The 72,089-nt window shown below is 36.9% G+C and overlaps 3 protein-coding genes across 13 annotated transcripts; all 3 read right to left on the bottom strand.

Annotated features, from left to right (window-relative positions):
• Positions 1 to 20,806: 20,806 nt before the first annotated feature.
• On the bottom strand, positions 20,807 to 21,988 carry LOC128127761 (receptor-like protein EIX2). Its single transcript, XM_052766445.1, has 2 exons — positions 21,736 to 21,988; positions 20,807 to 21,642 (listed from the first exon to the last, which is right to left on the bottom strand). Exons 1-2 carry the CDS (start codon positions 21,986 to 21,988, stop codon positions 20,807 to 20,809), a joined length of 1,089 nt encoding a protein of 362 aa, XP_052622405.1.
• A 1,392-nt stretch (positions 21,989 to 23,380) lies between these two features.
• On the bottom strand, positions 23,381 to 29,487 carry LOC128128140 (uncharacterized). 11 transcript variants are annotated; one of them, XR_008225819.1, is made up of 5 exons: positions 29,305 to 29,487; positions 27,944 to 28,062; positions 26,994 to 27,763; positions 26,638 to 26,758; positions 23,381 to 23,464 (listed from the first exon to the last, which is right to left on the bottom strand). XR_008225819.1 is itself a non-coding variant. In XM_052766976.1 (5 exons), exons 2-5 carry the CDS (start codon positions 28,039 to 28,041, stop codon positions 23,461 to 23,463), a joined length of 315 nt encoding a protein of 104 aa, XP_052622936.1. In that variant the 5' UTR covers positions 28,042 to 28,062; positions 29,305 to 29,487; the 3' UTR covers positions 23,381 to 23,460. The 11 variants fall into 11 exon arrangements, 4 of the variants coding, with proteins under 4 accessions (XP_052622936.1, XP_052622934.1, XP_052622935.1 ...); XR_008225818.1 differs by having other exon boundaries at positions 26,994 to 27,663; XR_008225821.1 differs by lacking the exon at positions 29,305 to 29,487 and adding an exon at positions 28,252 to 29,287 and having other exon boundaries at positions 26,994 to 27,663.
• A 22,547-nt stretch (positions 29,488 to 52,034) lies between these two features.
• Positions 52,035 to 54,370, bottom strand: LOC128127760 (receptor-like protein EIX1). Its single transcript, XM_052766444.1, has 2 exons — positions 53,806 to 54,370; positions 52,035 to 53,731 (listed from the first exon to the last, which is right to left on the bottom strand). The coding sequence occupies exons 1-2, from the start codon at positions 54,368 to 54,370 to the stop codon at positions 52,035 to 52,037; spliced, it is 2,262 nt and encodes a 753-aa protein (XP_052622404.1).
• Positions 54,371 to 72,089: the final 17,719 nt, after the last annotated feature.

The raw sequence follows: 72,089 nt of genomic DNA, 5'->3' as shown, positions 1-72,089 counted from the left end.
CCATCCTCTCCGTAGAAGAGCTCTCACTGATAACAAGGAAGTGAGCGCTCTTCGTCAACAGATCCACAATCACCCAAATTGCATTAACACCCCTCGCGGTCCTTGGCAATTTGGTGATGAAGTCCATATAAATTTGTTCCCACTTCCACTGGGGAACCTCTAGTGGCTGCAACTTTCCATGCGGACGTTGGTGCTCGGCCTTTAGGCGACAGGTCAAGCACCTCTCTACTACCCATGCAACATGCCTCTTCATACAGGGCCACCAATAATCTCTCTTCAGGTCCAAATACATCTTAGTGGCCCCGGGATGGATCGAGAATCTCAACCTGTGCGCCTCCTCCATCAGTATGTTGTGTGCCTCGCTCATAAATGGCACCCAAATCTGACCATGAAAGGTCATAAGCCTTCGACTCTCGGTAACAAGCTTGGACACCTGCCCAATCACCCGCTCTCTCTTGTGGTTTTCCGGTCTCACAGCCTCTGCCTGGGCCTCTCGAATGGTATCCAACATCGGAGTCATTACCGTCATCCTCATATATATATCTCGAATCGGGGCACTCTCCGCCCTACGACTCAGAGCATCGGCTACCACGTTATCCTTGCCCGAGTGGTACAGGATCTCGCAGTCGTAATCATTTACGACATCCAACCATCTCATCTGGCGTATATTCAGGTTAGGTTGATCCATCAGATACTTCAAGCTCTTGTGGTCCGTGTATATGGTACACTAAATCCCATACAAATAATGTCGCCATATCTTGACGGAGAAAACCACTGCCCCCAACTCCAGATTGTGGGTGGGATACCTTGTCTCATGAGGCTTCAGCTGCCTCGATGCATAGGCTATCACGTGCCCTCTCTGCATAAGCACCGCACACAACCCTGATATAGACGCGTCACAATACACCACGAAATCCTCCATTCCTCCGGAAGGGCTAACATCGATGCCTCACATAATTTCTGGAGAAGATTCTTAAACGAGGTCTGCTGCTTGGGACCCTAAGTAAAAGCACACCCTTCCGGGTCAATCTGGTGAAGGGAATGGGAATCTTGGAGAAATCTCTGATAAACCTCCGATAGTAGCCGGCTAACCCCAGAAAACTCCTGATTTCGGTGGGGGATCTCGGCACCTCCCAACTCATAATAGCCTCAATGTTAGCCGGATCGACCAATATCTCATTCTGATTATTGAAGTGCCCCAAGAACTGGACCTCTCGTAACCAGAAATCACACTTGGAGAATTTGGCATAAAGCCTCTCCGATCTCTATACTCCAAGGTTCTCTCTCAGATGCTCCTCATGTTGCTCTCTGGATCTCGAGTATACTAGAATGTCGTCGATGAACACAATCACCGATCGGTCCAACATCGGTCTGCACACTCGGTTCATGAGATCCATGTGATGGGTTTTGAGCATTCTAACACTTCCTAAGTGTACATGCAACCCTAATAACTTTGGATCTATGTTTGTCTAATTATCATGCAAAGTTGAATTCCATGGTTATATTCCTATCTAGCATACATGGGGAACAATTTTTTAACTTGAATGAAAGATAGAATGACTTACCTTGTTGTTGCTTATGTTCCTTGAAACCTTGTGAGCCTAGCACCCCAAGTGTGATGCCTCAAATGCTTCACCCAACACCAAATGCTCTTGGAAAGACTTTTGAGAGAATACACACTTCTTAAAATCGGCCTAGCCCTCTTGTTTCATATGTGTTTCACATGTGTTTCTCATGTGTAGCCGATTTTGGTGGAGAATGGGACTCTTATATAGTGTTGACACATCTAGGGTTACACCATGTAAACCCTAATGTGTCATGACTCTTCATTTCCATGACCCATGGGTTTGTAACTCCCATGGAGCATCCTATCGGTGGAACCCAACTTGATAATCCATGGAGCCTCTTAGCCTACTATACAAGATATGGATGATTTACATAATCAACCCATATATTTAATTAGTTATTTTTTGATCACTTAATTAATTCTAAATTAATTCTTGATCAAACTAATTAAATAATATTATTAATATATTAGAACTTATAATATATTAATAATCTCCAAGTGTTATTTCTCTCATTTAGTCTATCCAATTGCATGGTGCCATGCAACCCAAATGGACCATGTCGGGTCGGGTCAAGTACTGACCAGAAATAGTTATGGACTTAGACACCTTATCCAACAGTCTCCCACTTGGATAAGTCTAATAACTATAACTCCAGTACTTCAGGAACCGACCGGAAATCGTAGCTCTTTCAAGGTCTCTCGGAACTGAGAAGATGTTGATACGTCATTTAAGATAAGTGATCATATAATCCCCTGTTCTAGATATCAGCCGGACAAATACATGGAACAATGTCTTACTTATTGTCCAGCAGTTTGTTTCCTGATTTCCGATTTGTTTGACAAAGAAATTAATTGAACACATCAACTTAGTTCTGACCGGGCCCGGTGCATAGGTCAAAACAAAATCATCAAGGGGCCCAGATATCAGCTTCTAATCCAAGAAGGAACATATAAACTTCGACTCATATGTTTGTTCTACCACTCATTGAATTACACACAAAAGCACGTTTTATAACATCGATTTACCAATGCGTTTTCGTACAATCAATGCATAACCAACTCGTAAGTAACAAATCATATCTCTAGGTTTCAAGACTTATATGATATTACCGTCTCACGATCACTCGAGATAAAATTCCATGAAGTGATTCCAGTGAGCATGGATTGAGTCTAATGCTCAGAACTTATGAGCACTCATGATTGTTGTAGCCATGTCCAACACCTTAGACCTCTGCAACCAATCATGACACTCTTGATTCATACCTACTTCCGACATATGACCGACTGTGGAGGTTTGAATAATATGTGAAACCACAACATACTATTCTGGAAGTCAAAACATGCAAAAGAAATTATAGTAAACGATCGACAAGAGATAGCAACACTTTACTCATAAATAAAACACCTTTTATTCATCGTCTAATGTCAAATACACTTTACAAATTTCATAATTTATCTAACTACTAGAACTTATATCATCCTTCAGCCCTATGCTCCGAGCATGCTGGAGATGCTTAACCCTACTCAGTCCCTTTGTGAGGGGATCTGCTGGGTTCTCATCCGATGATACCCTCTTTGCCACGAGGATTCCTTCTTCTATGCGATGTCTGATAAAATGATATTTTTGTCGATGTGCCTGGATCTCCCGTGATCCCTTGGTTCCTTGGCTAAGGCAACAACACTTTCACTATCACAGTAAATTTCCATGGGCTCCTTTATAGCTGGTACAACTCCAAGGTCTCCAATGAAGTTCTTTAGCCATATTGCCTCCTTCGCTGCCTCGCTCGCTGCTATATACTCTGATTCACAAGTGGAATCAGCCACTGTCTCCTGCTTGGAACTCTTCCAAGAAATTGCTCCTCCGTTTAGGGTAAAGACCCAGCCTGACTGAGAGCGGAAATTATCCCTATCAGTCTAAAAGCTAGCATCACTATACCCTACAACTCTCAAGTCATCACTCCCACCGAGGGTAAGGACCCAGTCCTTAGTCCTCCGTAGGTACTTGAGGATATTCTTTACCGCAGTCCGGTGTGCCTTGCCAGGATTCCCATGATACCTGCTAACCATGCTCAGGGCAAAGGCTACATCAGGTCGAGTACACGTCATAGCATACATGATCGATCCTACAGCCGAAGCATAAGGTATTCGACTCATTTATGCTATCTCAGCCTCAGTGCTAGGGCTTTGTGTCTTACTCAATCTGGCGTTACTCTGGATGGGTAACTCTCCTTTCTTGGAGTCATGCATGCTGAATCTCTTCAGCACCTTATCCAAGTAGGTACTCTAACTAAGTCCAATTAGTCTTTTATTCCGGTCTCTCAAGATCCTTATCCCTAGAATATAGGCAGCTTCTCCTAGGTCCTTCATAGAGAAACACTTCCCAAGCCAGGACTTAACTTCCTGCAGTGTTGGGATGTCATTTCCTATGAGTAGTATGTCATCCACATACAATACCAAAAAGCTAACTATACTCCCACTATTCATCTTCACTCCTATAAAAGCCAAATTCCTTGACTTTCTCATCAAAGCAAAGATTCCACCTGCGAGGTGCTTGCTTTAATCCATAAATGGATTTCTCAAGCTTACACACTCTATTAGGGTACTTGTTGCTGACAAAACCTTCTCGCTGACTCATGTAAACATCTTCATCCAACTTTCCATTAAGGAAAGCGGTTTTGACATCCATTTGCCATATTTCATAGTCATGAAATGCAACAATGGCTAACAGAACCCTAATAGACTTAATCTTGGCCACTGGAGAAAAAGTCTCATCATAATCAACTCCTGGAGTTTGTGAGAAACCCTTTGCAACCAGTCGTGCCTTATAAGTGTGTACTTTACCATCGATGTCGGTCTTTTTCTTGAAGATCCATTTGCACCCTACTGTCTTACGAACTGGTACACTCTCAACCAAGTTCCAAACTTGATTATCATACATACACTGTATCTCGCTGTCCATTGCCTCTTTTCCACTTGGCTGACTCAGGGCCTACCATGGCTTCCGCGTAACTGTCAGGTTCATCCAGACCTATCAGTGTCTCATCACTGATAAGTGTATCACCTTCTGCAGTAATATGGAATCCATAGTAATGCTCAGGTGCATTCCTAACCCTTATGGAACGCCTCAGAGGTACAGATTTGTCAATTGGCTCAACAGGAATTTCCTCCTCAAGTTGAGTGCTAGGATTTGAAGTTCCTTCACCGCTTGACTCTTGAATTTCTTCAAGATCAACTTGCCTCCCACTGTTTCCTTGGCTTATGAACTCTCTCTCTCTCTAAAGAAAGCCCTCCTAGCTACAAAGACCACATTTTCACTAGCTCTGTAGAAGAGGTAACCAAAGGATTGCTATGGGTAGCCGATGAAAATACACCTCTCGCTTCGAGGTTCGAGCTTGTCATGAGTCTCGTGTCTCACGAAAGCCTCGCAACCCCAAATCTTAATGTGGTCTAGTTTGGGTACTTTACCAGTCCACATCTCATGAGGAGTTTTGGCAACTTTCTTTGTAGGGACTAGATTAAGGATATAGACGACAGTCTCTAAGTCATACCCCCAAAATGAGATTGGTAGCGAAGCTCAACTCATCATGGAACAAACCATATCCAACAAGGTTTGATTACGCCTCTCAGCCACACCATTCAACTGTGGTGTCCTGGGAGGTGTCAATTGTGAGACAATCCCACATTCCCTAAGATAGTCAAGGAACTCTGAACTAAGATACTCACCACCTCGATCGGATCGAAGCATCTTAATGTTCCTGCCCAATTGATTCTCGACTTCATGTTTAAATTCCTTAAACTTTTCAAAAGTCTCTGACTTATGCTTGATTAAGTAGACATATCCATATCTACTGTAATCATCTGTAAAAGTCAAATAATAACGATTAGCATCCCTTGTGGCATGTTTGAAGGGCCCACACACATCCGTGTGTACAAGATCCAACAAACCTTCACCCCTCTCACAAGAACCTGTGAAGGGTGACTTTGTCATTTTTCCAAGTAAGCATGATTCGCAACTATCATCTGACTTTAGGTCAAATGACTCTAAGACTCCATCCTTTTGGAGTTGGCCTATGTGTTTCTTGCTTATATGTCCAAGACGACAATGCCATAATGATGCTTTATCCAAGTTATTATTAACAGAATCAATACACAATACATTATTTCCTAAGTTATCAACCACAGATATTGTTTCATACACGCCATCACAAGGTAATGCTTTAAAATAAAGAACATTATTAAAGAAAGCATTAATAGAACCGACTTCATTATCAAATGAAAAGGTGAAACCTTGTTTATACAATGCATGAAAGGAAATAATATTTCTTGCCATTTCTGGCGAATAACAACACTTATTCAAATCTAAACTAAACCCACTATTAGCGATAAAGTATAAACTCCAATCTTGGTGACAGATAAAGCTTTCCTATTCCGCATGATTAAGTTTATTCTTCCTTGCTCCACATTCTCACTTCTTCTTAGTCCCTGCAAATCAGAACATATATGAATACCACAACCGGTATCAAGGACCCAAGAGTTAGAATGGAGTGAGTTATTAGATAAGATAGTGTAAATACCTGCATGGTTGGGTTTAAATTTCCCATCCTTCACATCTTGCTGGTATTTTGAGCAGTTTTGCTTCTAATGTGATTTTCCATGGCAATAGAAGCATTCAGCCTCTTTTGGGTCAGAAGAAGGAGTTACGAAACCTTTCTTGGTTCAACCTGAAGAAGAGCCATCAAGGGTCCTAGCCTTGGTACCCTTTGAAGAGCTCTTTCTCTTCTTCCCTCAACTTTTCCCGATTGCCAAAACCGGAGTGGAGTTTGGAGTAGGAGTGTTAACAACCGACTTCCCCTTAAGACCTGTTTCTGCGGTCTTGAGAAGACCCTGAAGTTTGCTGAGTGTGACCTCTTCCTTATTCATGTGATATGTCATGCGGAATTGATCATAGCACGATGGTAAGGAGTGCAAAATGATATCTATTGCAAGCTCCTCAAGAAAATTCACATTAAGCTTCAGCAACCGATCCACATACCTTTGCATTTTCTACATGTGGCTCGTGACGGATTCCCCGTCCTTCATCATGGTTGTTATCATGGAGCAGATGATTTCATACCTCACTTGTCGTGCACTTTGATGGTATCTTTCCATCAGATCTTGGTGCATTTCAAAAGGGTAGAAGTCCTCATAGGACTTTTGGAGTTCCGCTGTCATCGTGGCCATCATGATGCATGCCACTTTGGTAGCATCCCTTTCATGTGCCTGAAAGTCAGCGATCTCCTGGGGAGTTGCAGTGGTCTCATCAATCTCCTTAAGCTCCTTGTCGAGGACATATTCTTTGTCCTCGTAGCGGGTAATCATCCTGATGTTTCTGATCCACTCATTGAAGTTGGATCCATCAAAAGTGACTTTCCCACACAAGTTCATAAGGGTAAAGGAGCCATTAGGATTAGAGTCAGAAGCAACATTGTTTGAAGACATCTGAGGAAGAGGACAAGATTAGTTTAGATATTAAGAGAGTCCTTAATAAAACACCCAAATGTAATATTAAGGCTAGGATCCAATCACAATATATTATAACTTAGAAGAGGTATGCCATAATCCAAGCTATAACATATTTGAAAGGTAGGTGAATGACGATTCACCAATTTCCACCACGAAAACTGAAATATTAAATATTAGGTTTTTGATTGGTTTCTTAGAAATTCCTAGATTCTTTTGAGATTCAATGAACTTTTCAAAGGCATGTTTCAATCTCGAGTGTGCCCTCCAAGTTTTGTGACTGGGATACCGAGGATCACAAAACGAGGTGTGAAGTAACCATGTAAATCACTTGGTACCCTTAAAGTTTATCACTCAATCGATGTGCCGGTAAACCACACATGCTCCACCGATACTATGATAAATTTTAAGTCACCCTTTACCTACCTTGTTAAGTCCAAGTTAGTGTGCCAATTAACCACACACGCTCCACCAACGACTTAAACAGAGTGTAAAGTGTAATTTCATGGATTAGCACCTTATTCACATTTTTCCTAAAGTAACTAAGATTGGGAATTTAATAAAACATTTAGTTACTTTATAATATTCATCATACTTTTAATGAGAATTTATAAGTCCTTGTCCTACCCGTTCGGCTAACGACCCTCAACCAATCAAGCAAGCGGTGGGTGAGAGTGGACACCCATTAAGTTGCCATTTTATAGACAACAACCTTATACCCACCTTATAGACCGGCTTCGTGAATGAGGCGTACTAGCGGTAAGACGACTTTGATCTTATATATATATATATATATATATATATATATATATATATATATATATTTATATTATTACCTTATAATATTATAAGTATAAGGGTAGAATTTTAACTTTTAAAATTCTATGGGTTGGAGCTAAAGTTTAACATGACTTTACTTGTTCCAAAACTTGAGGGAAAGTTTTGTAAACTTTTAAAAGTTTTCATTTCTTGTAACTTATGAGTTTATTAGGGTATTAAAAATGAAGACTCTTCATTTTTATAACCCATGTGTTCTTTTAATGGTTTTAAAGAAAGTGAGACTCTTGGTTTTCCATAACTTGAGGACAAGTTATGGACTCCAATAAAACACATTATGATCAAGAATTAAACTACCACATAGGTTACAAATAATTCCTATGATCATCTAAACATCATAAGATCAAGAACATGAATATGAACACTTTCATGAATCAAAAATTACACTTAAAAACTTGTAATTTTGATAACTTGTTGTTGTAAATGGATTAACATGAACATTACACCAACTAAAACAAGTTTTAAAACACCAAAACAGTTTAGGGTAATATTCCTAGTCCATTTCCAGCAACAAGAACCGAAATTTAGAAAACTGCAGCCTCTACTCGTCGAGTGCATGAAATGACTCGACGAGTAGCTTGCATTTGGTCATGGACTCGTCGAGTCCCCCCATGGACTCGGCGAGTTCATACGGGCAGAAAACAGAATACTCGATTTTTCAAGCAGTTTGCACAAAAATCAGACAAGCAAGCCTAGTCTCTGATACCACTGATGGGTTTTGATCATTCTAACACTTCCTAAGTGTACATGCAACCCTAATAACCTTGGATCTATGTTTGTCTAATTATCATGCAAAGTTGAACTCCAAGGTTATATTCCTATCTAGTATACATGGTGAACAATTTTTTAACTTGAATGAAAGATAGAATAACTTACCTTGTTGTTGCTTATGTTCCTTGAAACCTTGTGAGCCTAGCACCCCAAGTGTGATGCCTCAAATGCTTCACACAACACCAAATGCTCTTGGAAAGACTTTTGAGAGAATACACACTTCTTAAAATCGGCCTAGCCCTCTTGTTTCATATGTGTTTCACATGTGTAGCCGATTTTGGTGGAGAATGGGACTCTTATATAGTGTTGACACATATAGGGTTACACCATGTAAACCCTAATGTGTCATGACTCTTCATTTCCATGACCCATGGGTTTGTAACTCCCATGGATCATCCATGGAGCATCCTATGGGTGGAACCCAACTTGATAATCCATGGAGCCTCTTAGCCCACTATACAAGATATGGATGATTTACATAATCAACCCATATAATTAGTTATCTTTTGATCACTTAATTAATTCTAAATTAATTCTTGATCAAACTAATCAAATAATATTATTAATATATTAGAACTTATAATATATTAATAATCTCCAAGTGTTATTTCTCTCATTTAGTCCATCCAATTGCATGGTGCCATGCAACCCAAATGGACCATGCCGGGTCGAGTCAAGTACTGACCAAAAATAGTTATGGACTTAGACACCTTATCGAACAACATAAACACTGCCGGTGCATTGGTGATCCCAAAATGCATCACCACGAACTCGTAATGCCCATAACGAGTCCTAAACGCCGTTTTTGGGATATCCTCATCACGTACCCTCATCTGATGATATACAAACCTCATGTATATCTTGGAGAACCAAGATGCACCTTGCAACTGATCGAACAAATCATCGATCATCGGTAGTGGATAATGGTTCTTGACCGTCAACTTGTTCAACTCCTGGTAATCAATGCGCATCCGGTGTGAACCATCCTTTTTCTTGACAAAAAGGATCGGCGCTCCCCACGGCGAGCTACTCGGTCGGATGAACCCCTTTCCCAGCAGCTCCTGAAGCTGTGAGGATAACTCCTGCATCTCTGGTGGCATTAGGCGATAAGGTGCCTTGGTAATAGGCGCTACTTCCAGAACCAAATCAATATGGAGCTCCACCTACCTCTTCGGAGGCACACCCGGAAACTCCTCAGGAAAAACATTTGAGAACTCACGCACTATCGGTACGTCATCAACAGAACTCGGCCTCTTTACGGCAACTCGTGTATCCATCACATAGGCTACAAACCCTCTACAGCCATGCTGTAGACTCTGCCTCACTCTGGCAGCCGAGAAAAATGCTGACCCAGATCGGGTACCTTCACCATATACCGTAAGTACTCCACCACTAGGGTATCGTATGGTCACCAAATGACGCTTGCAGTTGATAATAGCTCCGAATCGGCTCAACCAATCCAAGCCAACGATGATACAGACATCTCCCATCGCAATAGGTACCAAATCTATCGGTAACTCAACACCGAAAATCTTGAGTATACATCCTCGAATCACCTTAGTAGCATACACCGCTCACTCGTCGGCTATAGAAACTCGCATAGATCTACTCAACGTCTCTTGTCGGATACTGATGTGTTGGCTAAATGCTAATGACACGAAAGAGTGACTCGCACCCGAATCAAATAAAAATAAAGCAGGTACAGAACTCAAAAGAAAAGTACCTATGCATGCCACAATATAAGAACAATATCTCACACTTTGGCATTAATTTCACACTTTGGTCCGTAGGAGTACTCATAGGAGAACAATCGGTAACATTAAACCGCTTGAAAATTTTCTCAATATAATGACTTTGAGTCATCACCAAACCTTTGTTCATCCTTTTAACTCTTATTCCAAGAATTACATCAGCCTCTCCCAAATCTTTCATGGAAAACTTAGATGATAAAAATTTCTTTGTTTCATCTACTTTATTTTGGTCGGTACCAAAAATCAACATGTCATCTACATATAAGCAAATGATCACCCCAGCTTTAGTAACATTATCAAATCTACTATAAACACATTTTTCACATTGGTTTGTCTTGAAACCAAAGGAAAAAATAACTTCATGAAATTTCTGATGCCATTGTTTAGGCGCTTGTTTCAGCCATACAAAGATTTGACAAGTTTACAAACCATATGCTCTTTACCGGGCATAATAAAAACTTCAGGTTGTTTAATGTAAACTTCCTCTTCAAGATCACCATTTAAAAAGGTTGATTTCGCATCCATTTGGTGAATAACCAAATTGTGGATACTTGTTAAAGCAATCAACAATCTAATAGTAGCAATACGTGCAACCGGAGCATACGTTTCAAATAGTCAATACCGGGTTTTTGTACAAAAACTTGAATGACTAACCGGGCTTTGAACTTGTCAATACTCCCATTAATATTCATTTTCTTTTTGAAAATCCATTTGCAACCAAGTGGTTTAGAACCTGGAGGCAAATCAGACAACACCCATATGTTGTTCTCAAGAATTGATGACATTTCATCATCAATTGCTTCCTTCCAAAAGGCACTACCACGAGACTCCATGGCCTCTTGATAAGTCTTAGGATCATCTTCAATACTATAGCAATAAGAGTATTCAAGATTAATTTCATCCCTTGAACCTTGCACCAGATATAGTTGGAAGTCAGATCCGAAATTTTTCGCAATATGACCTATTTTGCTTCTACGAAACTCTTGTGGTTCTTGCACATTACCACCATCTTGACTTTCTGAATTTTGCTCTTTATGAGCACAAAAAGTCAAATCCTTAGGTCTTTGAATCGATGAAAACCGCATCTCATCAAAATTGCATCTCATGATTCGATAACAGTGTTAATCGAAACCGAATCATTAGGTTCTATTACATAAAACCTATATGCCTTGGAATGTTCAGCATATCTAATGAACATACAATCAATTCCACGTTCTCCCAAATTCTTCTTTTTGGGCTCGATGAGTTTTACAACTACCAGACATCCCAAAACCCGAAAATAACTTAGATTCGGCTTTTTCTTGAACCAAAGTTCATATGGGACTGTTTTGTTCCTTTTATTTGGAACCCTATTTAATAAATAGCAGGACGTTAACATGGCCTCTCCCCATAATCCTTCACTCAATCCCGAGTAAGACAACATCGAGTTTACCATTTCCTTTAAAACTGAATTTTTGCGTTCAACAATACCGTTCTGTTGGGCGAGTAAGGTTTCATGGTCTCAAGAATGATATCCATTGATTGGAAGTATATGGGATCCATATATTCACATCCCCAATCAGTCCTGAGACATTTAACCGGAATGCCCTATTGCAATTCCACCTCGGTTTTGTATATTTTGAATTTATCTAAGGCTTCATACTTGGAATGTAACAAATACACATAGCAAAACTGAGTGTAGTCGTCAATAAAATTGACTACATACTTTTTATTTCCCAAAGAAGGAGTGGAGTGAAAATCACACAGGTCACTGTGTACAAGTTCCAAAACAGCTGAATTTCTAGTGTGTAATAACGTAAATTTCCAAAACAATTTTTTTCATTTTTAAAACATATCACATCTCCTAAGTAATTCCAAAACTCAAATGTATCAATTGTTATCATTGGTAAAAACAACATCCCAGAATCTCAAATACATAATACATAACACTCCATCAGTGTGTACGGATCATGTCGATGCCTTGTCGCGATCCTCGGAACTACCTGAAACACATAACACATAACACAGTAAGCATAAAAGCTTAGTGAGTTCCCCAAAATACGACACACATCACATTAGCCACTCGAGGCTATAACTCAATAAGACCCTCTGGTCAATGTGTCTCAATGGGACCCTCTGGTCCCACAACTCATATGGACCCTCCGGTCCCTTAACTCAGCATCACAATATAATACTCATAAAGCATAACACAAGTAAATAACATGATATCTCATTACACAGTTTATGCACATAGGACCCCCTGTTCACACATAAGGTTTACCACTCAAGGTAAATATAGTGAGAAAACTCACCTCGGGTAATCTCGGAAAGTCTTAAACTCGAAATACTGATCTAGCCTCCACCTAATTACACAAAGTAAATTACCTCTAATTAACAACGATTCTCAAAGGCTAAACTAATCCCTTCCTATAATCTCTTAGAAGGGGAAAAGACCATTTTACCCCTCCACTGGTCCAAATGTCCAAATGTTGGCCAAACCCTGAAAGTCAACAAAAGTCAACGGTCCAACCTTGACGAGACCCGTCGAGTCCATGCGTGTTCTCTGAATCCTCCTAAGGCCTTACTCGACTTGTCGAGTTAACCTTTTACTCTTCGGGTTACCACTGATCACGAATCACGGAGCAACACGATCCGACTCGTCGAGTCCTCTCATGGACTCGACGAGTTTCCTCCATGACAATGCTCAAACGACCTTCTGAGGTTAGATCTGTTTCTCTAACTTATAGATCTGAACTTCTAACACCCAAAAGTAACGTAAACGTCCCATCTTTACGTTCATGCATCGCACATATGGCTCTATTTGATGAAATAACTCATAAAATGGTAATCTAGACTCAAAACTCTCATGGGACTGCATAAAGTTAGATGATTGGGACTCTCTGGACCTCTTAAGGTCCAGATCTAAAGTCTATTCCTCACTGGGACTCCATATGCTCAATATTCCAACTAAAGAAGGGGTAAAGAAACCCTAGATCCATGGGATCTACTATATACACGAAAATGGGCATGGATTCATACCTCAAACAACAACCTTTGATGAAGTGATAACAAATCTGAGCTCCTCAATCAGCCTAGCTTTGAATCCCCTCCTTCCTTCTTGTAAGAATGCACTAATAGTGAAGAATTAGCTCCTTCCCTCACTCTCTATGCTCTCTGGTTCGTTAGGTTTCTCACGTGGGAGTGTGGCCACAAATGAAGGCCATAAGTGCCTTTAAATAGGGCTCAGGCCCGAAGATTTAGGGTTTCTGTCAATAGCACGGACTCGTCAAGTCGACTCTCCAACTCGTCGAGTCCATTCATTAATCTGAGTCATCAATCACGATCCTACTCGACGAGTTTAAGCGCCAACTCATCGAGTCCCTTTTCTCATCTCAAAACAAATATTGAAATTACGATACCTGGAAATCCGGATGTTACATAGTGACACTAGTAAAGGGCTGTTTTGTCACTTTTGTAAGCATGCATGTTTTACATTTATCAGATGCCATATCAAAGGTTGGAATTAATCCATCTTTTGACATCTCATGCATGCTTCTAAAGTTGACATGACATAATCTTACATGCCAAAGCATAGATTTTTCAACATTAGAAACAGAAGATACAAATGCAAAATTTTGAACAAGTAATGATTTTTCAAAAGATTTAAATGAAACATTATATTATTTAAATACCCACAGCCAATAAACATTCCACCCTTAGACAAAACAAACTTATCCGACTCAATAACTTGTTTAAAACCAGCAGAATTCAAACAACTAGAACTAGCAAGATTCTTGCGAATCTTGGGAACAAACAAAATATCAAATAACTTAATTGTCTTTCCAAAAGTAAATTCAAGACACACGACACCTAAACCACAAATAGGAATAAAAGAATTGTCTCCCATTTTCAGCACCGACCCATCTTCAAGCGGAGTTAATGATTTAAACATCCGTTTATCCTTGCATACATGGTTCGTTGCTCCAGAGTCGATCCACCAAGCAACATCATCATCCTGCACATAGAATGATTTAGGGATAAATGAAACATAATAAACATAATTTTGATTAGAATTATCAAAGTTAGTCAAAAACTGACCTCCTTTAACTTGAGGCGAAGACCCGTTCACTTTCCCATTGGCTCCACTATTTCCAGCACCATTGTTGCCCAAAATCACACAACAATCACGCTTGCAATGCCCAACCTGATTGCACCTCCAACAAGCCAGATCCTTTCTCTTTTTGTTGGAGTTGCTTGGGACATATTCCTGCTTACGTATGCCATGTCCTTTGTGGTTCTGGTTCCTTGGTTTGTTTTCAACCATATGAACCGAGGGTTGTCCACGCTCAACTTTTCCTTTGGGTTTTTCAGATTCTTCACTTTCCTTCGCAAGAAGAGATTCTTCAATATGAATGTGACTAGCAAGTTGAACCAAAGACAGTTCCTCCTTTTAATGTTTCAAGTTGTGTTTGAAGTCTTTCCAGGATGGGGGCAGTTTGTCAATGATGGTTGACACAGCAATGGACTCATCCATATTAATATGGTGCATTTTAAACTGACCGTATATGCCAAGGAGTTCATTGAATTGTTCAGTAACAGACCTTGTGTCGTCCATCTTATAATTGTTAAAGTCACTGACCAGAAACTTCTTTCTAGAAGCATCCTCGGTGATATACTTCAACTCAAGGGTGTCCTACAGCTCCTTGGCACACAAGGCTTCACTATGGATATCAAATAAAGCATCAGACATACCGTTCAGAATGTGACCTTTGCAGATGTAGTCATCGTTGTCCCACTTCTGTCTCCTTCTTATGTCTTCAATAGTCTCAACAACACCTTCCTCTGGCTCCGATGGTCTTGGAGTAGTCAGCACGTATGATGCTTTCAGAGTAGTCAGCATGAAGTGCATCTTCTTCTTCCAGAACCTGAAGTCGACACCATCGAACTTCTCCAGATTTGCAAACTTAGTGGTCATCTCGCGGATTGAGTCACCCATCTCCAAGAATAGTAAATATCAGTTTGAATGTTGGGAAATTTAGGGTTTATGGTGGAGATCTGGATACCAACATGGATCGTAATATCACTTTCCTAACTGATATTTCTACCTTATGCCTGGGTTACAAGAAATTCATCATAGGATAATCCAAGTGGACACTTACGATTCTAGGCACATAAATCGTAAGCCAATATGCTAGAGGATTTTGTGAAGTATGATGAAAACGAGAGCTTAAGATCGTCCCATTTTTCTGAAAAGAAGAGTCTTTTATATAATAAATGATATTAGGGTTTCATTAGGATTGGGCCGTTATGGATTCCTTTGGAAGCAAGTCAGGGTAATCTAGATTTTAATGAGGATTTAGGATTACCAAAACTAACGAGTTTCATTAGTTTTACCATAATCACCCTCAAGAATTTAAATATCCCACTAGCGGGACCCCAGCCAGGGGCTCTGCCCCTTGGACCCCGCTAGGGGCGCGGCCCCTTTGGAAACCCCGGACCCAGGGGCGCTCCCCCCAGACCCCCGACTAGTCGTCGAACCAGCTACTAATTTGATCTTATACATGCGTGCACTCCGCACCAACCCGTACACATATTAGAAAACAAATTAAGAAGCCCCTCAGCTCACATGCTAATTCAAGTTACATAAAATGACATGGTGACACTAAAGTCACCGACATCTTACTCCTCTACATATTGTTCTTTACACGAGCACCACAATGATTCTTTGTATCCTCGCTGCCACTGCAAGTAGCAACGCTGACACCAAATATTCTGACGATGTCAGTACTTTATTTTGCTATTCTGATGACCAGATATGTCCTCTGCACTGCCAACAACCGTTCTCACACACTCTCAGACCAAAATACTCGTTGTAGATCATCAACTACTTGAAATTGCTTTGCTTGTGATCAATCTTCTCAAAAATCGATGTCTCCTTGTTATCATCTCCAACAACCCTCATCGATGTCGCCCTTTGATCTAACCATCGCCTCCTACGATTACAAAATCCTAGTATAGGGTGGAGTTACCAGATTCTTTCTAGGGATCGTTTATCACCGTTGTGTGTAACTCAACTCAATCGCCACTGTGTTTGGACAACATTGACCTCCTTCAAGTAACACACATGGGAGGAGCTCTGACGGTTCTAACATGATAATCAATTTTCCTGAAGTTGGCTGACCGCTTACCAGAAACCATTCCCAAGTTCATCCTGAAAACTAACGAGCAGAAAGAACGCATAATTTATGTCAAGCGATTCATTTTATATATTGAACTTCAAGTTAAATTTCCATGGGACTCTAAAACATGGAACGAAAAACATTTCTGTAAAATTTGATGATCAGAATCCCTAATAGAAAATCTCAATTTGTTTATACCTAAAATAGAAATAAAGTGATTATGTTCGATGAGAAACTAAACAAACAAAGCACACGATCGAAGGAAGGCATCGAGAAATTGAGGAAAATGTTAGAAATAACTGAAATTGAAAAGGAAAGAGATGTATATGAACACATGCGTCTCCTTTGTACGCGTTTCCTAAGTACTTCTCCATTGATCTTCTCTGTATGCACTAGAGTTTTGGTAATGGGGAGGCAGGGGTGAAACTGAGCAATGTGTATGTGTGTACACGCCTTTCTCTTGCCTTTATCTCCACATATGGGAAGACTTTATAATTGTTATCAGTTTATCACTAAACCAACCGCCATATGGTTGATATGTAGATGAAAGTTTGACAGATGGGAAGAAATTAGAATGACGAAGCTACATGTCAACACTTTCTAGCCAAATAAGAAAGCCAAATAACTAACCTAACCGGTTATAATGGGTAAAACACAAGTTGGTTCCCTTCATATGCAAATAATAATAATAATAATAATAATAATAAGATGACAAACTTTTTAAAATAAAAGTGATAAATTGGTTGGGCTAAAGTGACAAAGAAACAAACAGGTTGGGAGCAAGTTGAAACTTATCCAAAGTGTAATCTAATACTTACAATCTCTTGAAATGATACACGAAATTATAAATTTAAATACCGATATTATGATTTCGATATATCTAAGTCGGAAATGAGATACACGAACATGTGGATTTGTTAATAGGAAAAGGGAAAATGTCATGTTATCCTAACGAACTTGTCAAGTTTGTTTTAAAAGGTCACCCATTTAATCTTTTTTGTACATTAAGGGAACGACATATAAATTGACCGGTTGAAATGATCCCTTGACCTGTAATAAAAAGTTTCCATGACAAATCAGTAAAAAACGGTGAGGTGGCTGTCTAGTCACAGCTTATGTGGCAATTGACTCTGGTCCACAGTTAACCCAAGATTGGACACCCCCTTATATAAATAAAGCGATGTCCTAATGAGTTTATCACGCCCACTTTGTTACCCTTATCGGTCTCTTCGTTTGTTCTTCCTTTTGTTTCCCACTTTGTGAGTCCATCGAACCACCACTTCGAGATCAGCAAGCATTAAAGAACACAACCCATAAACGTTTATTAGAATAATTGCTACAATGCACGTGATGAAAGTTAATTGTAAAAAAACATATATGAATGGAACAAGAATGGTTTGGCTTTGACTGTAGATAGCAACTAAATTACAACATAACCTATATATGGTGTGTATCTAATACCGACTAACAAAGTATGCAAGTACAACCAGGGACACCCTTTATACCAGAAATGTAACTTCTAGCAACCTTAAAACAGATGTGAGATGAAATATAAGTCATAAGATGAAAGATACATAACCTAAAGCAATTTCATTAAAACAAAGGGAGTATATAATATTTCTCTTTAAGACTAAACACACTAAGTTGAATCAAATGAAGGCATCACCTGAGTTAGCATTCACACACAGATCGACAAGCTGCAAAACAAAGAATCAAGCCAATCAATGCATGATTTTGGGTCGATTCTTGATTATTTCATCAATAATTGCAAATTATTGAGCATATTATGGTTTACACATGATATATATTAACATCAACCTAAAAATCCATTACCCATAAACATCAGTATGTCGGTTTATGTATAATCTGAGTAAAAAATCGAAAGAACATAAAAACTCACAAGGACCTTGAAGTAGATGTAATCATCGGCGTTGAAGCACCTTCATAAAGATGAATGTAGTACCAATTATTGATTGAAAAATGGAAATTTTCAAACTTCATGGTTGGATTCACAAAACAACCACCATGCTTTTTTTTACAAGAATTAGTATACAATACTTACCTAGTTCTTCATGATGTTAATTGGGTCATAAGGGCCTTGTAATGACCGATTGCTTCTTGTAAAACAACACCCATTTGCTAATTTGTTAGTTATTCCAAAATCAAATGATTTTCGTGAAGAAAAATCACGAATTTACTTCAGAAAGGGAAGAACAGAATATTATCCATAATTGAATTTATTACCCACTCATGTTCAAGGTAAGCTTTTGGACGTTGTACATTGAAATCAAGATCCCATCTTTGCAAAGAGATCAAGGAATTCTACCAGTGAAGTTGTTTTTGTTGAACCTCAAAACTACCAAATATGTAAGGTTTTTTTGCCACTTGTCAAATTCTCAAGAGTTTTGCCACTTGTAATTTTATGGGAGTTTTAGAATTATTATTTTCCACTTGTTATTTTTTAGGAATTTTCATTTTTTTAAAATAAAATTTCATATAAGGAAAGAGAATCATTCTATTAATTTGATAATAAAGTCTAATAAATGCTTTAAAGAATATTTGATTTCTTTTATAAATATTACAAAAGATTATATTATGTTATGTAAAAGTATTATTTTATAAAATATTTAATGATTAAATATTGATATTAAATTTTTATTTTTAATAAACTCGTGTAATACATGGGTCTCACACCTAGTTTAAGCAATATAATAATGAATTACGAGCAATTGAACATGGAATGATACTAGAGAGCTGATTTGAGCGTAATCTCATGGTAGATTCCAAACACAATTGGTAATTTTCTCCTGATACAATAGACAAATTTAATAATTTATTGTTCCATTAAAAATATAACCAAAACTGCAAACAAATTTAATAAAAAGAATGTTCAAAGGCATTTTAATATATATGAACTTACAATATTTTTAGATAAACAGTAAGATGGTAACTTTACTTGGAACATGACCAAAATTGCTATAAAACATCAAAATAACCACCAAAATTGCAACAAATTTTTTTTATTCTTTTGGAACAAAAATGCTTTTTTGAGGATAACTAGTCCAATCTATTCATAAGAAGTCTAATTACTTTCACGGTAGACCTCACATATGAATTTGAAGTCGATAAAGTATCCCCCAAAGTTCACATATTTGTTCTATTATTATTTTTTCACTGTATTAAACCTTAAACATTGGGCTGCTTTAACTGAATGCAACATTCATTTTATTTATTTATTTGTGTTTATTATTTAATCAGGCTGTGGTATATATTAGACAATGTGTTTTCAAATTATATGGTTCATGCAAAATATTTTATCCACTTGAAGCAATTCAAAGTACATAACAAAACTCACCAGTAATTAACATGGTTTAATGGAGGAGAGGAGCAATCATGAAGAGCCATGCGATGATGCACTCAAAATGATCTAAATTAAGAAACAAAATGTATAAAGTAAACAACAAGGGTAAGCATGATACAATATATGAAAAACTTAAAACACATAAGTAGAAAGGGGATGGGTCAAGGAAAATCCAAAATGAAAAAAACTGATAAAATATCACAAACTTAGAAATAATATAGTATCAGAAGTGACTTTATGACCCTCTTTACATCTATTGTCAATGATGATATGCCTTGTGGAGGATTACATAACATAAATGATGATGAGATTAACCCTAATCTAATCTCATAACTTGCAATCTCATGAGAATATAATCAAACAATCAACCAAGATCACTGCCATTGCAGATTCATACTAGACCATAGTCTTATCTAAATACCAAATCCGACAAAAAACAAAACTCCACCTTTCATCCAAACATCCTCTTTCTAAACATGAAAAACTAGAAATTTTACAAATGAAGAAATAAATAATGAGTCAGTTACATGGTTCTTACTTAATTGGACCAATGTAGAGGAAAACTGAGGGAGGCAACCGCATGTTGGGAGTGAGAGCAGCAGCAGAAGGTCGAGAATTAAAAAGAAAAAAAAAATCTACAACTCAAATACATAGTAATCTAAATCTACAACTTGATCATGTATAAATACCAAATCCAAAAGAAATTTTGTAAATTAGCACCTGTAAACAACACTGATATCACGAAGGCCATACAAATACAAAATCCAAATAGTAATACATTAGAATAAGCATATCTCAAAAGCAAAACTATCACTGATAACATGCATTCAAGAACTACTTGCATTCCACATGATCTACGCAGCTATTCTCTTCCTCTCTTGAACTTGGCAACTCTTACCACAACTGCAATGTATATCTTATCCATGGTTTCCTCAGCAAACATGAAAAGTTTGTGTCTCCACTGCTTCTTGAACATCAGAACTCCAATAACACCCCAAAACCCTGTTCCAAAACCACTCATTATATCCACATAAAACAACCATACCTTCATCTTCTCATCAGCTGCTTTGTGTTTCTTCTTGCTTCTTGTTGTTGTTGTTGAATCTTGATGATTTGAGCAAGTGTTTGGCAATGGAGGTCCACATAGACCTTTGTTCCCAGCATATATTGATGGATCAGTAAGCGTCTGCAGTTGATTTCCTGTTGGAATTTGTCCTGAAAAGTTGTTGTGTGACAAATTCAAATGGCTCAAAAAAGTCAAAGCTGCCATGCTTGGAGGGATGCTCCCGCTCAACTCGTTTTTTGAGAAATCAAGAGTTTCCAAATTCATCATACTTCCAATGCTCTCTGGAATACCCCCTCTCAGATGATTATTAGACAGATTCAGACCCACCAACATGTTAAGTGCAGTTAGCTCGACCGGTATTTCTCCCACAAGTTTATTGCTTGAAAGGTCCATGTTATAAACCATATCCCAAGTTGTTGTATATTCAAGATCAACACCTTTCATGACCTGAATCACATTCATATCATCATCGATATTTAAGTTTCCTACACACGGAGGGATGGTTCCGGTTAAGTTGTTGTATGCAAGATCCAAAATTTGAAGATTTGAACTTTTGCAAAGAGATGGAGGAATTCTACCAGTGAAGTTGTTTTTGTGTAAACTCAAAACTACCAAAGATGTAAGTTTTTTCCCTATCCAATTGGGTATATTTCCATATAATTTATTGTCACCCAAATCTAAGACTCACAAAACTTGTAGATTCCCTAATTCTGGAGGAACTTCACCAGTAAAGTTATTTTTGTTCAAATTTAACCAAAATAATGATGAAATAAGAGCAATTGAGCTAGGAATGGCACCAGAGAGCTGATTTGAGCTTATACTCATGATAGTCAAACCCTGCAGATTCCCCACACAGTTGGGAATTTTCCCACTTAACATGTTTCTTGAAAGATCAAGCCCTTCCAAATCTGTTCTTCTGCATAATGACCTTGGAATTGAACCATTGAAAAGGTTATATAAAACCTGATAAAACACCATGTTATATAAATTACAATGTTCAGGCAGAGTCTTGCCATGTGATTCTTATTTTCCTTGTCAGGTGATGTCTTTATGGAGGTTTTACATTTTTTTTTTTATTTTCTTGATAGTATGCTGGAGAAGGGTACAAGACTTGACATTGCATTTTGTGGAGTGTTTATGAAAATAAAATTTTAATTTATAACAGAAAATTTACAAGTTACAAATATGATGACTAAGTTGCCCATGCATGTGATGTGATGTGATGTGATGAAACAAGTTATTGTGATGGGAGACTTGGAAGTCAATTGAAAATTTGTTTCCACAAGACAAGACTGCATGCTTATAGTCTATTTATATTTACTTTTCCATTGACCAAAATAAGACATGGACGTCAATGTTTGATTTGTATCCACATAATTGTATTGATTTGGTCATGGGCTATTTTTCTTTTTAATTCTCTCAATCAAAGAAAGTGATTTTTGGCTAAATCAATTCCCCATGTCACACGTAAATGCATTTGCCCACAAAAACAATATATATGATGGTTTTAAGACTTATCATAATTAAAGATTATAAACTTGATTTTGAAATTTAATGATTTACAGAAATACCTAAAATGTATATATATATTTTTATTTTAAAACTTATTCAAAGTGTAATCTAATACTTACAATCTCCTGAATCACATTATTTTAAAACTATATTGTTATTTTTATGTATTAAAGTCAGGAATGATACAGGAACTTGTGAATTTAAAAAACTACATTAAATGATACATGAACTTGTGAATATGTTACCTCACATATGATTCTTAAAGTCCACAAAGTAGCCCCCAAAGTTTATGTTATATCTTTGACACTTGGGTTCCCTAAATTACAGGAAACATTCGGTTTGTTTAATTGATTATTTTATTAAAGTGTGGTGTATACAAGACATGGTGTTTTTCAACTATTACAAGGTTCACATAGATAACTCACCCACTCGAGTTAGAAAAAACTGACCTGTAACATGGTTATGAGTATAATATATGATGCATCTTCAATGACCTAAAGAAACAAATCAAATAAAGTAAAGGGCAAGGTTAGTCCTTATCTATATATACAATAAAACCCTCAAAACACATAATAAAATTAAAAAGGGGTTACCCTGCAAGAAAAAAGTAAAATTAAAGAAACAAGGAAAGCATCATAACACAAGAGGTAATGAATACATAAAATCTTTTTCATGCTCTGTGGGTTCAACCAACATTAATATAATGATAAAAAAAACCTACAAAATGAGAATGTTTTGGATAGCTAAAATGCATGTATAACCTACATTAAAGTAAGTAATTAACAACATGTAGAACTTTTGAAAGCCCACTAGTCAGCAGATTTAAAAAAGAGTAATAATATCTTGCAAGAAATTACCTTTCCAATTAAAATGGATTTCGCATTCTTGAAGCTATGACCAAATCTTTGACATTCGCCAGATGCCTATTTGCAATGTTTTCACCTGATAAATTAACTGACAAATTTAATTTGTTGCTCTGTTTTATAATATAAGCTACTTAATTAATAAAACAAAAAGAATACTCAAAGACATTCCAATAAAGACTTATGATTGTAGACTAATCCATCTGAAAGTGTATCTCAATTCAAGCCCGATCCCTTTCCTAAACCAAATTGAAACTTAATGTATGTACTACAGAGGCATTGTCTAGGTATTGAATTCAATCTCATCTCGAGCAGCAACATTATAATTATATACGGCATTTCTACTAATTGATGCTATTCTTTTTATTCTCTTGTCTTACATTCTAGATATGTTTACATTTTGGTAACTAATAGTGTTATAGGAATACAACATTGAATGAAGAGCTACCTTGAAAGTTTTCATTCAACGACTTTGAAGTCAAGACAAAACTATATAAGCAAGTTCAATTTCAAACATATATACCCCTCACTACATAGTACATACACTCTTGCCATAACTATAAAGTATAAAGTATAAACAATCCCCAGTTGTCCTTCTTAATTAAGCTAGAAGTAGTATACCATATATCCTAAATTTGCATAATATTCCACAATTCAATACTAAGTTGGTTGTTTTTAACAATACTCTACTATATAGTATATACATATACCAGAAGAAAAGTAAACAAATTAGTCAAACAAAAGTCAAAGCTGGAGTCCAAAGTCAACAGAAGTAAGTTGTTAGAATGTAGCTCATGGGTTAGTTACACAGCCATACAGTTACTAGTCTGACTACATATAGAGAGATTGGAGAAGAGATTAGATCATTCTTGAATTATATTTATAGTCATCAAAATAAACATTTTGTCTAGTAATCAGTATGTATATATAAGTAATATGTAACATCAATATTAATTAATTAATTATATATCAGTTTATAAAATACCCAACAAGTATGCCTCAACCCACTTTCCTATCAGCAGTCATCAATATCTGATAATAATATATTACAAGGTCGTATAGCCCCTCCAATATGTTCCCTATGTAATCAAAACCTTGTTCCAGCTATCATTTGGTTGATTTTTTACTTGATTTAACATCATTCCATAGTTTTAGCATATGTATATACTAGTGAAGTTAGGAGGGCCGTGCTGAGCACAGCCCACGAAGGGTAATTTGGGAATTTCGAAAGTTATGTTTTAATAATTTTGGGATAGATGTGTGTAAAATAGAGATATATGGTATTTTGTTTATGGATTGTTTTTCTTGTTTATGCATTGTAGTTTGAAAATGTAATCTATGCTTTCAAGACTTATTATATGGAGGACTATGGTGATTATATGGCATGAGACTTGATTTGATATAGGGTTTTAGTGTGGTTGAGGGACAATTTTGGTAATTTGGAGTGTGTTTATGGATCTGTATTTGAACACCAAATCTTGAAATAGCATGAGGTAAAATGCTTTCATTGTATTATTATAAAAAGGCCATATAGGTAGGTTACAAGGGCATAATGGTAATGTGGGTATATAGATACTTTTAAATTTGATGTTAATGACAATTTTGCGAAGGTGCATTGGCTGAGGGTGAGATATTAGACGAAACTCGAATTTGCTGTCAGTTACCATCGGATTTATTTGATCTAAAGAATGATCAAATACAGAAAATAAACTGTAAATACAAATAACAAATATCTAAATTTCTATATACCAACTTGGTAACTGCTATGAAAAACCACTGTCAAGGGGTGGATATTGGGCCAAAGTCAAAAGAAAAACATTAAAACCAGCAGAACGAGCCTGATAGTTCTAAGTATCCATGCGGTTTAAAATTACAACAAATTCATCAAGAACAAGTCAGTTTCCACAGTTGCCTTTAATGGCTGAAAGTTTCTCCCATGTGCATCTTCTTCCTCGATTTGCAGTTTTTTTGAAGCTCTAAATGAGATGGGTTTGTATGTTCTTTGAGCAGTAAAGTTTAAGGTAAAAAAAAAAAAAGAATCAAAATGTAAACTTTTTATAGGTATCAAAATTACACCCGACACACTTCTGTCAAATGAAGACAACCAACAGTTGGCTAAATAAACACAAATAATATTCATAAATACTTCGATAATTTGTGGAAAAAACTCACTCTCCTAAACATTTCCTTTTTTGCAAAGTACATGTATAAGTTTATTAAAATTGAGATCATAAGGAAAGAGAATTGTCATGAGCATTGTATCGAACAGTTGGTATGCGTTGGATATAATATATGCATTTATGATTCATGTAGTACTACTTATTATATATACATTATGCTCAGGGTTTGATATCCTCATAAAGGATTTATTTTTCCAGCTATATAAAACTCTTGCATCAACTAATGGTGTCATGTGTTTCTGCTGAGACTTTGTTCCTGGTTGCCAGTTAGAAAATATTCAGAAAAAAATTCAATTTTTAATGTGTCAATGATGATTCAAATATCCTTTTGAAATCAGGGAAGCATGAGGTTGCTATTAAATTGCCGTACCATCTATTGAGGAAGGGGATTTTAGCATGTTTTTGTTGCTGCATACCTAAAAGAACTCCAACATATAAGATAAGATATTGATTTATAAAGTAAATTATATAATAATTATATTTATTGGTGTATAAAGCTCAACCTTTGGGCGACTGTCAAAAAGTGCAATCAGTAGCTTTTGCACCATTATTTTATTTCCCCAACAACTTGAATCCAAAAACCTTTGGAAATACCATGCTCATTCCCCTATCACGATTACCTGCTAACATTAGTTTTTAAGGTTATAAGATCTCAACAACCTTGGTTGAGCACCTAGAGCATTAATGAAGAAATGAAGAAACATGGGCCATTGTTTGAGATGCAAGTTGAAGGAAAAGCTCTAAATGTATAATGTCAATTACAATCATTTCAAATCTTTAATAACATTAAATAGGTTGTTATTTCAGGTTACAATTAGACATAAATTCAAACTTTAAATTTGAAAATAGCATCTTATTAATCTTGGTTGCCATTTTTTTAAACTTTAAAGTAGGATTCAACTTTAACTTTCATATCTTTTTATGCTAGTACCAAGATCCATTCTTTTTAAATTCAAGAAATTTAATGTTATGTACTCTTATTTATATTCCTTGATTCCGTCCCATATCAGATAATAGTAAGTCCAATTCCAAAACCCACAAAGTTGAATCAAATTGTTTTTTGGAAACTAACCTCCATAGAAGTATTTTGTTTCGGAATGGAGTGGTGAAAGTGTTTGATGAGTCCACAGGGTCTGAGGTTGACTTGCAATCTAGGTTTCTCAATTCCGCAAAAGGATTTAATGAAATAATCCCTTTCATTTTTTGTATGAAAATAACAAATAAACTGTTAGTTTTAACCTAAGAAAAATATTAAAAGATCATGAAACTCTCGAGCTTGTAGCTAGTCCACCAACATCTGGGGAAAATGCTACTAAATTCTCAACACAAATAAGTCCTCATCCTAACCTTATTATATCTCATATGAATTAATTACAATCTATGTAACCAACAAAAACCATACTAATCTGACAGATAATGTATCCTTACCTGCAAGTACATTTTCATCCTCGACAAATTTATCGAGTGGTATCCAAAGGTTCAGAAACATGTCTCCTGCCAAATCTCCATATTCTAGCACACTAAACTTGAGATAACAAAGTAATCACAATGGAAACTTTCAAACCACACAATTAAAAAGGTTTCAAGAGCCTCCAAGAATTGTTAGTCATTATAAATTTTCAATTTCTAGCACATCATTGACGTTTATATTCGGATGATAGACATGCAATCAATACTCAATAGTCATTAAACATTAAGATGGAATGATATTCTACTATTGCTGTATATTTTTGGATGACACTGTTGTTAAAGGGTAATTGAGATATCTTATTTTTTGATCAAGAACAACTCCGGTTTTAAAGGACATACCGAAATTGAAACCATTACCTTGATTCACAAATGCGTCTTACACGTATACTCTAAATCCTAATTAAGTAGAACCATGACAAGACTACAAATACCCTGGGTATGACGATTATAAAAAAACATCAAGAAAGATGATCTGGAAGGGCATGTAGATATATTAGAAATCTGATTAATAAATTTAGTGTTAGATAAGAACATACTTTGTTCAATCAGTACAAACTGACAGCAAAGTTTCCCACAAAAATTGACAATCAAATTCCCAAATTTGAACCCCAAACCATCTCTTCTTTCCCTGTTTCAACATCATTAGCATTGAGAATAGATCCAGCAAACCCAGGCACTAAAAGAACTATATTCTGAAGGTGGTCATGATGGTTTTTTCCGTACGATTACTAAAATCAAAAGAGAATCAAGAAAGTCATTGTATATGTTACACTATTAAAAAAAAAGGAAAATTAGTTTTATCTAACAGTCAACAAAAGATGAGAGTAAGAATACAAGCTGGTCATGGTGGTGGATACTGTGCACGTCAATAAGTAATCGAGAAAGAGAAAATGAGAAAAATAGATTACCTTAATTTAAGGTTCCATGTCATCGATTTGTCATTAGTAACGGTCTTTAGGCTAAATCGTCTCTTCATCAGGCCCTTCCCTTTCGTCCTCTTCAACATCAATCGTGAAGCAACAAAACCCTAGAGAGAGAAAGAGGAATTGAGATGTATTGAGGAGGGAGAAACATTACGACAAGAAGAAGATGCGAGTACGAAGCAAAATCTTTAAGACAGAAACAACAGCAAACCGATTATGGAAATGGGGAAAGAAGAATCAAATATTAAATCGCAAAAAAACAACCAACAACAAACATGTGAAATTATGCGAACCTTAAATACAGAATAAACATGGAGCGGCATGAAGAGGAAGTCAAAAGGGTGACTCAGCAGCAATCAATGGGAGGTGGCGGTAAAAAGGGATCCAAAAGGTATGCAGCTTTGGGGGGAACGTGGCCGCCAAGAAGGAAAACCCACCGCTAAGTCTTCTACCTCATCGTGACGTCTAGGTGACCTTCATCAATAGCCAAACGACGCCGTTTATTGAACCCAGTGGTCGGTGCGCAAAACCAAGTAGGAGGTGGCGGGAAAACGGAAAAACATGAGAAAATAGACAGTGACTCGGCTTGACACAACTAATTGAGGCGGTGTGGAGAAGGAAAGCAAACCGACTCCACATAAGTTAAAGAATGACCGCCAGACTTCTTATTGGATGAGGAAAGCAGCAGGCAAGCAGGTGACGTGCATAGTCTTACTGTCTAAAGAAGGATCTCGTATATAGGTAATTGATATAATATTTTCATTTTTATTAGGGGTGTTTGGATAGGAAAAAAAAAAAAAACTGCTTATTGCTTATTCCCACAATAAGCTAATTTAAGCGTTTGGATAAAATCCAGCTTATTAGGCTAAATAAGCTAATTTTAATAAGCATTCCTCCCCATGCTTATTGCTTATTGCTTATTCCCACCACAAATAAGCTATAAGCAAGAAGCTAAAAATCTAATCCAAACACCAACATTATCTAATTCAATTTAATCACCATTCCCCAATTTAACCCAGAATTGACAAAATTAGGTCCCTAAACACTATCTCAAGTCTCAACTCAGCTTTCTTCTAACTTAGTTCTATGTCTTGTTTTAGCTAAAACCCCAACAAATGATCATCTTACAACCATTACTTTAACACAACGTAAAAAAAATCCAAATTAAAGCTTGACCACAGAAAAGTCAAATCTGTCAATTTAAATATTAAGTCAATGCCGTATATAATATTCTTCCAATAATTCAAGTTTCTAGTGACGTTTTAAGATACAAATCTATACCAAGCTGTGAATGCATCACAATAACTCCAACAATTTCACAATCTTTACTAGGGTTTAGATGTTACCTTCACAATTTGGTTTCAAAACTGAAATTGGAGAGTTATGCGGTCGTTTCTGATCATCCCGGCCACCAATGACCTCTGCCGGCCGCCGCCGCAACCACTGCCATCTGCAGCCACCCACGGCGGCGCTGCTGGCTCCATCGATCCCAACAGCAGCTATTTGCTGCTGCCTTGCGTTTTTTTTCCTGCTTGTCTATCTCTTTTCTCGAAATAACCCTTTTATTTTTTTATTAAGACAAAACTTCAAAAATGGTCCCTGTGGTTTTTAAAAATATCAAGTTTAGTCCCTAAGTTCAAAAAACCTTACAGATGGTCCTTGTGGTTTCAAAACTTTTAATATTTGGTCCTTTTCGCTAACTCCATTAGTTTTTGGCCGTTAAGTGAAGGGCAATTCTATCATTTCACTTCCATAGGGACCATTTATGAAGTTTTAACTTATTATTTTTTTTTAAAGAAAAAAATATAATTATTTAATATTAAAGGGTCCAACCTCTCTCTCTCTCTCTCTCTCTCTCCAAAATAAATAAGGGGAAAGGACTTTTTTCACTAACTCAGATCGAAGAAGACGAACAAGCAGAAAAAAAATGGTCCGGTGATGATTGATCGAATCGCTAAGGAGGGGCGGAGAGATCAATCTCCGACGACCCTCGGGTTTAATTTACCTCCGGAGAGATCGATCAAAAACATACCCCACCCCCGCTTCTTCTTCCCCAACCAGGTTTCAGTATGAGCGAGAATACATCTTTCCCAAGCATCACATTAGTGGAAGCATTCACTTTACGTTTGATCTCCGCCATTGTTTCCTTCGTTGAATCATATATCGTGCAGTTCCTCTGAGAGAAGCGTCCTTCGATATGATACTCCTCTGAACGATCGCCGAACATTCCCACCGTCATGTTTGACTTTCTGATGATCGAAGATCTCTTCAAGCTAATATCGGCTTATCACCTTCCATCCTCTCACCTAAAAAACCCTCCCACCATTCATGTAGACTTGGTCTCTGTTAATCAATAGGTTATTGAAATCCTTGACATGTGGAAAGTAAATCTAATCGGAGAAAAAAGACACAATTAACAATTTAACATCTAACATACCTTCCGGCGAAGAAGAGCGGGTACTCTGTCATACTTTTGATCCAATATAAATTCAAATAACAATTTGTCAAAAGCAAATTTGTGAGGAACATACCCTTTGTTTAAAAATAGTTGAAGAAGATGATACCCTTCTGTGACGTTTCTGTCCAAACAAAAGGCTTGGATCAAGCAACTGGCAGTATCAAGATCTGCAACAATGCCAGATTGCATCATTTCACCATATAATTCCCATACAAGATTCGTATACCCTTCTTGAATGGAAGAAAGTAAAAGACAGTTCCATGTTTCTAATGAAGGGTAAACTCCAGCTTTCTTCATTTCATCGAACACTTGGAGCGCATCCTCAATCATTTTACTTTCACACAAACACCTTATATATGATTCAAGATCAGCAGACTCCGGGACAAATTGAGTAAAATCGAGAAAACTCTTTTTGTTGATTTGGACCATGTAAAATAAGGAAAATGGGGCTACAGTGGAATAGAAGATGCAACAGAGAGAGAGAGAGAGAGAGAGAGAGAGATGGGACCCTTTAATATTAAATAATTATATTTTTTTCTTTTTAAAAAAAATAAGTTAAAACTTCATAAATGGTCCCTGTGGAAGTGAAATGACAGAATTGCCCTTCACTTAACGGCCAAAAGCTAACGGAGTTAGCGAAAAGGACCAAACGTTAAAAGTTTTGAAATCACAGGGACCATCTGTGAGGTTTTTTGAACTTAAGGACTAAACTTGATATTTTCGAAAACCACAGGGACCATTTTTAAAGTTTTGTCTTTTATTAAAGACAAAATTGCTAAAATGGGCTATGTTAAAATTAATCGGTGGTTTTGAATTATAGATATAACAAATTTTCTAATCCCTTTGCAGAAAATAGCTAAAAATAACCTATAATTATAAAAACTAGACAGAATTCTTGTGCGTTGCGCATCGAAAATTAAAAATATATTGTTAAAATATTAAAAGATATATGTTTAAAATGGTTATGTTATTGACATTAACTTTGAGATAATATTTTTACATATATATATATATATATATATATATATATATATATATATATATATATATATATCACACCCCCAAACCAGAATGGCGGAAACATTCGGGGGTCGATGACTTCACGTAGTATCACAACAATTGAATATTATAAAGAAAGTAACACAACCATCATATATATAATAAAAACGTATATTGTTGCGTTATACATATTTCCAAAAGAATATTACAATATGATGATATAAATGTTTTAATAATAAATGTCCTCAGCGTGCCTTCTTCAAAAGTTAGTGGTTACATGTATCACTGATTCCCTGAGAAATACAAGTGGTTTCGAAAAAGTGTTAACAATTAAGTTGGTGAGTTCATAAGTGTTTTTGTATTGAAAAATGTCCCGTTGGTAGTACTTTAATGAATGTGGTTTTCAAAAAATCCAATATTTTCTATAAAGAGTTTGAAATTTCCCCAAAGTTGGAGTGCCTTAGTATTTCTCGTACTTAACTGGTAAAGATAACTTTGTACTCAAAAATAGTGTAGAAAATAGAATGCATATATGAATCTCGTAAATCAAACTTGTTTTTATACTTTTATGTGAGCCTTATAACCATACTATTGACACTGACTGCCTGTAACAACATTCTTCAGGTGTTGTAGTGTTATGACATTTGTCACCCCAGACCTGCCGGTTTAACTGTAGCTAACAGTTTAGGTGCGGGGTTGTCAATCTCGTATAGATCTATACACAAGTATCACGCTCTCCCTCCAAGAGATTTTGGTATATAATACAGGACTTGAAATGCATACATAAGAGTACGTTGAAGTTTGAATATCTCAGATTACTTAGTATAAATAGATTTACGATAAGAAAGACTCTACTTCATTGTGTTTGAAAGTATATCGTTTTTCAAGATGTATACGTAAGACTGTATGAATAACTTGCTAACTACATGCATTATAGTTTTTCAGAAAGTATATTCCATTTGAGTGAAAATAGCTTGATGATATACTAGCCCTATAAAGTAAGTTGTTTGGTATCGAATATCACATTAGATAGATGTTACACTTGTTTATAAAACGATACTTTTATTTGTATTGTACTTGTATTTCCCCCCCCCCCCCCCTAAAACATGAAAAGACTTGAAAGATAGGGGTATGAAACTCACCTGCTTGGGTTGATGAAAATGAGATTAGAGTCAAGCAGAACTTCAACTGCGTAAAGTTGCGTTTTCAAGCTTCTCGTGACTCTCGGTAGCGTAGCAACTTCGTCGGAGGTTCGGGTGCGGAAATCGAGAGTGTCGGGATGGCTTCTGGTGCTTGAAAGTGTGTGGGAGTAAGTGGGAGTTTGAGAAGGTGTGCCTAAAACCCGTAGTTCATGCCATCTATTTATAAGGTGAAAACTTGGAGTACGCGGGGCGTAATCTTGGAGTACGTTGGGCGTACTCGCGTACGCTGAGCGTACCTTGGTTACGCTGGGCGTAACAATGCGTCATGACTTACGACTCCAGCCTAGCTAGCGTAGAGCACTCGAGCCGATGGGACTCGACACTGGGCCTATTACGCTGGGCGTAATATTGGATTACGCGGGGCGTAATCCAGTCTGTCATCTTCGAAATTCCGTAACTTTCGCGTACGAGCTCGTTCTTCGCATTCTTTATATCTCCGCGTAGGTGAGACTATGCTCTACAACTTTCATTTAGACTCCGTCGGCTAGTTTTGACTTTATTTTTAATGATATGTTTTTAATAGGCCGAGACTGCTAAAGTCCGTTAAAAATTCATAGTTTCTTTATTCGACGTCGGTTTTTGTTTGACTTTTTACCATTTTACTCCTATTGTGGAGACCTTCAACTTTCGTTTAGGTTGCAATAGCTAAATAACGCTCGATCTTCAATTCGAGTTTTTAGCCCTCTACTACTGTTACGAAACTTAGAAAATTCGTAACTTCTTCATACGAGGTCCAATTTGGGCGATCCTTTTATTCATGTTTATGGTTTAACGAACTCTACAACTTTTGTTTAGATACTTAAGGCTAAAATGCATTTCATTACAATTTCACTTTTTTTTTTACGTTAAATGACGTTTTAAACGGTGTGTCGTAAATATTCAAGTGGTTATAATTTCTTCAATATAACTTGGTTTTGAATGTTCTTTATGTTTTCAGGATTCTTGTCATGATATCTAATATTTGATGCATCCCATATTTAGATTTTTGAATACTTTATGTTTGGGGTTAATTCTGCTGATTCCAAATGGTTTCGTTGTATTTGACTTTTAAGCATTACTGTAAGTCTCTAATCTGCCCGTGTATCAGTCAGATCCGTTTGATGGTGCGGAATCCCAATCAAACGGATGATGTCATATAAAATAAGAAGAGAAGGAGAAGAAGAATAATATGAATCTTCGTATGAATTTATATGAATTAAGATCCGGATACAAAAGATTCACATACAATGCTTTCTAATTCTCTCTGGCCGTAAGCTCTCTAGTTCATCAATCCTCTACTCCTCACCCTAACACCTCTATTTATACTAGGGAACATGGGCCGGAAACAATTGGGCCGTAAACGAGTTTACGGCCGTAAACTAGACCATAAATTAATAAAATATTACATAAAAATAATTGCCTAGAAAAGTAAAGTATAAACCATATTTTTGACCCAACAATCTCCCCCTTGGTTTATAGTTTTCTTTTCTTAATTGACCCAACAAGCTCCCCCTAAAAAGTAGCTGGCTTTGCTTGTTAATCTTCATCGGGAACTTGGCTTCAGCTTTAACCTTCGATTTCTTCACAGCATCAGGATGAACATATGAATCTTCAATGAATGACTTCATCTTGAGCACTTGAGGTTTTCTTCTGAATTTGGCATTGATCGCACATTGAGTAAGGAGGCTTGACGTACTGATTCTTGAAAGATGGCGCATTTAGCTTAAGAATCTTCAGAGAGAACAAAATCTTCTGGATCACTTCAGCAGGTACAAAGATAGCAGCAGACTGATTGAGGAGGCTTCAATGCAATCCGTCACATAATATTCAATTTCAGCAGCTTCACCTTGCTTCTGGGGTTGAAAGATTGAATTTGAAAGAATAACCTTCATTTCTTGCTCCTTTGAATGAGAATTCTTCGATGCTCACGGACGAAGCTTTTGCTCAGAAATCTTCAACACAAACTCCATGAGTCTTATCTATACCTGAAATCACTTTTCAAGACAAAACAAAACTAAAAGAAAACTTAACACACAAATTAAAACGGAAACAAAAATATTTTTGGATTTTTTTTATTTTCTGAACAAGAAATAAAACAAAAATAACACTATGTTTGGATTTTTTTAATTTTTCTGATTTTTTTTTTTATTTTTTAATTTTTAATTCTCCCCTAATATTTAAATTAGAAGAAACTATAATAAATTTAACAAAAATAAAAATGATATATAACTTTAAGGGTGATTTGGTATCAAAGTTTTTAGACAGCCTTTATCCACTTGTCGGTACCTTCCATATTCACATCTTTGTCTGGTCGATCGTCGGTATTGTTGTCCACTTAAACACGAAAAATTGTGACAAATTTAGGACATACTATTTGTTACAAGACAAAGTGAACTTAAGTTCCTAAAAATTATATCTGATCCTAATTTCTTAGATACTATATCTTAAGGTCCATTCATCTGACGACGGCCAGGGATATTGTTGTCCACCTAAATTGAGCAGCGAGATCTATAGACAATGTTTGAGTGTTCAATTTTAAGTGTACTGGAACGTGTTTCCCGCTTCCTGATATGCCCCAGCCATCAAGAACTTGCAGAGTACTCCTTACACCGGGTGAGCAGACAACCATTCAGAGAGAGAATAGATTCAGAATTCTATTGCTAACTACTTCAGAGGGGTTGAGAAGAAGAAGGTTACATATGTTGTGTACCAGGTCGGATTAGAAGTCACGCAAAGGAGACAGCATATGGATAACAGATGAGAAGTATTTCACACATATATTTCACACACATATATATCCTACAGAGAAATAGAGTTGCATATGTTGTGTACCAGGTCGGATTATAAGTCACGCAAAGGAGACAACATATGACTAACAGATAGAAAGAAAGAAAACGATTTTCTACAGACCTAATTTATCGGAATTTACCAGTCGCCCCATCCAACCGGAATTAAGGACAGAATCCGCACATCAAGGAAAAGTTAAGCCACGGTTCCAAGTACGGGTTCATTTAATGTGACGAGTAGATTCCCATATATATCTCCCTGCTCAACCTATCCGAGCGTCGTATTGTCAGGCTAAACGTATCTAACTAGGTCAAGATTTGTCAAGTCTATAAATTTCCTAAGTTCAATTCTGCCTAGTCAAGTCTATTTAAAAGTTTTTGTGCCTACCGACGCATCAAGTCAGAGCATAGACCCTTCAACTTCGGGTACGTTACGCAGACGTAGATTGTCTGTTATCACTTGATAATATCACTTCCCAAAACATCTCCCTCAAACACATTTCATAACCAATATATTTTTTTTTATTTTCTGATTTTCTGATGTTTTTGGATTTTTTGAAAATTTTCTAATTTTTGTTTTGTTTTTATTTCTCCCCCTAAATTTGTGCATAGGAGAGAAAAAAAAATTAATGCGCAAATTTAAACTATCCTAAAACAAAAATTAGTCTTTAAAGCGAATCAGGTTAAGAAAAACTTAGGGGCAAGGCCCCAGTTAGTCTGAAAGTCGGTTCGATGGCAAGGCCCAGTATGTGCTTTATATGTATAGTATGGTATGTGGTAGTTTGGGGAGCTCACTAAGCTTTGTGCTTACATTTTCAGTTTTGGTTTTAGGTACTTCCGCAAGCAAGGGGAAGAGCTCAGGTTGATGGCATCGCACACACCATAGTTTCAGTTTTTGTCCTGGGAGTTGATTCAGTTTCTTCGATATGTTTGATACAGTTGTGATACAGTTTTTCTCACAGTGTTTTATTACGGTTTGAGATACACTACATATGATTTTTATGAGATACTCAGTTTTATGATCTTTGTTATATTTAAAAAAAAAATGAAATTTTCGGGTCGTATTTTTGGGATGTTTCAAGTTGGTATCAGAGCCTTGGTTTGAGGTATTCGGATACACCTCCGGGTGTATCTGAACTCAAACTAAGGGAAAGATAAAAAGATTTTCAAAAAGGAAAAATGTTTTCGAAGGAAATTTTGAAAAGCACTTAGAAAGAAAAGAATTTTTAAACAAGATAAGGATGTGGTGCATGCGATCAGCCGAGCTCAAGTAAGTACTCCCAAGTTACCCATACAAATTTTATTATGATTAATTGTTCCAGTTTCAGTAGAATAGCATGCTAGTATAGGACTAAGGATCTAGGAGGATGCCTTATGTGCCTGCTATATATGTTTCAGCTTTATGAGAATTGCATGCTAGTATTGAGTAGACAGTAGTAGGATAGCCTGTTTAGGTTATGCCTGGTAGCGCGAGCTTAGCATTGTATGCTAGTACAGTTTCTCGTTATGAGAATAGATTTGCTTGAGTAGTTTCTGGTGTCCGAATGTTGCTTGCTTCGTGCTTTGTAGAGCTCTTGGTGATGGGAGTTACCGTTAGGTGAATACGTCACATCACATGTGAACAGGGTTGAATAATCTTAGAGTGTTGGATTTGGTCCTATTGCGCAGCTCTTGTTTGAGTCTAACCATTGTAGGGACGAGACTTTTACTCGAAGGATTATCCGAGCCTCATCACATGTGATGGTATTCAGGTGATGGCTAATTAGCATTACAAGGAGGCCTTCAGCAGCTGAGGACTGGTTTGAGTAGAGTCGGAGATTTCCCTAGGGCAAGCCTAGGATGAGAGTAGCAGAGATCAGTAGTAGTAGAAGTGACTTGGTGGAGTCAAGACAGTTCTTGAGGAAAGTACGTATAGATGTGGAAGGCAGTATGGGCCCGTACTACTGAAAGCATAGGATCCGTACTCGAATCAAGGAAGGTTGAGACAAGACCAGGAAGCTAGTAGTAGTATCAATGATCCCTTGAGATATTTCAGTTTTCAGATGTTGCTATGATATGTTTCAGAATGGTGGTTTTGCGTTCGAGGCCAGCAGCTGGCAGTGGAGGTGCCAGGGAGGGATCAGGATCAAGCTCGGGGGATGAGCGTATGGATGAGCAGACCAGAGAGTTTCTTTCCTCAGAGATCACTCGTATCATACTGGAGCAGACTCCTGTGATCTTCGGTTCGATCAAGGAGGGTATCCTAGAGCTGATGGTTGAGAGGTTGGGCACCTTCTGTGCCGAGGTGGCGGCCATGATGGGGTCGCGCACGCTTACGTTCAGGGAGTTCAGGGCATGTGGAGCTCCAGATTATCACGGGGCGCTGGACCCCATAGCGAGTACTAGGTGGTTGGCGGATGTGGCTAATGCTTTCCGCACGAGCAGGTGCCCCGAGGGGGACAAGGTTAGATTGGCGTCCTGTCTTCTGAAGGACAGGACACGGGATTGGTAGGAAGAGGTCGGAAAAACCATTGGAGATGATGCAGCGCTAGATGCCATGACCTGGGCTGATTTCTCTACTAGGTTCAGGGCGGAGTTTGCACCGGTTATTGAGGTGCAGCAGTTAGCCAAAGAGTTTTAGGACCTCACCCAGACTACAGAGACCGTGGCGGAGATCACCGCCAAGTTCAGGGAGAGGGCTCTTCTCGTTCCTCAATATGCAGCCGATGAGGAGATGAAGACATGAGATGTTGCGGAGCGATATCCGCCAGTTTGTGAGCCGGTCCAGCTATAAAACGCTGGATGACATGATTGCTAGGGCTCGGGAGAGGGACATTGATCTTGAGATGGAGAAGAAGAGGAAACCGGAGGTGGTTTCGGGTACAGGTGGTTCGGGAAAAAAGCCCAAGGTTTCAGATCACAGATCCAGGATTCAGCAGAGCCACAGTTGATGTGGCAAGTGTGGGAGAATGCACGATGGGGTGTGCAAGGCAGGGAGTTCCGGCTGCTTCAAGTGCGGTCGGACTGGGCATTTGAGCAGGGATTGTACGACCCCTGCTACTACCATTGCAACATCATATCTGATTTGCTTTCAGTGTAATCAGAGGAGACATAAAAAGTCCCAGTGGCCGAGCGTAGCTGCAGTAGGGAAGGTGGCTGCACCTGCCCCTGCTACTTTGAGGATTACAGATGGCCGGCAGGGCGGAGCTGAGGCGCCAGTGGCGAAGAGTAGGGCTTTTCAGATGACAGCAGAGGAGGCACGAGCGACTCCTGATGTGGTGATGGGTATGTATCTTCCCTTCATCTCTATATTATTATTGATTGATTATTTCTTATGATTATATGTTTTATATAGGGTCGTTCTCTGTGAACGGCATTTCTGCTACTGTATTATTTGATTCGGGGGCTACCCGATCATTTGTATCGCTAGCGCTTAGCAAGAGATTTAGTAGAGCTCCAGGGGAGCTGGATTGTCCACTAGAGGTTGAGATAGCAGATGACAGGACTGTGAGGGTCGCCAGAGTGCATAGAGGGTGTTCTCTTCAGTTGTTTGACGAGCAGTTTTCAGTGGACCTAGTTCCTATTCCCCTGCGAGGGAATAAGGTTGTAGTAGGCATGGATTGGTTGAGTCCCAATGGGGCGGTGATTGATTGTGAGCTGCAACTAGTGAGGGTTCGCACTCCCAGTGGGGGAGAGTTAGTGATTCAGGGCGAGAGGCCACAGCGCGGACCAACCTTTTGTTCCGCCGCGAGAGCGCGACGCTATTTTCATCAGGGTTGCGCTGGTTATGTAGCTTATGTCTTGGATGCCCGGGAGAAGGGCAAGACGACAGTTGATGATGTTCCGGTAGTGTGAGACTTCCCGGATGTATTTCCCGAGGATTTACCTGGAATACCTCCTGAGAGGCAGGTCGAGTTTAGGATCGACCTAATTCCTGGTGCGGCTCCGATAGCCAAGGCACCGTACCGCCTAGCTCCCCCTGAGATGCAGGAGTTATCTACGCGGCTGCAGGAGCTGCTAGAGTCTAGCAGCTCCTGCAGCCGCGTAGATAACTCCTGCATCTCAGGGGGTTTCATTCGGCAGAGCAGTTCGCCTTGGGGAGCGCCGATCCTGTTTGTGAGGAAGAAGGATGGGTCGCACCGTATGTGTATAGATTACCGGGAGTTGAATAAGGTAACGGTGAAGAACCGTTACCCACTCCCGAGGATAGATGATTTGTTTGACGAGCTTCAGGGAGCGTCTTGGTTTTCCAAGATCGATCTACGTTCCGGGTATCATTAGATGCGAGTCAGAGATGAGGATGTGCAGAAGACTGCTTTCAGGACCAGGTATGGTCATTATGAGTTTGTGGTGATGCCATTTGGGCTCACCAATGCTCCAGCCGCGTTCATGGATCTCATGAATCGCGTGTGCAGGTCGATGCTGGATCGATCAGTGATACTATTCATAGATGATATTTTGGTGTATTCCAAGACGTGGGAGCAGCACGAGGAGCTCCTGAGGGAGGTGCTAGAAGTTTTGAGGAGGGGGAGACTTTTCGCGAAGTTCTCCAAGTGCGAGTTCTGGTTGCGCGAGGTGCAGTTCCTTGGTCACCTCGTCAACCAGAAGGGTATTTTGGTAGATCCGGCCAAGATAGAGGCCGTGATGCAGTGGGAGGTCCCGAAGTCTCCATCCGAGATTCGGAGCTTCCTAGGGTTGGCAGGGTATTACCGGAGGTTCATTCATGATTTCTCCATGATAACAGTGCCGCTCACCCGACTGACCAAGAAGTCGGTGGTGTTCCGTTGGGGGCCTGAACAGCAGGCAGCGTTTGAGACCCTCAGACAGAGGTTGTGCGAGGCTCCGATCCTTACCTTGCCAGAGGGAGTAGAGGACTTTGTAGTCTACTGTGATGCCTCAATCACAAGTATGGGAGCAGTATTGATGCAGCGAGGCCATGTGATAGCTTACGCCTCAGGACAGTTGAAGCCTCACGAGGCTAACTATCCTACCCATGATTTAGAGTTGGGGGTGGTTGTGTTTGCCCTCAAGATTTGGAGACATTATCTTTATGGGGTCCGTTGTACTATCTACACGGATCACAAGAGTTTGAGGTACCTTATGGATCAGCTGAGTCTAAACATGAGGCAGAGGAGGTGGTTGGACGTGCTGAAGGATTATGATTGTGAGATCCTTTACCATCCAGGGAAGGCCAACGTGGTGGCCGACGCCCTAAGCCGCAAGGTGTCAGCAGCCCCTATCAGAGATTTGTGTTTGAGGATGACAGTGATTACTCCGTTGTTGGAACGGATCAGGGAGGCTCAGGTTGAGGGCCTCAAGGAGGAGAGGCAGAAGTGTGAGAGGATAGTGGGTCGAGTAGCTTCGTTTGATTATGACATTCGGGGATTGCTGACCCTTCATGGGAGAGTGTGGGTACCGTACTGGGGTGGGGTACGACAGGTGTTGATGGACGAGGCTCATAAGTTTTGATTTTCTATCCACCCAGGGGCGACGAAGATGTATAGAGATCTTCGACCCGATTATTGGTGGCCCTGCATGAAGCGGGATGTCGCTTGGTATGTTGAGAGATGCCTGACCTGCAGGAAGGTCAAGGCGGAGCACTAGAGGCCTCACGACAAGATGCAGCCGTTAGACATTCACGTGTGGAAATGGGAGGACATCACCATGGATTTTATCACCAAGCTTCCCAGGACCGCACTTGGGGTAGATTCGATATGGGTAGTAGTGGATCGGTTGACAAAGAGTGCTCATTTTATATCGATCCAGGAGAGCATATCGGCGGAAAAGTTAGTCGATATCTATGTGCGTGAGGTGGTGGCACGTCATGGAGTGCCGGTATCGGTGGTGTCAGACTGAGACGTCCGTTTTACATCCAGATTCTGGAAGCGGTTTCACGACGAGATGGGTACTCGTCTCCATTTCAGCACCGCTTTCCACCCTCAGACAGACGGGCAGAGTGAGAGGACAATTCAGACTCTCGAGGACATGCTCAGGGCATGTGTTCTAGAATTCGGTGGCAGTTGGGATACGTATCTTCCGTTAGCGGAATTTTCGTATAGCAACAGTTATCATTGGAGCATTGATCGACCTCCCTTTGAGATGCTTTATGGGAGGAAGTGTAGGACCCCGATTTGTTGGGGCGAGGTCGGTCAGCGGGTCGTTGGGAGCACAGAGGTGGTACTCAAGACGACCGAGTTGATTCAGCAGGTCCGTAGTAGACTGCAGACTGCGCAGAGTCGGCAAAAGAGCTACGCCGACAGGAGGCGTTCAGATTTGGAGTTCTGGGTGGGCGATATGGTCCTTTTGAAGGTCTCACCTTGGAAGGGTGTCATTAGGTTTCGGAAGAGGAGCAAGCTGGGTCCCAGGTTCATTGGTCCTTTCAGGGTTTTGGCCCGAGTGGGTCGGGTTGCTTATTGGTTGGATCTTCTAGTAGAGCTTAGCCAGATCCACAACACTTTCCATGTGTCTCAGTTGAGGAAGTGTTTGGTGGATGAGTTAGCAATTGTTCCCTTAGAAGATATTCAGGTTGATAGCAGCCTGAATTATATCGAGAGGCCGGTCGCGATTCTGGACCGGAAGACAAAGACCTTGAGGAACAAGGTAATTCAGTTAGTGAAGGTGCAGTGGCAGCATCGGAAGGGGTCTGAGTGGACGTGGGAGGCTGAGGAGGAAATAAGAGAGCACTACCCGGAGTTATTTGCAGATTCAGCCGTAGCAGACTTCGAGGACGAAGTCTGAGACAAGTGGGGGGAGAATTATAACGACCCGTCTCTGGTATGTTGCTTCCATGGCATTTATTTAGAAGTTTTCAAGAGGGACTCGGCGAGTCTATAGCCCGACTCGTCGAGTAGGGAACGGATTTCGAGCACATGTTAGTCGGAGACTCGGCGAGTCCATATTCGGGACTCGGCGAGTCTGCCTGCCAGGAAGAAACCCTAAATCCTCGGGTTGCTCCCTATTTAAGCAGTGTTATGTGCCCCAAACTCGCCTCCTTCACCCTCAGAGAGCTGTGAGAAACCCTAAACCCATCCCTTGATTGATTTAAGTGTTTTGTGTGGATTCTTGAAGGCTTGAAGAAGAAGAAGAAGAAGGAAGGACCAAAGAGAAGAGGTGTAGAACAAAGATCCAAGGTCAAAATCGGAGTTCATTGAGGTATTTCCCGAAATCCTTATGTGTTATGCTTAAAACCTCCATTAAAACATTTCTAGGGCTAGTTTGATGTATTTTTCCAACCTTATAGTCGTATGGAGGCCTTAATAGGTCGAGATATCCCTAGATCTGTTCATTTAGGAGTTGTAGAGCCCGGATCTATTGCCTTTTTGAAGTTGCTTTGCATGAGAGCCCTAGATCTAGCCTTTATTAGGCTTTTTGAGCCTTATAATCTTCATGGATGCTTATGGACACGTAAAGATAGAATCTTTACGTGTTAATCGAACTAAGGAAGCCCAGATCTATAAGTTTTAGACGCTGGATTCAAGCAGAATCGAGTTTAGAGTAGCTGCATGGATGCGACTCGGCGAGTCGGAAGAACGACTCGGCAAGTCAAGTCGCGAGTCCCGATTTTTCCCCCTTTTGAGTGATGTCGAGTGGGAACCTGTGAGTAGTAGAGTGGACTCAGTGAGTTGGAGGGCAGACTCAGTGATGGAGGGACTCGACGAGTTGTTCATACAACTCGGCGAGTCCAAGACAATCTTCTTAGCTCAAGACCAACTCGTCGAGTTGTTCATATGACTCGGCAAGTCGGATGCAGATTGCCTGAGTTCTTGAATCGAGAGGGTACTCTTCGAGTCAATGTCATACTCGACGAGTAGCCACGAGTAGGGTTGAGAAGTGAGAATAGAGACTCGGCGAGTTGGCGGCCCAACTCGGCGAGTCAGGTCAACTGTAGGTTGACTTTGACCGGGAGGGTTGACTTTAGCTAGGGGTAAAAGAGTCGTTTTACCCCAATGCAGTTATTAGTATTTGATTGAGTGTATTTGTGGAATTGTAGCCGGGGAGATACCGGAGCAGCAGCAGATAGTTTCCAAAGCCATACACTCAGCAGCCAGATCACGAGGTGAGTTTCCTTCCAGTAGGAACGGGTCTAAGGCCACAATGCCGGCCCGTTCAGTTAGCAGTAGTTTTCGGACTTCGGTCCGATGCAGTAGTTAGTATGTTTGATGCCTTCGTGGCTCGAACAGGATTTATGTGTTATGCGTTATGTGTTCCAGGCAGCGGCCCGATGCAGTATGCAGTATATGTGTTTATGCTAGTTGATATGTTATGCTATGTTTAGTCAGTTTCCGGACATCGGTCCGATGCAGGGGACGGGGTCCCAGTCAGTTTCCGGACTTCGGTCCGATGCAGGGGATGGGGTCCCAGTCAGTTAGTCCGGACTTCGGTCCGATGTAGGGGACGGGGTCCCAGTCAGTCTCTGGACTTCGGTCCGATGCAGGGGGCAAGGCCCCAGTTAGTCTGAACCTCGGTTCGATGCAGTGGGCAAGGCCCAGTATGTGCTTTATATGTATAGTATGGTATGTGGTAGTTTGGGGGAGCTCACTAAGCTTCGTGCTTACAGTTTCAGTTTTGGTTTTAGGTACTTCCGCAAGCAAGGGGAAGAGCTCAGGTTGATGGCATCGCACACACCATAGCTTCAGTTTTTGTCCTGGGAGTTGATTCAGTTTCTTCGATATGTTTGATACAGTTGTGATACAGTTTTTCTCACAGTGTTTTATTACGGTTTAAGATACACTACGTATGATTTTTATGCGATACTCAGTTTTATGATCTTTGTTATATTTAAAAAAAATGAAATTTTCGGGTCGTATTTTTGGGATGTTTCATGAGTGTATGTTCATGAATATGAATATGTGTTCTTGAGTTTGTATTTGCAGAGAGAGAGAGAGAGAGAGAGAGAGAGAGAGAGAGAGAGAGAGAGAGAGAGAGAGAGAGAGAGACCTTTTTTATTTTTTTAATTGTTAAAATAAATAAATAAATATTAAATTTTAAGAATAATGAAAGAAAAATAAAAAATAAATACCCCAAGGGTATTATAGTCATTTCAATTTTCGGAGGGACCATTTTCACATATAAACCACTCCAAAAGGACTACGAAACCAAAAAAGTCACTGTTTGGACTAAAACCCCAAAAATTTGCATACCACATGGACCATTTTTGCAATTTTGTCATTTTGAATTAAGTCACCTATTATTAACACCATTTAGTTTATAACTAAGTCACCTATTATTAACACCATTTAGTTTATAAATGTTAAAAGTATGTGAATTTACTTATATAACCTTACTATTCTTAACTTATTTTTGTATTATTTATAATTTTTTTAGAATTGATAAAAGAAGACCGGCCTAACCTCTGCCTTCCCTCTTCCTCACATCTTCATATCCACCCTATGAAAGCAAATCGATCCCAAGCATTGGACCTGCAAATCAATTCCATATGAAAAGCCCAATCCCTTATAAAATATGCAAATTGATACCAATTGCCAAGCATCAGACCTACATATTAGCCTTTCAAAAACCTGCACATTCATGACAACCTTCAAATCGATTCTATAAACCAAATATTAACCCCATTACTCCTTTACCCAACCCAGTGGCAGATTTAGGGGGGTTCCGGGGTGGCACCGGCAACCCCTAAATTTTCCGGCCGCAGTGGAAAAAATTTTGAAATTTTTAAAATTTTTTATTTTTTCTACTACCGTGCAACCCCTAATCTTCCCGTGCAACCCCTACTATGAAATCCTGCGTCCGCCTCTGACCCAACCCACCCGGGAAACCACCCACAAGACCACAACTTCATCTTCTCCAGGAAATCCATCAATATTCATCTTACACTTACTCTTCGTCTTCGTGTTCCACCATTCTTGAACCTAGACTTCGTCTTCCCATTCCACCATTTTTGAACCCTTCAAATCCATCAATATTCATCTTACATGCAGTCCATAAATCTTCAAAAGGTTCCGGCGTCACTCTTTTTGTGTTACTTTCTAATACAAACCATTAACAGAAGACCCATATGCATTTCATGAACAAAAATTCCAAATAAATGAATACCCTTGTTTTTTGTTATGGGTGTGAGAAACTGACGACAAGAGATCTAAAAGGGCTGGTGGGCAATGTTAATGATTGAGACTTGATTCAAAATAATACATCAAGGGTGAAATAGTAATTTAAAAGTATTTAACGGAAGAAAATAAACAATGTTAATGATTGGGACTTGATTCAAAATAAATTAAAACCCTAGGGATCAAATCAGCAATAAAAATCTTTCAAGGACCCAATCGAAAATTATTTTATAACCACATGTACTATTTCTGTAATTTACCCTAAAATAAAAAATAAAAAGAATAATTTAGAAAAAAATTTAATAATATGTTACGGGCAATTTAATCATATAATATTTGTTAGGGAGCATAGCCTAACCAAAACCAAATCAAATCATAACGGCGGTGGGTTACAATTGAAAACACTGTAGTTGATTAAAAAATAGTAGTGACCATTTCTGTAATTTACGTTCAAGATATTTAACCAAGATGTTCAACGTAGACCTCACATTTGAGACATCCGTCTCTCCAAATCACATGCAACATTCACTTTGTTTATTTGTCTCATTTGGTTATTTTATTTGTCTTATTTTATAATATGAAAACAATTAATAATTTTAATTTATCACACTAAAGTTACAAGTTACAAACTAATGAGTACATCAATCAAACATTATGATGGGAGACTTGAAAGTCAATGGGAATTTTATATCCATATGCATTTGGCCTTTATCTATATTTATTTTTCCAATGACAAACGTAATATACATGGAAGTTGATGTTTGATTTGTATCCACAAAATTATTATTTTTTTTGGCCATAGGCTATTTTTCTTTTCATGTGGATGAAAAAACTATATCGTAATCTAATACTTGCATAAACTATAGTATTATTTTTATATATTGAAATGCATAAACTTGTATGAATTTAAAAAAGATATATTATTATTTTAATAGATTTAAGTCGGAAATGACACACAGAACTCGTGAATTTGTTCACAGGAAAATGATACATAAGAGATCCAAGTAGTTTCTTTGTATGCCCCACATGACTTTAAAGTCAACATGGAAGTCAATGGACAATTTGTATCAACGATCGTGTATAACAATTTACATGGCCTCTCCCCATAATCCTTCACTCAATCTCGAGTAAGACAACATCAAGTTTATCATTTCCTTTAAAACTCGATTTTTACGTTCAACAATACCATTTTGTTGGGCCGTGTAAGGTGTCGTGGTCTCATGAATGATACCCACTGATTGGAAGTATATGGGATCCATATATTCACCTCCCCTATCAGTCCTGAGACTAGGGGAGCAAACGAGCCGAGCCGAGCCCGAGCCGAGCCCGAGCCTGGCCAGGCTTGGCTCGGGCTCGTTTAAGTTATATGAGGCTCGAGCTCGAGCTCGGCTCGATTCGAGTTTTCTTGTACTGAGCTCGGCTTGAGCTCGTAAAGAATTATACAAGCTCGGCTCGGGCTCGGGCTCGGCTCGTTTTTTATCAGACGTGCCTAAATAAGCTTAAGCTTGACTCGAGCTCGTTAAGAAGGTCGTTTACTAATACCCTAAATCCAAAATTCTGATAATATGTTTTTATTTTATTATATATAAATAATAATAAATTATATTATATAAAGGCTCGTTTAGGCTCGCGAGCTAGCCTAATTGAGCTTAATGACATAGGCTCGAGCTCGAGCTCGTTTAATAAATGAGCTTAATATTAAGCTCGAGCTTGGCTCGGACTCGTTTAAAATCGATTTCGAGTCGAGATTTTAACGATCCGATCCCGAGTAGCTCGCGAGTAGCTTGGCTCATTTGCACCCCTACCTGAGACATTTAACCGAAATGTCCAACTGCAATTCCACCTCGGTTTTGTATATTTTGAATTTATCTAAGTCTTCATACTTGGAATGTAACAAATACACATAGCAAAAATGAGTGTAGTCATCAATAAAAGTGACTACATACTTTTTATTTCCCAAAGAAGGAGTGGAATGAAAATCACACAGGTCACTGTGTATAAGTTCCAAAATAGCTGGATTTCTAGTGACACTAGGAAAGGGATGTTTTGTCACATTTGTAAGCATGCATGTTTTACATTTATTAGATGCCATATCAAAGGCTAGAATTAATCCATCTTTTGACATCTCATGCATCCTTCTAAAGTTGACATAACCTAATCTTACATGCCAAAACATAGATTTATCAACATTAGAAATAAAAGATACAAAAACGCAAAATTTTGAACAGGTAATGATTTGTCAACAAGATTTAAACGAAACATTATATTATTTAAATATCCAAAGCCACTAAACATTCCACCCTTAGACAAAACAAACTTATCCGACTCAATAACTTGTTTAAAATCAGCAGAATTCAAACAACTAGAACTAACAAGATTCATGTGAATCTTGGGAACAAACAAAACATCAAATAACTTAATTGTATTTCCAGACGTAAATTCAAGACACACGACACCTAAACCACAAATAAGAATAAAAGAATCGTCTCCCATTTTCAGCACCAACCCATCTTCAAGCGGAGTTAATGATTCAAACATCCGTTTATCCTTACATACATGGTTCTTTGCTCCGGAGTCGATCCACCAAGCAACATCATCATCCTGCACATAGAATGATTCAGGGATAAATGAAAACATAATAAACATAATTTTGATTAGAATTATCAAAGTTGGTCAAAAACTGACCTCCTTTAACTTGGGCCGAAGACCCGTTCACTTTCCCATTGACTCCACTGTTTCCAGCACTATTGTTGCCCAAATTCACACGACAGTCATGCTTGCAATGCCCAGCCTGATTGCACCTCCAACAAACCAGATCCTTTCTCTTTTTGTTGGAGTTGCTTGGGACATGTTCCTGCTTACGTATGTCATGTCCTTTGTGGTTCTGGTTCCTTGGTTTGTTTTCAACCATATGAACCGAGGGTTGTCCAGGCTCAATTTTTCCTTTGGGTTTTTCAGATTTTTCACTTTCCTTCGCACGAAGAGATTCTTCAATACGAATGTGACTAGCAAGTTGAACCAAAGACAATTCCTCCTTTTGATGTTTCAACTTGTGTTTGAAGTCTTTCCAGGATGGATGCAGTTTGTCAATGATGGTTGACACAACAATGGACTCATACATATTCATATGGTGCAGTTTAAACCGACCGTATATGCCAAGGAGTTCATTGAATTGTTCAGTAACAGACCTTGAGTCATTCATCTTATAATTGTTAAAGTCACTGACCAGAAACTTCTTGCTAGAAGCATCCTTGGTGATATACTTCAACTCAAGGGTGTCCCACAACTCCTTGGCACACAAGGCTTCACTATGGATATCAAATAAAGCATCATACATACCGTTCAAAATGTGACCTTCGCAGATGTAGTCATCGTTGTCCCACTTCTGTCTCTTCTTATCTCTTCAATAGTCTCAACAACACATTCCTCTGGCTCCGCTGGTCTTGGAGTAGTCAGTACATATGCTTCTTTCAGAGTAGTCAACATGAAGTGCATCTTCTTCTTCCAGCTCCTGAAGTCGACACCTTCGAACTTCTCTAGCTTTGCAAACTTAGTGGTTTGAGTCACCCATCTCCAAGAATAGTAAATATCAGTTTGAATGTTGAGAAATTTAGGTTTTATGGTGGAGATCTGGATACCAACTTGGATCGTAATATCACTTTCCGAACTGATATTTCTACCCTATGCCTGAGTTACAAGAAATTCATCCTAGGATAATCATAGTGGACACTTACGATTCTAGGCACATAAATCGTAAGCCAATATGCTAGAGGATTTTTGAAAGTATGTTGAAAACGAGAGCTTAAGATCGTCCTATTTTTCTGAAAAGAAGAGTCGTTTATATAATAAACGATATTAGGGTTTCATTAGGGTTGGGCCGCTATGGATTCCTTTAGAAGCAAGTTAGGGTAATCCAGATTTTAATGGGGATTTAGGGTTACTAAAACTAACGAGTTTCGTTAGTTTTACCATAATCACCCTCAAGAATCAAAATATCACATTAGCGGGACCCCAGGGGCGCTACCCCTAGACCCCACCAAAGGGGCGCTGCCCCCAGACCCCCGACTAGTCATCGAACCGGCTACTAATTTGATCTTATACATGCGTGCACTCCGTACCAATTCGTACACATATTAGAAAACAAATTAAGAAGCCCCTTAGCTCACATGCTAATTCAAGTTACACAAAATGACATGGTGACGCTAAAATCACTAACATCTTACTCCTCTACATATTGTTCTTTACACGAGCACCACAATGATTCTTTGTATCCTGGCTGCCACTGCAGGTAGAAACGCTGACACCAAATGTTCCGACGATGTAAGACCTTTATTTTGCTGTTCTGATGACCAGATATGTCTTCTGCACTGTCAACAACCGTTCTCACACACTCTGAGACCAAAATACTCGTTGTAGATCATCAACTACTCGAAATTGCTTTTCTTGTGATCAATCTTCTCAAAAATCAATGTCTCCTTGTTATCATCTCCAACAACCCCCATTGATGTCGCCCTCTGATCTAACCACCACCTCCTACGATTACAAAAGCCTAGTATAAGGTGGAGTTACCAGATTCTTTGTAGGGGTCGTTTATCATCGTTGTGTGTAACTCAACTCAATCGCCACCATGTTTAGACAACATTGACCTCCTTCAGGTAACACACATGGGAGGAGCTTTGACGGTTCTGAACATGATAATCAATTTTCCTGAAGTTGGTTGACCACTGACCAGAAACCATTCCCAAATTCATCCTGAAAACTAACGAGCAAAAAGAACACAAAATTTATATCAAGCGATTCTTTTTATATATTGAACTTCAAGTCAAATTTCCATGGGACTCTAAAACATGGAACGAAAAAAATTTCTGTAAAATTTGATGATCAGAATCTCTAATAGAAAATCTCAATTTGTTTATACCTAAAATAGAAATAGAGTGATTATGTTCGATGAGAAACTAAACGGACAAAACACACAATCGAAGGAAGGCATCGAGAAATTGAGGAAAATGTCAGAAATAACTGAAATTGAAAAGGAAGGAGATGTGTATGAACACATGCGTCTCCTCTGTACGCGTTTCCTAAGTACTTCTCTGTATGCACTAGAGTTTTGGTAATGGGGGAGGCAGGGGATGAAACTGAGCAATGTGTATGTGTGTGTGTACGCGCCTTTCTCTTGCCTTTATCTCCACATATGGGAAGACTTTATAATTGTTATCAGTTTATCACTAAACCAACCGCCATATGATTGATATGTAGATGAAAGTTTGACAGATGGGAAGAAATTAGAATGACGAAGCTACATGTCAACACTTTCTAGCCAAATAAAAAAGCCAAATAACAAACCTAACCGGTTATAATGGGTTTGTTACCTTAATTAGCCGGTAAAACACAAGTTGGTTCCCTTCATATGCAAAAAAAAATAATAATAAGATGACAAACTTTTTAAAATAAAAGTGATAAATTGGTTGGGCTAAAGTGACAAAGAAACAAACAGGTTGGGAGCACGTTGAAACTTATCCAAAGTGTAATCTAATACTTACAATCTCTTGAAATGATACACGAAATTGTAAATTTAAATACCGATGTTATGATTTCGATATATCTAAGTCGGGAATGAGATACACGAACACGTGGAGAGGAGCAATCATGAAGAGCCATGCGATGATGCACTCAAAATGATCTAAATTAAGAAACAAAATGTATAAAGTAAAGAACAAGGTTACGCATGATACAATATATGAAAAACTTAAAACACATAAGTAGAAAGGGGGATGAGTCAAGAAAAATCCAAAATCAAAAAAACTGACAAAATATCATAAACTTAGAAATAATATAGTATCAGAAGTGACTTTATGATCCTCTTTACATCTATTGTCAATGATGATATGCCTTGTTGAGGATTACATAACATAAATGATGATGAGAAAAACATAGCTATCCTATCCTATCCAAAACCAACAGTTTTCTATAACAAATACCAACAATACAACTTCATGTCAATCAGAGTGATTGTCTGAATAGACTGAACACCATACAAACAAACACAAAAATATGAGATTAACCCTAATCTAATCTCATAACTTGCAGACTCATGAAAATATAATCAAACAATCAACCAAGATCACTGCCATTGCAGATTCATACTAGACCATAGTCCTCTCTAAATACCAAATCCAACAAAAAAAAACTCCACCTTTCACCCAAACATCCTCTTTCTATACATGAAAAAACTAGAAATTTTACAAATGAAGAAATAAATAACGAGTCAATTACATGTTTCTTACTTACTTGGACCAATGTAGATGAAAACCGGGGGATACAACAGCATGTTGGGAGTGAGAGCAGCAGCAGAAGGTCGAGAATTAAAAAGAAAAAGAAAATCCTACAACTCAAATACATAGTAATCTAAATCTACAACTTGATCATGTATAAATACCAAATCCAAAAGAAATTTTGTAAATTAGCACCTCTAAACAACACTGATATGACAAAGGTCATACAAATACAAAATCCAAATAGTAATACATTAGAATAAGCATATCTCAAAAGCAAAACTATCACTGATAACATGCATTCAAGAACTACTTGCATTCCACATGATCTATGCAGCTATTCTCTTCCTCTCTTGAACTTGGCAACTCTTACCACAACTGCAACGTATATCTTATCCATGGTTTCCTCAGCAAACATGAAAAGTTTGTGTCTCCACTGCTTCTTGAACATCAGAACTCCAATAACACCCCAAAACCCTGTTCCAAAACCACTCATTATATCCACATAAAACAACCATACCTCCATCTTCTCATCAGCTGCTTTGTGTTTCTTCTTGCTTCTTGTTGTTGGATCTTGATGATTTGAGCAAGTGTTTTGCAATGGAGGTCCACATAGATGTTTGTTCCCAGCATATATTGATGGATCATCAATAAGCGTCTGCAGTTGATTTCCTGTTGGAATTTGTCCTGACAAGTTGTTGTGTGACAAATTCAAATGGCTCAAAAAAGTCAAAGCTGCCATGCTTGGAGGGATGCTCCTGCTCAACTCGTTTTTGGAGAAATCAAGAGTTTCCAAATTCATCATCTTTCCAATGCTCTCTGGAATACCCCCTCTCAGATGATTATTAGACAGATTCAGACCCACCAACATGTTAAGTGCAGTTAGCTCGACTGGTATTTCTCCCACAAGTTTATTGCTTGAAAGGTCCATGTTATAAACCATATCCCAAGTTGTTGTATATTCAAGATCAACACCTTTCATGACCTGAATCACATTCATATCATGATCGATATTTGAAGAATACGCATTCATCAAGTGGCCCACAACCATGCCATTTAAGTTTCCTATACACGGAGGGATGGTTCCGGTTAAGTTGTTGTATGCAAGATCCAAAATTTGAAGATTTGAACTTTTGCAAAGAGATGGAGGAATTCTACCAGTGAAGTTGTTTTTGTGTAAACTCAAAACCACCATAGATGTAAGTTTTTTCCCTATCCAATTGGGTATATTTCCATATAATTTATTGTCACCCAAATCTAAGACTCCCAAACCTTGTAGATTCCCTAATTCTGGAGGAACTTCACCAGTAAAGTTATTTTTGTTCAAATTTAACCAAAATAATGATGAAATAAGAGCAATTGAGCTAGGAATGGCACCAGAGAGCTGATTTGAGCTTATACTCATGATAGTCAAACCCTGCAGATTCCCCACACAGTTGGGAATTTTCCCACTTAACATGTTTCTTGAAAGATCAAGCCCTTCCAAATATGTTCTTCTGCATAATGACCTTGGAATTGAACCATTGAAAAGGTTATATTCCAGAAGTAATAGAGGTAAAGGCCAATATGCATCACCATTTCCTGCATTAGGAAGGTTTTTCAAAGATCCGCTGAGTTTGTTGTGAGAGAGATCTAAATAAGGAATGAGGGGCATCTTCCGCAGCCATGTGGGCAGCGGCCCCGAAAGTGTAGCATTGGACAACTCTAACCATTGAAGTTTCCTCTGATGTCGAAGCCACTGCGGAAATCCATTCCCGATATTGCAAGAGCTGAGACTAAGATATATCAACTGGAATGGAGGTATCCACCCACATGAAACATTGAATGTCAGCTTAGTGTTAGAAGAAGCATCCAAGTCCTTCAACACTGAAAGATTAGCAAAATGGGCTTCGGTAACCGCTCCTTCTAAAGAATTGTTAGAGATAGAGAGAGTACGGAGTTTGGCAAGTTGCCCAATCGAAACTGGAATAGTCCCGTCTAATAAATTAGATACTAGATACAATTCTGTTAAAGCTGCTAATTTTCCAAGGGATTCTGGAATTGAACCATTCAATTTGTTGGAAAAAGGACAAGTTGGGTAAGGTTCCCAAGGAATTCTGGAATGGGACCAGTCAACTGGTTTTCAGATAGATCAAGTACTTGTAAAAATCTTAATCCTGTTACAGATTCAGGGATTGAACCAGTCAGTTTGTTGTGTGATAGATCAAGGTGTCTTAAATTCGCCAATCTTCCAAGTGTTTCTGGAATTCTACCATTTAAACTCCGACTTAATTCCAGCAACTCCAAAGAATATTGGGAGCATTCTGATGCGTTTTTTGGTGAGTACAACATTTCCATACGGAACACATTATGTGTCACACGCAATTGTTTCAGGTGGCACTGTCTCCAGATTCCAACATCCTCAATCTGCTTAAACTCGTTACCAGAAAGATGAAGCTCTAGAAGTTTAGGCATAGTAGGAATCGATGAATTCAGCATGGTACCTGAAAGGTCAAGGACTTCTAGGGAGCTCATGTTTGTCAATACAGATGGAAATATACCTCCAAGTAAATTATTGCTAAGATCGAGGTGCTGGATGTTAGAAAGTGTACTGGAATTAAGATGAGGAGAAGATAGATGCGTCTTATCAAGCCCACAATCTGACAAATGCAGCTCTGACAAAGAAGGGATCATCTGCTTAGCAATTTTGCAAAGTTTGATCCCAAACCAAGATCAAACCATGAAAGATCCAGGAATTCTAGAAATGTCATGTTTTGAAGAAGGAAGGGGAGTGGACCTTTGAAAGAATTGTAGCCAAGATCGAGGTGTTTTATATTAGGAAGTATTCTACTGGAATTAAGAAAAGGACCAAGATTAACATTGGAAAGTCTACAACGTGACAAACTTAACTCTTTTAAGGAGGGAATCATGTGAAGCATCATGTCCCAGTTTTGTGCTCCACTAAGATCCACTGAACTCAAGTTGAGAAGCTCGAGTGACGAAAGGCCAAAAGCCCATGCCATATCATCTGCCTTCAGCTCATGATGGTTTGAACTGAGATCAAGAACCTTTAAATTAGAAAGATTTCCAATGCGAGGAGGAATAATACCTTAAAAATCAGCATCAGAGAGATTGAGGTAGGTCAGCTGTTTCAATGATCCAATGAACTCAGGGATCCGACTTCCTTGAAAATAATTCTGACTCAAGTCGAGGTATTTGAGATGCCTCAACTCTGCCAAAGAAGAACTCACCTTGTTAGCAGTTATGTAGTAATAGTCATGTGCTTTGAGATGAAGGCGTTGAACATTTCCAGTGACACCATCACACTGGATTCGTTCCCACATGCAACACTCATTTCCAACCCATGATGACAACATTCCAAAAGGATCTTCAACACTCTGTTTGAACTTGAGGAGAGCAACTCGCTCTTGCTCAGAGCAAATGACACTAACATTTCCAACCCCCAAAGAAGAATATGTGGCTGCAAACAAAAACACACATACGAAAATGAGATGGAAACCCAAACCCCTCCAATTCCCCATTATCAACCCTAACTTAATTTTAGTTTAGAAGAAAATTGAAGCAAGCAGATGAGTTGTGATGATGAAGTGATGGGTTCTTATGATGAAGTAACTAGTACATTTATAAAGCCATAAATTAATGAAGAATAACTTGTTGCAATATTGGAAGACTTGGAAGTCAATTAAAAATTTGTAACCACAAACTTGCAAGTTTTCTTTGGGCGTGTTTGGTAAAAGTAGTTGTTAGCTGGAAGCGGGTAGCGGTTAACTGGTACTGGGTAACTGGAAGCGTGTAGCAGGTAGCTGGTAGCGGGAATCTGTAGCTTTTATTTTTTATATGAATGTTTGCCAAAAGTAGCTGGAAGCTTTTGAAATATATAAAATTACATAAAAGGACAATTGATTAAAAATAAATAAATATATAAATATATTTTTAAGGATAATTATGGAAATTGATTTCAAAAGCTCAGGAGCGTTTTGTTAAACGCTACATGAAGTAGCTTTTAGAATTGGAGCGTTTTGTTAAAACTAAAAGCTAAACGCTCGTACTGCCAAACGAAGCTTTTTGTTTAAACTAGAGTGTTTTATCAAAAGCCAAAAGCTAGAAGCTCCCAAACGCTTCCAAAAGCTCCGTGCCAAACACGCCCTTTATCTGGATCACAAAAAGTGGTTTACGGGACAAGACTATTCCACACAGCACATGCAATTCTATTTCACCACAATCTTTTAACAAATTAGAATTGAATAAAATGCAGTATTTGACAAATACGCATTTCCATTTCAATAAATCATAGATACATTATAAATATTTTTAAGTGATAGTTACAATTATAAGCTGGGAATTTAAAACCGTGGCTAAATATGAAACTGTTAGATGGGTTGAACATGTCAAATGAGTGGAAATCTAATGCTAACAAGCTTCTAAATCACATTATTTAGAAATCATGTTATTATTTTGATATTATTATTAAGTCTAAATAAAAAAACAGTGTTTAAGATTACTAATCAATATGTTCACACTTTATGATACATAAGAAAGTTCATTTAGTTTTATTATTATTTTTTGAAAATACTGGTATTAGACCTTGGCCTCCTAAATTACATGCAATATTCAGTTTGTTTATTCGTCTTATTTTATTATATGAAAATAATAATTTTAATTCATCACAACAATATTATAAGTTGCAAACTAAGCAGTATATCATTCATTACTACAGTATTCAAGCGTTCTAGAAAATGTGATAAAACAAGTTTATCCACATGCTTTTGGTCTTTGTCTATATTTACTTTTCCCCCAAAATAGGCATGGAAATCAATGTTTAATTTGTATCCACCAAATTTTATTTTTTGCTCATGAGCTAATATTTTCCAATCTCTTGAATCACATTATTTATAAAAACTATATTATTATGTTTACAGATTAAAATACACAAACTTGTGAATTGAAAAACAATATTATTGTTTTAATATATTTAAGTAGAAATGATACATTTACTTGGGAATTTGTTCACAAGAAAATGATACATAAGACTTTGAAGTCAACATGGAAGTCAATGGACAATTTGTATCCACAAACTTGTATTGTTTTGGTCCAGGTTCACTTTTAATTTTCTCTTAATCAAAATAAGTGGTTTTGGTTCAAGTTTATTCCCCATAGCACACGTAATTACTTGGTCACAAGTCTTTAACAGTTTATGAATTGAAACCTATATATTGACAAACAAGCATTTATGTGTTTGAGAAATCAAAGATAGTTTATAATTTTTTTTAAATCATTGTTCTATATTATAAAGTTGATTCTTAGTTTTAACGATTTAAAAAACTAGATACAACAGAATGAGTTGTTTTTAGTATTATTTGATGTAACAAGGTTAATGTGTCAAGTAAAGGAAACCTATTTTAATTTTTGGTTTTTTAGCATGTTCTTAACAGTATGCTAGAGAAGGGGACAAAACTTGACATTGCACTTTGTGGAGTGTATATGACAATAAATAAAATTACAAGTTGCAAACTAAGCAGTACATCATTCACTGCTACAGTACTCTGGTGGTCAAGAAAAGTTGTGATGAAACAAGTTATTGTGATGTTAGACTTGGAAGTCAATGGAAATTTTGTATCCACATGATTTTGTATTCACAAAATTGTATTGTTTTGTTCATGAGCTAATACATACAATCTCTTAAATCACATTATTAAAAAAATATATCATTATTTTTATATATTAAAATACACGAACTTGTGAGTTTAAAAGCGATAGTATTGTTTTAATATATTTAAGTCGGAAATGCTACGCATACTTTGAAGCCAACATGGAAGTCAATGGACAATTTGTATCCACGAAATTGTATTCTTTTGGGCCTGGTTCATTTTTAATTTTCTCTTAATCAAAATAAGTGGTTTTGGTCCAAAGTATATTCCGCATAGCACATGTAATTATTTGGTCACAAGTCTTCACACAGTATTGACAAACAAGCATTTATGTGTTTGAGAAATCGAAAATAGTTTATAAAATTTTATAAATTATTGTTCTAAATTATAAAGTTGACTTTTAGGTTTAACGATTTAAAAAACTAGATATAGCAGAATAAGTTCTTTTTATTATTATTTGATGTAACAAGGTAAATGTGTCAAGTAAAGGAAATCTATTTACATTCGGATAATATCTTTTATGCTTATCTACATTCTGTATAGCATGATTGTCTGCTTTTTTATAGCTTTCCTTGTTTATTGTATTTATACCCTTCTGGGTAATCCTTTGAGATCAATATATATATATATATATATATATATATATATATATATATATATATATATATATATATATATATATATATATATATAAACCTGATAAAACACCATGTTATATAAATTACAATGTTCAGGCAGAGTCTTGCCATGTGATTCTTATTTTCCTTGTCAGGTGATGTCTTTATGGAGGTTTTACATTTTTTTTTTATTTTCTTAATAGTATGCTGGAGAAGGGTACAAGACTTGACATTGCATTTTGTGGAGTTTATATGAAAATAAATTTTAATTTATAACAGAAAATTTACAAGTTACAAATATGATGACTATGTAGCCCATGCATGTGATGTGTCAAACAAGTTATTGTCATGGGAGACTTGGAAGTCAATTAAAAATTTGTATCCACAAGACTACATGCTTAGTCTATCTATATTTACTTTTCCTTTGACCAAAACAAGACATGGAAATCAATGTTTGATTTGTATCCACAAAATTGTATTACTTTGGACATGGACTATTTTTCTTTTTAATTCTCTCAGTCAATGAAAGTGATTTTTGGCTAAATCTATTCCCCATGTCACACGTAAATGCATTTGCCCACAAAAACGATATATATGATGGTTTTAAGACTTATCATAATTAAAGATTATAAACTTGATTTTGAAATTTAATGATTTACAGAAATACCTAAAATATATATATTTTTTTTATTTTAAAACTTATTCAAAGTGTAATCTAATACTTACAAGCTCCTGAATCACATTATTTTAAAACTATATTACTATTTTTATGTATTGAAGTCAAGAATGATACATGAACTTGTGAATTTAAAAAACTACATTATTATTTCAATATATTTAAGTGGGAAATGATACACGAACTTGTGAATATGTTAGCAGGCCAATAGTACATAATAGTTCTAAATAGTTTCACGGTAGACCTCACATATGATTCTTAAAGTCCACAAAGTAGCCCCCAAAGTTTATGTTATATCTTTGACACTTGGGTTCCCTAAATTACAGGAAACATTCGGTTTGTTTATTTGATTATTTTATTAAAGTGTGGTGTATACAAGACATGGTGTTTTTCAATTTTACAAGGTTCACATAGAAAAACTCACCCACTCGAGTTTAAAAAAAATGACCTGTAACATGGTTTGGAATATAATGATGCATCTTCAATGACCTAAAGAAACAAATCAAATAAAGTAAAGGGCAAGGTTAGTCCTTATCTATATATACAATAAAACCCTCAAAACACATAATAAAATTAAAAAGGGGTTACCCTGCAAGAAAAAAGTAAAATTAAAGAAACAAGGAAAGCATCATAACACAAGAGATAATGAATACATAAAATCTTTTTCATGCTCTGTGGGTTCAACCAACATTAATATAATGATAAAAAAAAACCTACAAAATGAGAATGTTTTGGATAGCTAAAATGCATGTATAACCTACATTAAAGTAAGTAGTTAACAACACGTAGAACTTTTGAAAGCCCACTAGTCAGCAGATTTAAAAAGAGTAATAATATCTTGCAAGAAATTACCTTTCCAATTAAAATGGATTTTGCATTCTTGAAGCTATGACCAAATCTTTGACATTCGGCAGATGCCTATTTGCAATGTTTTCACCTGATAAATTAATTGACAAATTTAATTTGTTGCTCTGTTTTATAATATAAGCTACTTAATTAATAAAACAAAAAGAATACTCAAAGACATTCCAATAAAGACTTATGATTGTAGACTAATCCATCTGAAAGTGTATCTCAATTCAAGCCCGATCCCTTTCCTAAACCAAATTGAAACTTAATGTATGTACTACAGAGGCATTGTCTAGGTATTGAATTCAATCTCATCTCGAGCAGCAACATTATAATTATATACGGCATTTCTACTAATTGATGCTATTCTTTTTATTCTCTTGTCTTACATTCTAGATATGTTTACATTTTGGTAACTAATAGTGTTATAGGAATACAACATTGAATGAAGAGCTACCTTGAAAGTTTTCATTCAACGACTTTGAAGTCAAGACAAAACTATATAAGCAAGTTCAATTTCAAACATATATACCCCTCACTACATAGTACATACACTCTTGCCATAACTATAAAGTATAAAGTATAAACAATCCCCAGTTGTCCTTCTTAATTAAGCTAGAAGTAGTATACCATATATCCTAAATTTGCATAATATTCCACAATTCAATACTAAGTTGGTTGTTTTTAACAATACTCTACTATATAGTATATACATATACCAGAAGAAAAGTAAACAAATTAGTCAAACAAAAGTCAAAGCTGGAGTCCAAAGTCAATAGAAGTAAGTTGTTAGAATGTAGCTCATGGGTTAGTTACACAGCCATACAGTTACTAGTCTGACTACATATAGAGAGATTGGAGAAGAGATTAGATCATTCTTGAATTATATTTATAGTCATCAAAATAAACATTTTGTCTAGTAATCGGGATGTATATATAAGTAATATGTAACATCAATATTAATTAATTAATTATATATCAGTTTATAAAATACCCAACAAGTATGCCTCAACCCACTTTCCTATCAGCAGTCATCAATATCTGATAATAATATATTACAAGGTCATATAGCCCCTCCAATATGTTCCCTATGTAATCAAAACCTTGTTCCAGCTATCATTTGGTTGATTTTTTACTTGATTTAACATCATTCCATAGTTTTAGCATATGTATATATATATATATATATATATATATATATATATATATATAATATTTTCATTTTTATTAACTAACATTATCTAATTCAATTTAATCACCATTCCCCAATTTAACCCGGAATTGACAAAATTAGGTCACTAAACACTATCTCAAGTCTCAACTCAGCTTTCTTCTAACTTAGTTCTATGTCTTGTTTTAGCTAAAATCCCAACAAATGATCATCTTACAACCATTACTTTAACACAACGTAAAAAAATCCAAATTAAAGCTTGACCACAGAAAAGTCAAATCTGTCAAATTAAATATTTAAGTCAATGCCGTTATATAATATTCTTCCAATAATTCAAGTTTCTAGTGACGTTTTAAGATACAAATCTTTACCAAACTGTGAATGCATCACAAAAACTCCAACAATTTCACAATCTTTACTAGGGTTTAGATGTTACCTTCACAATTTGGTTTCAAAACTGAAATTGGAGAGTTATGCGGCCGTTTCTGATCATCCCGGCCACCAATGACCTCTGCCGGCCGCCGCCGCAACCACTGCCATCTGCAGCCACCCACGGCGGCGCTGCTGGCTCCATCGATCCCAACAGCTATTTGCTGTTGCCTTGCGTTTTTTTTCCTGCTTGTCTATCTCTTTTCTCGAAATAACCCTTTTATTTTATTTTTTATTAAAGGCAAAACTAGATTATAACCCGCGCATTAAACGCGGGAAACGCATAAATAAAATATAAATGTATATAGATATTGCAGAATAATTATAAAAAAATTAAGATTATTGATATTATTGAAATGTGTATAAAATACACTGAAGTTGGTAATATATATAATCGTTGAAGGACCTCTTTATAGACAATATTTTTTGTTTTATTAGTTGAACGACCTTCATCGCCACAAAGTACCTTCAAACCTTTTTTACCTGTGACACCGGAAACAGCAACATATAGTTAACAATGCGCAAAACGGGTCTACGCAAGTATAATCCAACGTTTGACAATGTACTTTCAAAATACATTGTTATTTTATGGTTATATTGCGAAATAGAATTTTTTTATTTTAAAAATAGCAACTTATTTATGTTTATTTGAAATGAACCACATAACCCCCTCCTCCCCACCCACCCACCCCCCCCCCCCCCCCCACCACACACACACACATACAATATTAAATATAAAAAAAAAAAACTCTAACAAAGAAATATAAAAACATTTATGCTTCCTCAATTTAGATATTGCCCATAACTCATTAAAAATGTCAAAATACATAATTGGCACAGAACTTACTTGTTATTATGAGACGAATTAAACAATTTAAACAAATGATGATTTTTTACTTTTATTTTATGACAATGATAAAATAATTGAAAAATGAATGCTTACTTCAAGACATTTGCGGACGTTTGAGTAAAGTCTATGGTCTTAACTACTGAGTATTCATATCTTTCACATATATCTATTAAATGGTTATTCAAAATGAATTAAAAGTTCATTGCTATTTCTTGCCAATTTAGAAGTATGTTTCGACCACTTTTGCATCAGATAAAAAAACATATAGGTTCTTTTAGTATTACTGCAATCCTACTTTCATATAAAATTACTTTTTCAAATCAGACCAAACTCGGTGTTTTTAAGCATTATTATCATCCTATATTATACATTCTTGATAGTTTTTAAAAGTTAGTTGCAATTTCTCATTTCTTGATACTAATCGGGTTTAAATTTTGAAGCCAAAAACTATAAATAATGGAATTAAATTATGAACAATATTAATTAGGGTTAATGATGACATAAATCGTCAAAAGGTGTCTTGAAGGAGATGCTTGCTTTAGTTTGTAGAGATTTGTGTGAAGCCAAAACAGAGGTGTGATGATTGGAGATGCAAGGAAGAGGCAATACGCAAATTCTAAGAATCCATGAGAAAAAGGAACCACCTTATGGTGCTACATTTTGTTATGAACACACAAAACATCAACTAAAGCACAACCATTGACATGAAGAAGAAGAAGAGGATTAGGGAATTCTGGTTTAAGAGAAAAATAGAGGAGAAAGATGGAGGCGGTTATTCATGTTTTTGGCCAGATTTATGGAGAAACCGATGTCTCATATATAAATAGAATGATATGCTTTAATTGATAACATAATTGTTGAATTTAAAGATTCTACAGTTAAATGTAATTATGCTTGAATTGTGAAATATATTTTCGAAAGTATGAATAGATTCTATAATTAAATATGAGTAGATTCTAAAATTAAGGATTCCATAATTTAATGTAATTGTGTTTGAAATGTAATTGGTAAATTTAAAGATTCTATAATTAGATGTTTGAATTCTATTTTGAGAAGATGATGTCATCAATTTGATCTAATGGTGAAAATCCTATGATTGAAATATAATCAAGGGCCTTGATTGCTTCATTGGTAAATTAAAAGGTTCTCTTTTAATAATATTTAGAGATTGCTAAAACGGACTATGTTAAAATTAATCGGTGGTTTTGAATTATAGATATAACAAATTTTCTAATCCCTTTGCAGAAAATAGCTAAAAATAACCTATAATTATAAAAACTAGACGAATTCTCGTGCGTTGCGCAGCGAAGATTAAAAATATATTGTTAAAATATTAAAAGATATATGTTTAAAATGGTTATGTTATTGACATTAACTTTGAGATAATATTTTTACACTAATATATATATATATATATATATATATATATATATATATATATATATATAATTATTTTGAACAATAATATTAATTGACATCAACCCACATTCCTTATTAATATAATTAAATATAATTATCTATTTAGTATTATTTTTAACAATTATTATTATTGATTAATTATATTTTTACTTATGCGATCATTTTTTAATTTCAATAATGATGTTCATTTAAAATACAATTTATTTATAGCTAAATGTAGTTTATAATTTGATGTTATTATCATTTAAATTTGTTATTCCTTAATTTTAAACCACTTATTATTAATAATAAGTTAAATAAGACTTTTAAGAAACACTTAATATTATTATTAAAATTTGAAACATACACTAAATAATAAAGTGATAAGATAGACAATTTGCATTTCAAAAAAGACTTGCATGGATAATATGACATATCCATGTAATTTGATTTTATTATTTATAATCGTTGCTTATTATATATTTAAAACAAATCTTATATAAACATCCAACCTAAATATTCATCTTCAAGTTTTCTTTCTTCGCCACGTAAACAAACTTTTGTTATAAAGCCAAAAATGGAATAAAAGATACACTTAATTGTATGATCATGATATTTTGTATTTTGATTGGGGCTTGTACAAAACATGCATGAGCATATATTATTAATTTATCTTTTGTTTGGCATTGATGTAACATTTGAATAAGGAAAATAAGAGTTTGGGTAATTCATGATCAAATAAGATAGGTTCAAATCCAACGTATCAAACGGATTACCCATTTACTAAAGTCTAAAACCCAAAAACTCAAACATGTTCTAATACCATACAAATGCATGAGGTTTTAGCAAATTATTATCTCATATGAATTACTATTGATTATGTGTGATTAATTATTAAGAAGGTGAAAAGGTTTGGGGGTTTCAAATGCATGAGGTTTTAGCAAATTATTGTAGGGGGTTTCAAATGCATGAGATTCAAGGGAAAATGCAAACTTTATAAGTATGTAAGATAGCCACTAAAATCGCAGATGGATTAGGGTAATCTGCGATTTTGTCTTCTCATCTGCGAATGTATAAGCGCTTAAAGCATAGGCGTGCATTGTAAGTTGTATGTTCGTAGATTAACCCTGTCCATCTGCGACCATTTGGAATTTTCTCTTTTTAAGAATACAAATTCCTAAATTTTTTTTAGAACCCTCATTTTTCTTCACTTTTGTTTGGGAAACTCTCTCAAGTCTCTCAGAGGAAGCTATAGACGATCGTATGTACTCTCCTGAAAACATGGTAAGATATTTACTATTTTGGTGTTATAATCATCATTTATCATGTTTAGGGTATGTTTGTTTACAACTTATTCATAAAAAGTAAGAAAAAAAACATAAATCGAAGGTGTTGCCTTTCTGATTTTCGTAGATGTATAAGTTATATCCGATATTTAGAGCATTTCATAAGTAGCATTGTGGTTTTGATGCGTCGGTAGCCTTGGTATTGTTAGTATATTGCAGATATGTGATTGTACAAGTACATGATGCATAAATCGTGCATTGTGAGGCTGTATATTTGGTTTTCATGCATTATATTTGTAGTAAACAGATTTTCTGATGCATCTTCAAGTTGTACATTTGCCATTTGTAAGGCTATACAGTTGGTTTTCATAATTTATATTTGTAGCCAAATGATTTTTAATGCAAGTGCAAGTATTATGTGAATATGTTAGACAATTGTGATATAAATATGATTTATGTTATAAAACTTATTTACGATGCATCTTAAGGTTGTACCTTAGCATTTCATAGTATGTTATTGCAAGTGAATTGTCATATGTATATGTTTTTTTGATAGTTTTGTGAATTTTTAGTATAGTTAGAAATCCATTAACTAACTCTTTTAAGTTCTTATTCTAGATTCTTAATACATGATGTGATAAGATTACATTTTGATGTTTTATAGAATTGAAGAAAAGAGAGGAAGCTTAAGGGAAGACGTGAGCTGAATCTAATCGTGAAGAAATGGATTTCGATTGCATTGCTTGAAGATTAGAATTTTGAGCTACTACTTGGAGTTAGAATAGATTGCTATGAAATATGTATTAACATAGTTTTCAATTGAATTGCATTGTAAGGACAAATTTTTCCGCAATAAAATAAATTTTGATTTTATATTATTTATTTATCCTTGCAATGGCGTGTATGAAAAATTGATGTTTGAATGTTTCAGTTATTAGCAATAATGGATTATGTTATTTGTGGAAATGTCAAGAATTTACCAAATAGGGAGAGTTTCTCATCGCCCAAGTTTCAATTGGACAGAAACTTGGAATCATGCAACTTGGTTGCATGATTAATGAGAAATTTCATAATTGGAAATTAGACTAATTCGTTGACAAAGTGTCAAGTGAAGGACTATGAGATCAAGTACACAAAGTTGTATGTTGATCAAGTCCACCACAAGAGTGACAAAGATATTCGTCATGATTTACTAAAGGTTTAGTAAATATGATTATACTTATAAGATTAAGTGTAATTCTGAATTGATTGAAAGATTTTCAATCAATAGCAGAACGGATAAGAAGAATCAAGTAGGCAGAAAGATAAAAGTTTCTCTATTCTAAGAAGAAGGGAGAGTACCTTTTATTATGTTTTATGATAGGTCTTTATGATTAAGAACCGTATCTCAATTGATCCTCTATATGAATCTTAGTACAATTGTATGTCTGAGAAGAGGAATCAAGAATTGAAGAAATGGTTAAATCAAGAAGTCAATCATACTTCGTTCCAAAAACAAGTCTTAGAGTTAAGATTATGACATTGAGTGACAAGTCTTAAGAAGGTTTATAACATTCATCAAATGTGGAATTTGAAAAGGTTTTCTTATTCTTGCACATTTGAAATTGGAAAGTTGTGATGTCTTGGAGAAGACAATGACCAACTAGGACCAATTTTGTGAAGTGTTTTGTCTTGATAAAAGCTACACTAACTCTTGAATATTTGTTTGTCGAGAAATGTTTATTGACAAGAGAATCTTATATGTCAAGGAGTCAGTGGGAGTCTCAATGGTCTTGAAAGGTCTCAAGAACAAATCAAGAATAAACCTTATCAATCATCACTAGCACACAATTTGAGGTTTATAACCTATCGTGTTGACATTATTTTGTTTCTATGCCATTCCAATTGAGTTAATTATGCATGTGAGTTCTATAAGTTCTCAATTGAACGCATAAAAGGCAAGCACCTTGATCAATGAAAAGTACATTAATAGGAAAGGGTGAGCTGCTTAACTACTTGGAAGACATGGTGGGCACTCGTGTTACCATAAGGCAAGAAATCAAGATTGAGAAAGTTCGGTTCATATGAGTTTGGATTTGCGCAAACTTTGGTTTTGACAAATTCGCATGGATAGGAACATATACACCATTAAAATCTAAGTGTCATAAGATTCCCTCCTTCATGAAAATGACTGTGAGGAAATGCTTTCACTAAGAGAGATTTTAAGAAGATAGTGATTGTGAAAATTGCATTCTTAAATTCGATTATGGTTACGGTATCCCTTTCCATGATTCGAATTGTGAGATTTGGCAATTAGTCTGAATTGTTTAGACACACATATGAGCTATCTAAGGCAAAGGTGTATAAGATTAAGAAGCTTAGATAAAGGATTATCAAAGCATTAGGTATTAGAAATATGAACTTAAGAAATTCAATAGGTATTGTTTTTCTGGAAGTTAAGTTGGTTTCTGAATACACGTCAAAGCTAGTGGGAGCATAAGTGTTATGCTTATATGATAATAATCATCATGATAGTGGGAGCATAAATGTTGTTATTGTATGATTATTAAGGCAAGTATTGCAAGTTAGCAATATTAATTATAGAAAACAAGAGTTATACTTTGCAAAGTCGTAAGGGTTGAATAGTTGTTTTGCGATAATTAAGGGAGAGAATATTATAGTTCATTTCAAATCTAAAGGCTTAGATTGTGGAATGTTAATAAATTTAGTCAACGATACATAGTGCGTTCTCAAATTTTCGATTATGATTATGGCATCCCTCTTCATAATTCGAATTATAAGAACGTGACACATAAGATATTATGGCAGCAGATTAATAAAGTATCGTATCTTTATGTAAGACATTATGCATCGTGTCTCATACGCTTCGGGTATAGGATCGATTGCAAATGCTATAATATTTGACCATTCTAAAATTTTCCAAATGTCTAGCGCATTAAGAGGGAAAAAGGACAAGAATCCGTTTTGACTAAGATAATTAAACAACTATCAAAGGACGATCCAAAGCTCGTTGAGGATTGGTCGCTTGTGAGTAGTTGGAAGTATGGTATTGGATGGACCATATCGACATTATTATGAATAGATAAGATTCTATTAAGAATGAGTTGTCATATGGCAAATATGGAAATGTTTCCATATTGGGAGCTGAATATTGAGAATCTATGTCTAGATTAGAAACTTTTATGCAAGAAGGATGTTCAAAGGAATGTACTTTGAGTGAGAGACATCATAGAGATTGGCCAAGTCTTGATGATTTTGAGATATGACTTTACGAAAGGATCATTTCATACAATGTTAGAATCTAGCATATTCTTTAAGTGGCAAGAATTTGATATTCTTACACTTGTGATAAGGATTGGGAGTTGTGAAATGAGTATGATTGGAAATGTGTTCGTTTGATCTGTTTTACAAAGTAAGTACGATAAGTAAACATTGTGTGCATGCTGAGAGCATGGGACAAGTGTAGTAATAATTCAAGAAAGAAGTTGATTACCCGAAACAACAAATAATGAGTAATCAATATGGTGATTAAATAAAATGTTTTTATTTATACCCAGAGTTTGGGGCCATATGGGATTAGTATTATTCTTGTGTTTCACTTTGCATGTTTTGACTTCCTGAATAATTAATTATTTCAGAATATTCAAATTATTCGAACGGACCACAGTGGTTCATATGTTGGAAGTAGGTATGAATGAAGACTGTCGTGAATTGGTGTGTGGATTGTCTAAAGTATATTAGACATAAGCAAATGTTTGCTGCAACGTTCATGAGTGCTTATGAATATGATTTGAGCATTGGATTAAACCCACGCTCACTTGGATCACTTCATGAATTGTATCATGAGTGATTGGTGAGACGATAACATCTTATATTCTTGAAACCAAGATGTGTGAGTTGTATCTTGCGAGTCGGATACACATTGATAATATGTAAACGCACCAGTAACTTGGTGTTATAAAACATATTGTTGTGTGTGATTCGGTAAGTGAGTGCAAGCAAGCACTGAATCAAAGTTTATCCGTTCCTTTTATCCAAAGTAGGATGAAAGCGATATCTGTGGGCCCCTCGATGATTTAGTGATGGCACATAAGCGCTTGGCCAAACTAAGACTAATTTGATGTGTTCAATTGTAGTCTGTTATCAGTTGTCATAAATTGGGGAACAGTATAGAGAGAATGGTTTAAATCCATGTCTCAGTCTATACGATATCTAAAATGGAGGAATATATGATCCCTTATCTAAAGGACATGTTTCTGATAAGATCAGAGTTGACAGCGGCTTTTGAAAGCTACGATTACAGACCAGGATCTGAAGTCATACGCAGAATAGTTATTAGACTTATCCAAGTGGGAGACTGTTGGATTAGTGTCTAAGTCCATAACTATTTTGGTATGTACTTGACCCGATGGTGCATGGTCCTTTTGGGTTGCCTTCACACCGGTGACTAGACAAGATGATTGTTGAGGAGAGAGGCTGGTTTATTGTTAAGAATAATAAATTGGGGTATAAATATGATTTGTTAATATATTATATGATTAATATATTAATTTGGAATCATATTATTAATTAGTATTTAATCAGAAATTAATTAGGAATTAATTTTGGGATTAAAGGAACTGACTGAAAGTGTAGGGACCATTTTGTAATTATTCAATAGTTGAGGCTTTGGGCCACTGGATCACCTTTATTAAGGCTTGAACGAAAATACTAGAAGGATCTAGGAGTTTTCGTCCAAGGGCTTAAGGAAAGGAGTCTATGGACTTGCTTAGGCCCTAAGCTAAGGGATTAGGGTTTACACCTGAAAACCCTAGTTAGCCTTAAGTATAAATAGCACCCTAAGGCACTAAGATTTCGTCCAAGCTTTGGGAAACCCTAAATGGGACGAAATCTAGGGCAAGATACCCTTTTCTCCTCTCAACAATATTCATCCTTTCACCTAGTGTGTTTGTGAGCCATTAGAGGTACTATAATTGTGGTACTTGCTTTTAAGAGCTAAGGAAATTCAAGGACCTAGTTGTTATTACTATATAACAATAAAAGGTATGTATTCTATTCTTTTATATCGATTTCGAAAATAATAGTAGCATGCCAGGTTTCTTTTTGTGTTCATAAAGTTGTACAACTAATAGTCAAAACATAGATCCAACTCTAGGGTTGCATGCACACATAGGATTGTTTGTATAAACCCATCAATTTCAAGTTGTGTTTGTAGTCTTTCCAGGATGGATGCAATTTGTCAATGATGGTTGACACAACAATGGACTCATCCATATTCATATGGTGCAGTTTAAAGTAAATGTATATGTCAAGGAGTTCATTGAATTGTTCAGTAACAGACCTTGAGTCGTCCATCTTATAATTGTTAAAGTTATTTACCAGAAACTTCTTGCTAGAAGCATCCTCGGTGATATACTTCAACTCAAGGGTGCCCCACAACTCCTTGGCACACAAGGCTTCACTATGGATATCAAATAAAGCATCAAACATACCGTTAAGAATGTGACCTTTGCAGATGTAGTCATTGTTGTCCCATTTCTATCTCCTTCTTATCTCTTCAATAGTCTCAACAACACCTTCCTCTGGCTCTGCTAGTCTTGGAGTACCAGCACCTATGCTGCTTTCAGAGTTGTCAGCATGAAGTACATCTTCTTCTTCCAGCTCCTGAAGTCGACGCCTTCAAACTTCTCCAGCATTGCAAACTTGGTGGTCATCTCGCGGATTAAGTCACCCATCTCCAAGAATAGTAAATATCAATCTGAATGTTGGGAAATTTAGGGTTTATGGTGGAGATCTGGATACCAACTTGGATCGTAATATCACTTTCCGAACTGATATTTCTACCATATGCCTGGGTTACAAGAAATTCATCCTAGGATAATCATAGTGGACACTTACGATTCTAGGCACAGAAATCGTAAGCCAGTATGCTAGAGGATTTTTGAATGTATGATGAAAACGAGAGCTTAAGATCGTCCCATTTTTCTGAAAAGAAGAGTCGTTTATATAATAAACGATATTAGGGTTTCATTAGGGTTGGGCCGCTATAAATTCCTTTGGAAGGAAGTTAGGGTAATCCAGATTTTAATGAGGATTTAGGGTTACCAAAACTAACGAGTTTCGTTAGTTTTACCATAATCACTCTCAAGAATCGAAATATCACACTAGCGGGACACCAGCCAAGGGCTATGCCCCTTGGATCCCGCTAGGGGCGCTGCCCCTAGACCCCGCCAAAGGGGTGTTGCCCCTTTGGAAACCCCGGACCCAAGGGCGCTGCCTCTAGACCCCCGACTAGTCGTCGAACCGGCTATTAAGTTGATCTTATACATGCGTGCACTCCGTACCAACCCGTACACATATTAGAAAACAAATTAAGATGCCCCTTAGCTCACATGATAATTCAAGTTACATAAAATGAATGGTGAAACTAAAATCACCAACATCTTACTCCTCTGCATATTGTTCTTTACACGAGAACCACAATGATTCTTTGTATCCTGGCTGCCACTGCAGGTAGCAACGCTGACACCAAATGTTCCGACGATGTAAGAACTTTATATTGCTATTGTGATGACCAGATATGTCCTCTGCACTGTCAACAACCATTCTCACACACTCTGAGACCAAAATACTCGTTGTAGATCATCAACTACTCGAAATTGCTTTGCTTGTGATCAATCTTCTCAAAAAACAATGTCTCCTTGTTATCATCTCCAACAACACCCATTGATGTCGCCCTCTGATCTAACCACCACCTCCTACGATTACAAAAGCCTAGTATAGGGTGGAGTTACCAGATTCAGATTCTTTGTAGGGGTTGTTTATCACCGTTGTGTGTAACTCAACTCAATCGCCATCGCCACCGTGTTTGGACAACATTAACCTCCTTCAAGTAACACACATGGGAGGAGCTCTGACGGTTCTGAACATGATAATCAATTTTCCTGAAGTTGGCTGACCACCGACCAAAAACCATTCCCAAATTCATCTTGAAAACTGACAAGCAGAAAGAACACATAATTTATATCAAGCGATTCTTTTTATATATCGAACTTCAAGTTAAATTTCCATGGGACTCTAAAACATGAAACGAAAAACATTTCTATAAAATTTGATGATCAGAATCCCTAATAGAAAATCTCAATTTGTTTATACCTAAAATAGAAATAGAGTTATTATGTTCGATGAGAAACTAAACGGACAAAACACACAATCGAAGGAAGGCGTCGAGAAATTGAGAAAAATGTTAGAAATAACTGAAATTGAAAAGGAAAGAGATGTGTATAAACACATGCGTCTCCTGTGTACTTGTTTCCTAAATACTTCTCCATTGATCTTCTTTGTATGCACTAGAGTTTTGGTAATGGGGAGGCAGGGGATGAAACTGAGCAATGTGTATGTGTGTTTGTGCGCGCCTTTCTCCTGCCTTTATCTCCACATATGGGAAGACTTTTTAATTGTTATCGGT

Source organism: Lactuca sativa, chromosome 8 (assembly GCF_002870075.4).
Source record: "Lactuca sativa cultivar Salinas chromosome 8, Lsat_Salinas_v11, whole genome shotgun sequence".
Lineage (NCBI taxonomy): Eukaryota > Viridiplantae > Streptophyta > Magnoliopsida > Asterales > Asteraceae > Lactuca > Lactuca sativa.
Note: the sequence above shows the minus strand (reverse complement) of the source record. Positions and strands in the feature narration are given on the sequence as shown.

Excerpts from the sequence above, each read along its gene's own strand:
- LOC128127760 (XM_052766444.1), bottom strand. The coding sequence starts at position 54,370 with ATGATCCCTTCTTTGTCAGAGCTGCATTTGTCAGATTGTGGGCTTGAT. Across the intron at positions 53,732-53,805 it reads ATCTGAAAACCAGTTGACTG|AATCCCTTGGAAAATTAGCA; the intron begins GTCCCATTCCAG and ends GTTCAATTCCAG.
- LOC128127761 (XM_052766445.1), bottom strand. The coding sequence starts at position 21,988 with ATGGTGTTTTATCAGGTTTTATATAACCTTTTCAATGGTTCAATTCCA. Across the intron at positions 21,643-21,735 it reads GAACAAAAATAACTTTACTG|GGAAAAAACTTACATCTTTG; the intron begins GTGAAGTTCCTC and ends CCAATTGGATAG.
- LOC128128140 (XM_052766974.1), bottom strand. The coding sequence starts at position 28,281 with ATGCCGCTCCATGTTTATTCTGTATTTAAG. Across the intron at positions 28,063-28,251 it reads ATGTTTATTCTGTATTTAAG|GGTTTTGTTGCTTCACGATT; the intron begins GTTCGCATAATT and ends TTCTCTCTCTAG. Across the intron at positions 26,759-26,993 it reads GGATGAAAATGTACTTGCAG|GGATTATTTCATTAAATCCT; the intron begins GTAAGGATACAT and ends AAAAAATGAAAG.